The 60,948-nt window shown below is 38.3% G+C and overlaps 2 protein-coding genes across 4 annotated transcripts in view; one reads left to right on the top strand and one right to left on the bottom strand.

Annotated features, from left to right (window-relative positions):
• Nucleotides 1–377: 377 nt before the first annotated feature.
• LOC135471718 (biotin--protein ligase-like) lies at nucleotides 378–26,454 on the top strand. The gene is made up of 12 exons (XM_064751041.1): nucleotides 378–740; nucleotides 1,122–1,457; nucleotides 2,557–2,694; nucleotides 4,478–4,631; nucleotides 5,208–6,088; nucleotides 6,912–7,091; nucleotides 7,561–7,841; nucleotides 8,341–8,408; nucleotides 9,036–9,196; nucleotides 11,479–11,593; nucleotides 19,847–20,060; nucleotides 24,483–26,454. The coding sequence occupies exons 2-12, from the start codon at nucleotides 1,221–1,223 to the stop codon at nucleotides 24,652–24,654; spliced, it is 2,601 nt and encodes an 866-aa protein (XP_064607111.1). The 5' UTR covers nucleotides 378–740; nucleotides 1,122–1,220; the 3' UTR covers nucleotides 24,655–26,454.
• Nucleotides 26,455–42,387: 15,933 nt separating this feature from the next.
• LOC135481882 (single-minded homolog 2-like) overlaps nucleotides 42,388–60,948 on the bottom strand; it is a 115,510-nt gene continuing 96,949 nt past the window's right edge. For all 3 annotated transcript variants that reach the window (XM_064761641.1, XM_064761642.1, XM_064761643.1), the window contains exons 4-11: nucleotides 58,423–58,499; nucleotides 55,746–55,835; nucleotides 53,727–53,835; nucleotides 52,661–52,746; nucleotides 50,742–50,941; nucleotides 49,530–49,636; nucleotides 45,766–45,913; nucleotides 42,388–45,340 (exon numbers count right to left, since the gene is read on the bottom strand). In XM_064761641.1, coding sequence (XP_064617711.1) covers nucleotides 43,948–45,340; nucleotides 45,766–45,913; nucleotides 49,530–49,636; nucleotides 50,742–50,941; nucleotides 52,661–52,746; nucleotides 53,727–53,835; nucleotides 55,746–55,835; nucleotides 58,423–58,499 — 2,210 coding nt within the window. In that variant the 3' untranslated portion in view covers nucleotides 42,388–43,947. The remainder of the gene's footprint in view (nucleotides 45,341–45,765; nucleotides 45,914–49,529; nucleotides 49,637–50,741; nucleotides 50,942–52,660; nucleotides 52,747–53,726; nucleotides 53,836–55,745; nucleotides 55,836–58,422; nucleotides 58,500–60,948) is intronic.

The raw sequence follows: 60,948 nt of genomic DNA, 5'->3' as shown, positions 1-60,948 counted from the left end.
TTCATGGCACTAAATGAGGATGCACTTGGATTGATTAAATATAGCAACCTATGTGTGTCACGTGCCAAAAAGCTTAAGTGACATCACCGCTCCCTGTGTGGTCAGACAAGGCTACAATAAAAATCCAATAAAACATGTTTTAAATGTTCAAAAAATATTCTAAACCAATAAATCAAACTATTTTTTATGAATTAAATGTATTGCAAATAACTGGATGGCGAAGCGTACAAGTGTGGGTGTACCGCATTGAGAGACATACGGCTTTAAACAAGGGGAGGTAATTTCCTAGTTTTGGACGTCATGAAGAGGTACGGTTATGTCCCGTTTAATATTTCACGAATAAAAGGCACATGTTTTGGTAAGCGGAACAACAACAACAACTTGCCGGTCAGGAAAACAATGAAATACTTGTTTCAAATGACTGTGTGAAGGCTACACTGTGTAACTCTACTTACATTGTTAGCTTAGTGACATAACTCCATTGCACAATGGGCTTATCAACACGTTTGTCGCTTCCACTTCAATTTTCACTTTTAATGGGGTCACATTGCTACACGACAATGACATTGTAATAGTATGAATCGTGTTTTCGTTAAGTGGCGTAGCAGTGATGGTCAGTACATTTGTCTGCATTGCTGGTTGGCTTTGATAAACTTGAATTCTGTCACACCGAAGAGACAAGAAGCAAGACTGATTGACATTGGCAATGACAGAACAGTAGGCCTATAGGCAAATTAAAGGCATAAAAGACGAGTTAAATTTGAAAATTTTGGAAAAATCATGACACCATGTAAATATGTGCAGAATACGACTTCGGTTGTACATAATGGCATTCTACTTTATTAACTGATAGAAGGCATAAATTAAATAATTCAGCCAGGTAATGAAAATTAGCAGATTTTTTTTTCTTTTAGAATTAAATTTGGGTACCGATGCTGATCGAGTTAGTGATTTTATTATTTGCCGTAGAGCCTATATTAGGCCTATCGATACTTCTGTGCTCTGAAAGTAGGGCCTTAGTATTGTGCATTTTGTACTCATTGTACATATACATTTTAAATTTAATGTCATTATGTCATAGTATGTATGATTTACTGACCAGCTGTCTCCTCATTCTTCAGGCGTCAGAAGTAATACTACAATGACTCTCCACAAACTCTGATGTGCACATCTCTAATGTGAGAAGGACAGAATTCAACCCAGAATTGCAAGTTACAAACATGCTCTTCACTCTTGTCTATGCCTATCTGAGCTTTGTTCTGAAATGGAAGAACCGGAGGAGAAGAATGAAATTTTTCCGATTGATGCGAAGTTTGTGTCGACATTCGAGTATTAGTGCTATTCAAGGCTCGGCGTATGCTGACTCTGCCGGTGGGTCAGTGTTTCAGAGAGTGCCTAATAATGAGGCCTTGGAGCTGGTGACTGAGAGTGAAGGCAGAGTGGAGGTGGGACCAAAGGTATGGAACTGATGTTGCTGAATTATAATTCACATGCCAGCAATGACCAAGGTGCCACCCATCAATGCAGTTGTAGTGAGATCAAGTCCAGCTCAAGTGTGGCTGACTATGTGGGAAGGTCTGACAGTAACCTGAGGATGGTCGTGGGTTTCCTCCGGTCTCTGCCCGGTTTCCACCCACCATAATGCTGGCCGCCGTCGTATAAGTGAAATATTCTTGAGTACAGTGTAAAACACCAATCAAATAAATAAATAAATAAATCCAGCTAAAGTTGGCTTCTCTCTGGCCATACGTGGGGAGGTCTGCCAGCAATCTGCAGATGGTCGTAGGTTTCCCCTGGGCTCTTCCCCTCCCACCATAATGCTGGCTGCTGTCGTAAAAGGGAAATATTCTTCAGTATGACGTAAAACTCCATTCAAATGAATAAATAATAAAATATTATTCACATTAGGCCTTTGCCAAATTTTTGTCATATGAGCAGAATGAATCCCTTTTCACTATCAGAGGAGGGTAGAAAAATAAAAGCAAAACTGAAATTATACTATCATCTAATTTGTGGGACATGTGGGCTTTCCCAGCTATTGTTCCTGTTAAAAACTGATCTACATGATCAAAAAGCCTTTAAAAAAGAAAACAGAAAAAATCATTGAAAAAAAACCCATTGTACTTGGGCCAAAAAAGAGAAATGGATTTTCAATTTTATTTTTATTTTTTTTCTAGGATGTTTTTAATGTCAGCTTAGGCGTAAAAGACAAAATAAACTTGTCACCTTAAGGTGACATATGAAGAATTCTTATACAGATACCTGTACATGTGTGACATTTTACTCTGTGTGATTATTCTAAACTAATTTATTCTTCTTACATCTTAACTCTTAATTTGCCACATGAAACTGCATTCAGATAAACTTCAATATAAATTCTGTTAGTCATTTTCTTTTGCCTTCTAATGGTTAGTTAAATGAATATATGCTAGATCTGCAATCTGGTGTACGTGTACATATGATCTCACTTTTTGTACAGCCTTGCTCTGTGAGTAAACAACACACTGGAAACTGCTCTTGTATATCGATAGACCATACAAACTATTTTTCTTTCAGACTGTTCTTGACTTGAAAGGCTGGACATTATACATGGGGGTGTCTCCAGAGGAAGTAAAAGCAGATGGGAATCAATACATCTTGTTTGAGGCTGTTTCCAGACCTGATCCAACTCCACCTGGCTGTTCTTTAATGAAGGTATTATAAAAAAAACTGGTGATTCTGAATATAGACTTACAAACAAACAATGTTGAAAAAAATATTGAAAATTTGGGACATTTAGAATCCTTGATTACTCAGTTAATGGACTTTTATAAAGTCTAGATTCATGTCATGTGTGAGTATGTGATGAGAATTCTTGAATTCAGATGGAATAAACATTGATTGACTACATACTGTGTAACATTGAAAATTGAGGCTAACCTAGATATTGGTACTTTGTAATTAATCTGTGTGAAAACTGAGGCTAACCTAGATATTGGTACTTTGTAATTAATCTGTATGAAAATTGAGACTAACCTAGATATTGGTACTTTGTAATTAATCTGTATGAAAACTGAGGCTAACCTAGATATTGGTACTTTGTAATTAATCTGTATGAAAATTGAGGCTAACCTAGATATTGGTACTTTGTAATTAATCTGTATGAAAATTGAGGCTAACCTAGATATTGGTACTTTGTAATTAATCTGTATGAAAACTGAGGCTAACCTAGATATTGGTACTTTGTAATTAATCTGTATGAAAATTGAGACTAACCTAGATATTGGTACTTTGTAATTAATCTGTATGAAAACTGAGGCTAACCTAGATATTGGTACTTTGTAATTAATCTGTATGAAAATTGAGGCTAACCTAGATATTGGTACTTTATAATTAATCTGTACGAAAATTGAGGCTAACCTAGATATTGGTACTTTGTAATTAATCTGTATGAAAATTGAGGCTAACCTAGATATTGGTACTTTATAATTAATCTGTATGAAAATTGAGGCTAACCTAGATATTGGTACTTTGTAATTAATCTGTATGAAAACTGAGGCTAACCTAGATATTGGTACTTTGTAATTAATCTGTATGAAAATTGAGGCTAACCTAGATATTGGTACTTTGTAATTAATCTGTATGAAAATTGAGACTAACCTAGATATTGGTAGTTTGTAATTAATCTGTATGAAAACTGAGGCTAACCTAGATATTGGTACTTTGTAATTAATCTGTATGAAAATTGAGACTAACCTAGATATTGGTACTTTGTAATTAATCTGTATGAAAATTGAGACTAACCTAGATATTGGTACTTTGTAATTAATCTGTATGAAAACTGAGGCTAACCTAGATATTGGTACTTTGTAATTAATCTGTATGAAAATTGAGACTAACCTAGATATTGGTACTTTGTAATTAATCTGTATGAAAATTGAGACTAACCTAGATATTGGTACTTTGTAATTAATCTGTATGAAAATTGAGGCTAACCTAGATATTGGTACTTTGTAATTAATCTGTATGAAAATTGAGACTAACCTAGATATTGGTACTTTGTAATTAATCTGTATGAAAACTGAGGCTAACCTAGATATTGGTACTTTGTAATTAATCTGTATGAAAATTGAGACTAACCTAGATATTGGTACTTTATAATTAATGAAAAATACGCTTGACCCAGAATCTCCAACCCCATTGTCAGCCAGTCATTGTGCAGTTTTCTTCTGTGTTTTGTATTAAGTTGAGGAACAGTAGAAAGCCATTAATTAATCTGTATGACAGTTATGTCTGAGAATAGTTTTGCATTACGGTATGCCGTCATTGTTTAAGTGAAATATTTTTGAGTACCAGTATTGCGTAAGATACCAATGAAATAAACAAATAAATAAATACTTTATTGTAAAGGTTAAATTGCTATTACATTAATGATAACATGTTAGTATTTGAATTTGTATACTTTTTTTTATTATAATTAAAACATCTAATTCTGTAGGTAACTGATTATGGAACTCCACTAGCCTGGAAGTCCGGCCCACCCTTCAATTTTTTGATGCGCTGTAACCTAGACAACCTGGTCACCTTGGTGATGGGAATGATTGACAGGCGACTAACGGCTGAAGATAATCTAGACATTCAGTCTTTGACAAGTAAGAAATGGATTGAATGAATAATTCTAGGTCAAAATGCCAGTTGTTGGCAATACTTCAGCCAGTTAATACCTGAAATAGTATATGACGTCAGCTGCCAAAACCACTGTGACATTGTACAATAATAATTATAGAAATTTTCACTTAAAAGTATTAATTATTCAAAGAGTGATCATGGGGAAAAAACTCTGCTTTGCTGATCGAATACTGTTAATGTGTTGAATTATGTTATAGTTCATATACATGTACATGTGCGCTATTTCTTGAAATAGCGCACATGTATATGAAGCTGTATCATATGAAATTAGTGATACAGACATCGCCCATGCAAATGAAGGCAGTTAACCATCTGCTGAAGCAAGGTAATTAAGAATGTTTTCTTTACTCAGATATACATTTATTTGCTTACATTGTTAGAAGGTTTTCCTGGTATACTACTCTTGACTGCCAATCTGAACAAAAACCAAGATCACTTTGTCTTGTTCTTACATATGTTATTAACTGGTTTAATATGCAGATCCCAAAATTACTTTGGCACAATTTATTCTGGATTTTTTCCTTCTTTCCGCCAATCAGCTGTACAGGTGAAAGGTCATGCAGATAGATTAATCCAGACACATTCCCCAGCCTCTGTGTGGAAATCCAACGCCGGTGGGGAGATGCCGGAAGCCAATTCTGTGGGGAGCTCTAATGAGTCCCTTGCCTCAGTTGGGAGAGAGAGTCTTGATCTGCAGCAGTTATCTGCCCTTTCTGAGTCAGCAGATATAGATATGTGTGATGAGGAAATTCAGAATGTTCTTGATTCAGAGAGTGATGATGGGGATTATGCAGCTGGAGAAGCCATGGCAGAATTCTCAGAAGATGCCAACTTGGAGGTTGAAGGAGCAACTAGCAATGGCTTCCAGAGAAATGTTGACACAGACCATTCCAAGCCTCCAAATATCTTGATATACTGTGGCAAGAAAGACTCGTCTCGAAAGTTCGAAGGCGTTCGTCAGATTTTTGCCCAGTGCCTTCACCCAGAGCGTTATGTGATATATCACCTAAAACATGACCAGGTTCATACCACACCATGGAAAGAAAACTCTGCTCTTCTCATCCTCTCCTCGGAGAAACTGTATGATGGTGTGGATGAGGCAGTCTATAAGTACTTCAGAAATGGTGGAAAAGTGCTCAGTTTTTGCAGTTCTTTGGACAATTTCATCATCAAACGAGATCCCTACCAAGACTCGCCTATGAACGTACTGCTGTTGAATTGTGGGAAGAGAATTAACGTGACAGTGATTGGTGGTCGCTTTGCTTACGGACATATCAAAGATGGTTTGATGCGGCCCAATGACATCAGCAGCATAGATGTACTGGGGGTGGCGAGTGAGTTTGGGGATAAACCTGTAATTATTAAAGCCAAGGCAGAACAGAAAGATTCTGAGAAAAGTGGAGTTGCTATTTTGTCACAGGTATGTATGGATTTCCCCACCTAAAAATAAACATCACTTGCCACTTACAGAAGATAATTTTGTTGAAGCAATGATAATTATTTAATAATGGCAATTGCATTTCTGGATTTAGTTTTCAGAGTACACCTGTATGTACACTATATCTTCACCTTTTTCACATGTTTACATGGTGTTGTTGTAAGCGTATTTGAAAGGCATTCCTTTACGTAGACTGAAAAAATTGTATTTTCTGTTAAGCCCTTTTGTAGGGAAAGCCACCAAAATATAAATGGTCAAAATAAACAAAATATTAAGATGGTGAATTACAGTCAGAATTGCCCAATAGCATGAGAAAATTTGGAAGAAACAGGTATACAGCTTTTCTTTAAATGGAACCTGTGTTTTGATGTAATATTCATTATGTAAAGTAGTTAAAGCCAGATTTGGTGAGTAACCAGTTGTCCTGTGTAGATGTAGACATTTGGGCTGGGTTTCAGGGAACTGCCTAAGTTTAACAAATTGCTTAAATCAATATGTTTTTTTCTAAGACACAAGTCAAGCACTTCATAATGATAGTAGTAGTGTGTTTATGCAAAAGAACTAACAAAGTTTCAATACGACTGGACCAGAAAAAAACGATCTCCATTTAAACTGAGCAATGTCATTGGTCAATTTGTTGGGTGATATGGAGGTACATGTAATAGTGTAAGGTTGATGTAATTATTTGATTGACAGCTCAGCTTTATACCTATCATGAATATACAGTATGTGTGAAAATAGGATTGAGTTAACCTGCTATAAGCAACCTAACAATAGTGGGTGTTATTTGTCTGGTATTGTTCAGGTTTATCTGGACAAGGACCCGGGAGAGATGGGAATCAGTACAAAGATCTTTACTCTGCTGAAAGAGTCTAACCCAGCCAAATTTGAGATCATCTCTGATTTGCTAGAACAGCTGGGTATGGACTGTACTAGAGTGTCCCTGCCTCGGCTTACCCCAGGGATCCTCCTAGCTAAACAGAAGGTATGTCAAAAAATGTTGATTGATTTATTTATTTGGTTGGAGTTATACACTGTGCTCATGTTTCGACTGGAGTGGAAGCCAACATGAGCTGGACTTGAACTCACACACAGCGCATTGGTGAGAGGCTCCAGGGTTATTGTGCTGCACTGGGATGCTAACCACCTCGTATCAGGCATGGAGCCCCCCGCAGTTCATATAATTTAAATGAAGTGGTTAGTCACTTGACAAAGATAGCGGCAAGAATATCATAAGCTTTTAAATATCATAACTGACATCATTATTCATGGGGTGATGGCACAACTTCTTTGTTTATTATCAGTGAACCCATGCACAACTATGAATCTATTAAAAGCAGTATGTCAGTTTCCTGTTGTAGTGCACTGTCTGTCTATGACATCAAAACCACCCATGACTGTCAGTTCCATAAGATGATGTTAATAATGAAGTATGACTGGGTGTTTTGTTTTAGACGAGTATATCTCATGTGCTTGAGTCCCTGTCTGCCAGGATGAAGGATAGAATCATCAGAACTCCCAAGAAGACGTTACAGTTTGTGGAAGAGGGCGGTGAAGGCGGCCAATGGCCTGTGACAGAGGACACTTTACCTGTCTACTCCAGCCTCAGTAACTGTCCACACAAAGCCAAGTACTTCAATGCAGACAGATTCTTCACACACCTGAAGACAGAATCTCTGGGTCAGGTGATCCTCTACACTGATGTGGTCCCCACAACCATGACCCTTATAGATGGGTAGGTTAAGTTTGGGACCTATATCCATGGGTGTCATACAGAGGTAGGGTAAAATCATACACAGAAGGCTATTCGAAGACTAAGTATATAAAGTACGGAATTAATTTTGGTTATATAAAACCATTCACTTATTATGGTTTATCTGTGATCGCTGTGAGTTCTAGTCCAGTTCATGCTGGCTTCCTGTCCAACCGTACGTGGGAAGCTCTGCTAGCTACCCGTGGATGATCGTGGGTTTTCCCAGGCTCTGCCCGGTTTCCTCCCACCATAATCATGGTATAAGTAAAAATAATCTTGAGTATATATTCTTGAGTACGATGTACGAAACACCAATCAAAAAAATAAATAAATATAATACTTGGACTTTTTGTTGGGTTATTTGAAATGATAATTACTCTGTTAACAATGCCCTGGAGTCAGCAAACATGGCTAATACAACTTTGTCTATTGAGTCATTCTGTTTTGATTTTGTCTCACAATTGTGGTCATTTTTCTGCAGGATGATGTTTTCACTGCCGAGTGACGTGGGTTTGGTTGCTATAGCTGGGCGTCAGACAAGTGGGAGAGGTATAACAATGCTTCTTTATGTATACAACTGTGCACCAGAATACTCCAGTCCTTAAAGTTGTCGTAGTTGTAGATGTATGCAATTTTGATTATCAACACATTTGCCTCTGTCATCCCCAGATCGTAGAGGCAATGCCTGGATGAGTCCTGTAGGAAGTGATGTTCTAATTGTCAGTTATCTGTGCTATCCCCAGGACATGGTGGCAATGCCTGGATCAGCCTACAATTATGTACTGTTTTAATTGTCAGCTATCTCTGCTATCCCCAGGTCGTAGAGGCAGTGCCTGGATGAGTCCTGTAGGATATGCTGTTCTAATTGTCAGTTACATCTGTTATCCCCAGGTCGTGGAGGCAATGCCTGGATGAGTCCTGTAGGATGTGCTGTTCTAATTGTCAGTTACATCTGTTATCTCCAGGTCTTGGAGGCAATGCTTGGATGAGTTCTGTAGGATGTGCTTTCCTAATTGTCAGTTACATCTGTTATCCCCTTGTCTTAGAGGCAATGCCTGGATCAGCCCTGTAGGATGTGCTGTTCTAATTGTAAGTTATCCCAAGGATGGTGGCAATGCCTGGATCATCCTTGAAGGATGTGCTGTTCTAATTGTCAGTTACATCTGTTATCCCCAGGTCGTGGAGGCAATGCCTGGATCAGCCCGGTAGGATGTGCTATGTTTACAGCCCATGTTCGATTCACGGTGGAGTCCCTGTTAGGACAGAGGGCTGCCTATTTACAACACATCACAGCAGTGGCTGTTGTACACAGTATCAGACAACTTAAACCTTATCAGGTAAACCATATAATTTCTCAGGATTGGCGAGTGTTTTCTGGATTTAGTATTTAATTACAATTTGCTCTATGATATCCATTCTTTATTGTCAGTTCATGTAAATGTCATGACTGTAGATTTAATTTGTGGGAGATACATATAGGCTAACATGCAAAGACATTTTGCAAGTCTTGATTTGCAAATTTGCACTAGAAAGTTATCCAGTATCCACAGGTTATCACAGTTTATGTATAGGAATATTTCAGTATGCTTTATAATGAGGTATGAAATTGATGAAAGCACCAGTGACTGAAATGTGAGGCAAAGTGTACAGCAGTGCCAAGGGGAACAACTTGTATCACATCTCTGCATTTTGGTATTTTAGCGATGCATGAAAGAGTTATGTCCCCTTGGCCATTACGGCTCCACTTACATGTAATCCTTGCTGCATCTTTGGCTAGACTAAAATATTGGAAAAACTAAATACTTGATTTTCTACTGATGGCCTGTTTGCACCATTCCATATTTAAGCAGGTTTCAGTAGTATAACTTATGTGCCCTGATGAAATTGTTGACACATCATACACATAGAATTTTCCTACATTTCCTGTTTGCATGAGAGCTGGTGGAAAAAGGATGGTTGTTAGGGCCATTGTCACTGTACATTATATGCTGACAACGTTTACATCATAGCAAAATCCTACATACATGTAGATGATTACTGACCATAATATATGCCGCATCTGACCATCCTATATGCCTCATCTGACCCTTCTATATGCCTCATTTGACCATCCTATATGCCTCATCTGACCATCCTGTATGCCTCATCTGACCATCCTGTATGCCTCATCTGACCATCCAATATGCCTGATTTGACCATCCCATATGCCTCATCTGACCATCCTGTATGCCTCATCTGACCATCCTATATGCCTCATCTGACCATCCTATATGCCTCATCTGACCATCCAATATGCCTCATCTGACCATCCTATGTGCCTCATCTAACCATCTTATGTGACCATCTTATGTGCCTCATCTGACCACCCTATATGCCTCATCTGACCATCCTATATGCCTCATTTGACCATCCCATATGCCTCATCTGACCATCCTATGTGCCACGTCTGACCATCCTATATGCCTCATCTGACCATCCTATTTGTCTCATCTGACCATCCTATGTGCCTCATCTGACATCCTATTTGCCTCATCTGGCCATCCTATGTGCCTCATCTGACCATCCTATGTGCCTCATCTGACCATCCTATGTGCCTCATCTGACCATCCTGTATGCCTCATCTGACCATCCTGTATGCCTCATCTGACCATCCTATATGCCTCATCCGACCATGCTATGTGCCTCATCTGACCATCCTATGTGCCTCATCTGACCATCCAATATGCCTCATCTGACCATCCTGTATGCCTCATCTGACCATCCAATATGCCTCATCTGACCATCCTATATGCCTCATCTGACCATCCTATATGCCTCATCTGACCATCCTATATGCCTCATCTGACCATCGTATGTGCCTCATCTGACCATCCTATATGCCTCATCTGACCATCCTATATGCCTCATCTGACCATCCTATGTGCCTCATCTGACCATCCTATGTGCCTCATCTGACCATCCTATGTGCTTCATCCGACCATCCTATGTGCCTCATCCGACCATCCTATGTGCTTCATCTGACCATCCTATGTGCCTCATCTTACCATCAAATACAGATGGTGTTGTATTGTTACCATACATTGGTGCCATACACTCATGCCATAAACTGGAGATGTAAGACATATACTGTAAATATTCAACCTTTTCAATCACTAGAGTACTTTTTCATTGGAAGTTATGCATACAGTTATTATGAAAATGATACTAAAATGATTTGTTTGTGTCATTAAAGATGCAAACTCTGTAAAACTATGCAAATTGTTTCTCTTCACCACATAGTTCTCTCAGGATGTTTCAAAATATTGGCCGCCAAGACAGTTGAAAAGATTGAAAAATTAGGGTTGATACAAATAGGTGGAGATATGCTATGCCCTGTAAGCAGTGATCCTTTGTGAGAGAATATATAATAATATTAATTTCAAATCAAGATTTGATCCCGTATAACTGTACATTATCAAGTGGGCGTATTGAACCAGTTTTATGCGTCACTCTCCTTGTCAACCTAACTAGACTCCCATAGTCAGTAGCAAATTGCAGGGCTGTTATATATAATAACACAAATGATATTCATTTTTTGTTTTGATTATGGAATTGGCTAACGCAACCACTGCTTTTGTAGGATGTTGACCTTCGCGTGAAATGGCCTAATGACATTTACTTTGGGCAGAGCATGAAGCTGGGTGGAGTTATTGTTACCTCGTCCGTCACAAATGGGGTCATGCACGCCCTTGTGGGTAAGTCGATTGTAAAATCATAAATATATTTTCCGTTCCTTATCATCTTCATCAGATAGAGGGTAATTTGTCAAAACAACTGTAATGGCGTGTTTGAAGTAGTCATAACTACAAGCAACCATTACCAATGGTAAAGAATGTACCCTTAATGACCATGAATTTCACCCATGACTAACTTGCCCATTTTTCCTAATTCTTATAGTTCTGTTTGTAAGGGTGTTTTGAGGTTTGCTTGGAACATGGGACGATATTCTACTGGTAAATTCAGCACCAAAAATAATATTTTGTGATATTTATTTGCCTCTAAAAAGGCACTGTTGTGGTCGAAAATTTAGGTCATTTAAGGTACTTCAGTTATGTTGATGGTGTAGAAGTGTGTAAGTATTGAAATAGTCGTGTTCAAGGTTTTGCTTCCTTTTGGTATATCTGTTGTAGAAATGCATCATTTTCATATTAACACAAATCTGCCCTGAAAAATATTCCAGATTTTTTGTGTCCTAACCAGTTTTCATACTCCTGACCCCTTGTACAGGAAAGATAATATCGTAGAACCATAAATTAATTATTTTTTCCCCACGTAAGCACTTGAAGCAAAAACACAACAGACTGTGTTGACTTTTGCATCAGAAAATAAACCTAACTTAGTTTAGTTTATCAATAATTTATTAAGTGCTTGTAAGTCGAGATGTCTGTGTGCAGGCCAGGGTCAAGTGCACGAGAAGTCTTGTGAATGTGTGTAGCCAAGGTCACCTGGTGTAGTCAGAAAACAATGGTCTGGTTGTGGCGGCCATCACCGTGATACAGTTGTATTATGAATCAGGTTACAAAGCCTTTTCCAAGTCTATATTGATATTATTTTCCATGGAACCAGTAAGGATAGGTATTTACAACAGTATTCAGATGTCTGAAATAAATAGAATTATGCTTCTGAGGAAAAAGAGAAGAGTTGAATCCTGTTATGCTTCATTAAATTGTTTTCACAAAGCGGGTTACCTGTTTCAGTGTGATTTTGAAAAAAAATTTGAAAGTTCAAATTTACCACTCGATACAAGCAGTCTGCTTTTCTGAGGATAGAAATGTGACAAAAATTGCTTTGTATTTTGTTCGCAAACTTTTAACATTGTGGTCCAGTTACTAATATCATTTCAAACTGAAGGTCTGTATGTGTGTTGCCTTATCTTCTTTTTCTTCGTGTCTGTGTTTATAACAACAGTGTAAGGCTGGGAGATTGAAGGTGTTTCAATGATGTGAACATTTCATCGATAGTGTTATGCCGGGGTCTCTCATTGAGCTGCATCCTGCATGAAATAAGACCCCAACGATCAACCTGCACTTTGGGCTGGAACAAATGCCATTAGCCAAATTGGACTTACAGGGAAAGTGTTTACTTTGCCATTGATCAACATTGTACCAGTAGGGTAGATACCATTTATAGCCGTTAGCACACTTTACTGAGGAGTAATCGATTCTCAGTTGTCCATCTTACCCCACTCCGATTTCTCCAACAGTGAGCGGGCGCTACTCTTTGAACACAGCCCGCTTGTACACAGACGCTCTTTCTTGTTCATTCGCCTGGTAAGATGATACCATGAAACCTTACCCGCATGTTTGAAATTTTAATTTAACAAGATGTCATTTAGCAATTATGACAGAAATTGTTACTGTCTGGGCTGAGTATGGATTCTGGGAAAACCTTGATCACGGCAGTAATCAGGTTCACAAACAGTGATCGAGCCAGGCCACAGCTTCCTGTCCCGCTCTGCGCCCTTACCCCAGACCGAACAGGGCATCGGTCTAAGCTAGCCGTGGTAACGTCACCACCCAGCCACTATGTACAGATGACCGTATAACATTTGTACTTCATATTTGCTATGGAAATCAAAAGGAAATTATGCTATCAGATGACCTGCTCTCTAATTGTGCCTTTGTTTTCATGGCTTCATTTGCCGCTGATGTCGGTGGAAAATATGATCGGGGGTTTTGGGGGGGAGACCTTTGAGGGGCGGGTAGCTGTTTGAGTCTACCGTTCATAAATAGGGCAGACAATTCGGAGTGTTTAATTCTAGAGTTGCCCCGTTTTGTGCAAACACTGGTCGATTACACCGTGTACTGCTGTACCATAGCTCATGCTGACCTAGTTCACATGATAGCGTCGCGGCCAGCATCCTGTTGTAAACCATCTGTACGCTGTATTGTGTCAAGCTCAGCTATAGGTCCTCAGTCCAGGTACAGGCGTCTTAATTACATGTGCTTTGTCAAAAAGGAATATAATTTAGAAACAATTAAGGAAAGCTCACATAAAGCCTGTTGCTTTATTCCTATATAACACAACTTCAGACATGCATTTTCCAGATGATTTGCCATATACTTTTAGAAGCAAACACGGTGAACAGTTTTCTGGAAGTATCTACGTTTGCTGGAGCTTTTGACACATAGTCCCAATGTGGCCATCCCATGAGAAGAAGACTCCTCTAAGAGTTTTCATCTAGTGGAGTTCTCGTGTACATAGTGACTTGAAGTCATAATCCAGTATGGCTGTCCTCGGCCATCTTGGATTTCGTGATAGTCACACCTGACCTTGTCAGCAAGATTAGTTTTGGAACAATTTTCAAACAATTCACAAAACAACAGTTCACATTTTAATACACAGTGGCCTGAATTGAGCAAAGAGACAGTTGTGATTTATTTTGTCATTATATATAATCCACCATGAATGCTGTACGTCTGCCATGATCTTTGATTTCCTGACCATCGTACTTTTCTCTCTTCTTACTTTTCTTTGGCGGCCTCTGTGGTTGAGGGGGTTAGCACACCAGCGCAGTGCAATGACCCAGGAACCTCTCACCAATGCAGTCGCTGTGAGTTCAAGTTCAGTTCATGCTGGCTTCCTCTCCGGCCAAATGGGGAGAAGGTCTGTCAGCAACCTGAAAATGGTTGTGGGTTTCACCCAGGCTCTGCCTGGTTTCCTCCCACCATAAAGCTGGCCACTGTCTTATAAGTGAAATATTCTTGAATACAGCATAAAACACTATTCAAATAAATACATATATGCTTTTCTCTTACTTAGCAATGTGTCTAGTTGTGCCACAATTATGGGATACATGTAAGCTACTGAACTTGTCAACATGTTTTCTCATGTGGAACAAACCAAACTGATTTGACTGTATATATGCAGTTTTCATGGGATTTTCATTGAATACTTACATGTGCTTGTCACCTTCACAGCAGATTTGGCCTTGTTTTATATCATACCTACCACAACAATACAATTATTTCACTTGTATGAAGGTGATCTTGTTGAAACAGAATCTCAGTTAATGCAGGATCTCAGTTACTGTAGGATCTGAACTCAGTTAATGCAGGATCTCAGTTACTGTAGGATCTGAACTCAGTTAATGCAGGATCTCAGTTACTGTAGGACCTGAGCTCAGTTAATGCAGGATCTTAGTTTATGCATGATTGTCTGGATTCTATTTTGTTTAAATTTGGATGTAAAGTTTTTATTCCCTTCTTTTTCAGGAACAAGGCCTAAATTGACTGAACATTACTGTTCTGTTTTCAGGACTTGTCCTGAGCAACATAGTAGCTGACCCACTCTTTCTGTGTGTCAACATGTACACGCATCTGTCTTGTATGCCTTATGTAGCACATACATTCTGTGGCATACACACTTTGTGGTTCCCACTCTTTCTGTGTCAACATGTACATGTATCTCTACTGTATGCCTTATGTAGCACATACATTCTGTGACATACACACTTTGTGGTGCCCACTCTTTCTGTGTCAACATGTACATGTATCTGTTCTGTATGCCTTGTGTAGCACATACATTCTGTGGCATACACACTTTGTTGTGCCCACTCTTTCTGTGTCAACATGTATCTGTTCTGTATGCCTTATGTAGCACATACATTCTGTGGCATACACACTTTGTGGTTCCCACTCTTTCTGTGTCAACATGTACATGTATCTCTACTGTATGCCTTATGTAGCACATACATTCTGTGACATACACACTTTGTGGTGCCCACTCTTTCTGTGTCAACATGTACATGTATCTGTTCTGTATGCCTTGTGTAGCACATACATTCTGTGGCATACACACTTTGTGGTTCCCACTCTTTCTGTGTCAACATGTACATGTATCTCTACTGTATGCCTTGTGTAGCACATACATTCTGTGACATACACACTTTGTGGTGCCCACTCTTTCTGTGTCACCATGTACATGTATATGTTCTGTATGCCTTATGTAGCACATATATTCTGTGGCATACACACTTTGTGGTGCCCACTCTTTCTGTGTCAACATGTACATGTATCTGTTCTGTATGCCTTGTGCAGCACATACATTCTGTGACATACACACTTTGTGGTGCCCACTCTTTCTGTGTCAACATGTACATGTATCTGTTCTGTATGCCTTGTGTAGCACATACATTCTGTGACATACACACTTTGTGGTGCCCACTCTTTCTGTGTCAACATGTACATGTATCTGTTCTGTATGCCTTGTGTAGCACATACATTCTTTGACATACACACTTTGTTGTGCCCACTCTTTCTGTGTCAACATGTGTCTGTTCAGTATGCCTTGTGTAGCACATACATTCTGTGGCATACACACTTTGTTGTGCCCACTCTTTCTGTGTCAACATGTATCTGTTCTGTATGCCTTGTGTAGCACATACATTCTGTGGCATACACACTTTGTTGTGCCCACTCTTTCTGTGTCACCATGTACATGTATATGTTCTGTATGCCTTATGTAGCACATACATTCTGTGGCATACACACTTTGTTGTGCCCACTCTTTCTGTGTCAACATGTATCTGTTCTGTATGCCTTGTGTAGCACATACATTCTGTGGCATACACACTTTGTTGTTCCCACTCTTTCTGTGTCAACATGTGTCTGTTCAGTATGCCTTGTGTAGCACATACATTCTGTGGCATACACACTTTGTGGTGCCCACTCTTTCTGTGTCAACATGTACATGTATCTCTACTGTATGCCTTATGTAGCACATACATTCTGTGGCATACACACTTTGTGGTGCCCACTCTTTCTGTTTCAACATGTACATGTATCTGTTCTGTATGCCTTATGTATCACATACATTCTGTGGCATGCACACTTTGTTGTGCCCACTCTTTCTGTGTCAACATGTATCTGTTCTGTATGCCTTGTGTAGCACATACATTCTGTGGCATACACACTTTGTTGTGCCCACTCTTTCTGTGTCACCATGTACATGTATATGTTCTGTATGCCTTATGTAGCACATACATTCTGTGGCATGCACACTTTGTTGTGCCCACTCTTTCTGTGTCACCATGTACACGTATCTGTACTGTATGCCTTATGTAGCACATACATTCTGTGGCATACACACTTTGTTGTGCCCACTCTTTCTGTGTCAACATGTACATGTATCTCTACTGTATGCCTTATGTAGCACATACATTCTGTGGCATACACACTTTGTTGTGCCCACTCTTTCTATGTCACCATGTACATGTATATGTTCTGTATGCCTTATGTAACACATACATTCTGTGGCATGCACCTTCTGGGGCGTCACCTATCTATCCCATATGCCTTCTGTGACATATTCACTCTAACATATACTCTGTGGCTTTAATGTTTTATTGTACGTATTCTTTTTATCTCGAATGATATGCAAAAGTATTTGATTAACTGCTGGAAATTTGGGGAATGGTGTGAATGAAGAATTATTTGTCATAAATCATTTTAATATTATCCTCGCAAAATGCTGTTAAAATTTCACATAGGCTCATTTCAGATTTGTTTTCATTTTTATATTATTGTTTCTGTCATCATATGTTAAAACCTTGGTTAAAAAAGTTTACCCAAGAATTGTTTTTTTTACATCTAATATTGAGAATAGAATAAACTTTTGCCAGGAATAATATCTTTGCGTGAACACTGAATAAGTCAGGTAATTTACCTGGTTGCAGTGGTTTGTACTGCATGAGCAGTATTCTGGTTTTGTACAACCACTAATTGAACAGTTCAAGTTTACACTAAGCTAAAGAATTCTGGCCATTAGACACGCATGACTGAGTGTTGGAACTGGATACCTGTTTTGAGACATAATTTATTTGTTTTTGGTGATGGATTGGAAAATAACTTTCATTGATGAGTTTTATTGGGCTGAATCATTGGTAGTTTGCCATCATTGGACATCTTTGTTCCAAACATCTGGTGCCCCCTTAGAGTATAGGGTCAGGCTGCAGACCTCATTTTGCATATTCTGTTGAACCTTGGTCGTGATTTCCCCACAATAACTGACAAACAGATTGTCAGGGGGCTGAGAAGGGTCAGTTACTGACCAGGCCTAACAATGGGACCATCTAGCTAGGGGTCTGGGCTAGGGTAGGGGTGCTGGAGCCTTAGGGGTAGGGGTACACTCCCAAGGCAGCTGCTTATCCCATCCAAACAAGGAGAGGTAAAAAAAGGAGAAGTTTGCAGTGGAATTTACTCACAGACCTGTACTAATCCTAGCATTGTGTGAGTGGCTGGGATGTGTGACAGGCACACAGTCTTGGGCATCACACCCAGTTTGCCCAGTGGGGGATGACTTAGGACTGTAGGGTAAAGATCCCCTGGGTTTGTTTGTTTGAGTATCCTTCACCAACAAGTGCTGCTGTGGACTGATCCTCAGACTTAATTATTCCTGTGAGGAGAGATTTGTATAGAGACTGGTGGTCAGATTGTACGATGACCATTGTCTGTCCACTGTTATAACACTGACCCTTCTCTCTCTTGACTCTTCCCCACACCTCAAGAGGCCTATCCCTGAGAAAAATGTTACTGTCTTGAGAATGAATGCCCCCTCTTCACCCAGGGGCAGTGAACTGCTTGCCTGGAACAACCTTGTCATCCTGGAGTCATTAATCTTCCAGAAATTCTGGGCTCAAACATATAAAATAAGAAAATTGAACTTCCTGCAGTTTTATGGCTTTCAAGCTGTTTTCATACCCTGGCGGTCCTCACCTATGAGCGTAGGTAAATTCATGCACTGTTACACTTTATAATTTAGTGCTTATAGAAAGCCTTGATACCTGTAGTGTGGGTAATGATTCGTCAAAACGAAAACAAATACAACATTTGCAGTATCAGGTTGCAGCCACAGTTGACCAAGAGAGACCATGCTTTATACAACTTTAATTAACAACTTTCTTAGCCATAATATTATTTATATGTTCTTATATAATACCGCTAGCCATTAGGCCTGGCGTATTATGTTATAGCGATTTTGTCCGTCTGTGTTCGGGCTATAACTCCAATAGTTTTCCACATAGAGTTTTAATTTTTGGTTGATACAAAATGTATGTGTAAATGTATGTCATGGTAACCAGATAGCCATTTTCCTTTTATATACTAAATAGATAGATTTGGTATCATGTTCTTGATACACAGATGACATTGTGTCATGATTCACATTTGTCCATTTTCGCAGTTGTTATGGTAACCAAATAGCCATTTTCCTTATATATACTATATAAATAGGAATGATTTTGTCTCCGGGCTACAGCTCCAACTATTTTCCACTTGTGCATTTGTCATGGTAACACATATCGATCTTCAACACCCATGAAGAATTCCCTCAGGGGTTATACTCACCCCAATGCTGCTGATATTCTATTATACATTTCAAACAAGTGTACTTGTTTGAGTGTTAGTGTATGTTGTGTTCACTGTTCACCTGAACTCTATTTTTTTTTTAGGGCGGGGGGGGGGGGGGGGGGGTAGAAGCCTTACTACATGTATCTTAGGTCAATCGATTTGCCAAAAGTGGGGCATTTAAAGGGCCGCAATGTTTCAGTGTCTAATAATTTTAAAAGTTTTCTGGTGCAAGGGCCCGCAGGTCGTGGTCAAGTGGTCAAGTTGCTTGTCTTCTAATTGGCATTATAGAACATAGGAGGTGTTGATTGGTTCAGTCTTAGTCATTAACATTGGTGTCTTGAAATTTTCCCACAAACTTGTTTGGGCATTGACAACAATGGGTTGATAGTACATGTACTTGTACTGTTGCTTGGGTGATCTTACATGGCGTTGGGAGGAGACCACTGTCTTGTTTTCCCTGGCATACACATTAGCCTTTCCATACAGGTTAAAATCTGCATGTGTGCAGGAATTGAAGTGTTCAAAAGAAACTTTGACTGTATTATACTATTTTGTGTTTCAGTTGAACATTCACTAAATGCCTCTTTTACATATTTACAGGTTGTGGTTTCAATGTTTCTAATAGTAACCCAACGATTTGCATCAGTGACATCATTCAACAGCATAACCAGGAGAATGGGACAAATTTACAGCCCTTAAGCACGGAAGAGCTATTAGGAAGGGTGATAACTACGATGGAAACTTTGATAAATGAATTTCAGAAGAATGGCTGTGAGCCATTCTGTGATCTCTACTACAAATACTGGCTTCACAGGTGAGGTGAAACGCGTTTTCATAGTTTTGATTTTGCCGTAACTTCCGTGGAGTTTATGCCATAACTTTCGCTCACACTGTGCAATCTTTATTTCTTTAACCTGTGTGATTTCTGTAGTTGGGCCTAGGGCCTCCAGGTGCTAGGGCCTCCATTGTCAAGGTGGTTAGCAGGCCAGTGTGGCGCAATGACCCAGGAGCCTTTCACCAGTGCAGTCGCTGTGAGTTGAAGTCCAGCTCTTGCTAGCTTCCTCTCCAGCTATACGGGGAAGGTGTGCAGCAACCTATGGATGGTTGTGGGTTTCCCCTGGGCTCTGTCTGGTTTCCTCACACCATAATGCTGGCCATTGTTGTATAAGTGAAATATTCTTGAGTACAGCATAAAACACCAATCAAATAAATAAATAAATAAATAAAAAGTGCTACTTGTCAATATGACATTTGGCTGGTATGCCAAGTGATTTACAACTGACACCAGCCATATTTGTGTAGGATTTTACATAAATCCAAAAAGAGAATTTATTGTTGCTTAGAGTATCTTATTTTATAAAACTTTATCTATTAATAGAAACTAACTAATCTTGTGTGAAATTGTTGCAGACTATTAAACTTGTCATGTTGTACATTGCATTTTTACAGTCACTTTAGATATATGTTTGTTTTCACTGGCTGGAGGTTTGGGCAAGGTGTTGATCATGTGACAAATAAGCTGACAATTGATTGGACTGATAAGCACCATTCATCATAATATGTTAGGCACTGGAACATTGATTGACATTTACTGACCCAAGGTGAAGATTCCTTATTTTGAAACTTAACGCTCTTTGATACGTACATTTACATGTACATGTAACCGATATCCTGGGACAGACTTTGCCTGTAACAAACATTTAGTTTTACTCTGTTGGAGGAGAATATGACACAGTAGCTGACCCTGATAACCAAATGTATGGTGTGTAACACAGCCAAGCACATATCTGTCATGTAACAACTCTGGATGAGATTATAGTGAGGGTCTGGCACCTCCCATCACACATGATTGGCACCTTGTTGATTCAGTGGTAACTGACAGCTATGTACATATATGATATGTGTATTAAGGTTAAACATGGGAAGAGAACTGTAGGATTAATAGAGTACTGCATGTGTTTAATATATTGCTACAAAGGAAAATTCTTTGAGATGTAAAAATTTTTTTTCTTCTAATCCATCTGTATTCACATAGGTCTGGAACTAGCCTGATGTATTTTTCAACAAGCTTTTGTGTCTGAGGCATTTAAAACTCCTGTATGTATAGAATCATATTTAATACAATCTCAAAGCATGAATACAAGTTTTAATTACAGTTTAAAAAAGCCAAGCCTAAAAGTTCTTTTGCTTTTGAAACTGAAATATATTCACTACACATTGTATCAGTAATGCATAACTATGGTAGCGTTGCAAAATTGATCTTTGAGCTTGTCCGTCTGTTTGACATAAATCCTTTCCCATGATGAAAGTTTTGTGTATGTACTCAAAGTGTCTTGGAATGCCACTGGAAAAATGTACACACGGATATTCTTTTCTTACACACCATTTTGGCTCCTGATGGAAACTCCCCAGGGGTGTTACAGGTCAGTGTGAACGCTGATGTAATACGGTAATAGTATTGTCACATTCCAATCTGGGAGGAAATTATAACCCTAGAAAGCAGAGATTTTGTAGACGCCCTTATGGTCACAACTTTGTATGAAGGAAAAATTATGTAATTATTCAAAATAATTCAAGCTACAAATAAAAGAGTGTATAGTTTTATACTCAATTTGAAACTCGCAAAATATTAAATGTGCAATTGTGGGGGGTAGAAGTTCTGTAGAAGTTTTCTTACACCCTATAACATAGCCACATGTGGAAATGAGGAAGCCTGAGATGAAGGTCTGGATAGAGCTACGTGTAGACTAGGGTAGGGAGGGTTAGGGATCGAGAAGCGCTGAAAGGAAGGATTAACACTGGCTTAGATGGGCCTCCTTCTGTCTCCCCTCAGTGTTTGTTTGGGGTGGGCTCAAATTAGGCCATCCTTGTTAAAGTCAACATTTGCACACATTAAAGTGAAATGTATATACACCTAGTTATGGCTGAGTGCCCCTGTTTGACTGTGGTGTAGGGGGCTGATGACTTATCAAATGCTCTCACTCCCTGCTTTGGTAATTAAACCTCTTGTCTACACAGTGGCTGTAACATGTGTGGCTCCATCAACAAATACATCTCAGAGTATTTACAGTACTTTGTTTCACTTGCTTCACTGTTACTAAACATTTCACCATCTGTTACTTATCACACTGCTACTTATTTCTTGTACAGTCCTAAAAATGTTGACAGTTTGATTAAAATGAACCATTTCCTCGTGAAAGATACTGTTAGGATATGTAATGAGGATATGATAAAAATAATGGTGGTATTTGTAGATTATTTGAATAAAAGTCACAAAGTGGTAGAAAAGATACTGTTGAAAAAACACTAGTAATTGTATCCATAGAATGTTGGAACTCTATGAATAAGTCATCGTTTCTGTATTTATGGCTCCTTTGGTAGTGAAGACATGATCAAATCAATAATTGTAACCGTGTATTGTCTGAGTACACCATTTTTTCTTGAAGATCACAATTGGTAGTGAAGATGCAGTGGAAAGATTATATATTTCTGTAGAATCTTTCGATAAAAGAATCACTATTTCTTCATAAAAAATGTAATTACTCAGCTTTGTTCAGTGCTTCATTTGGTGATCTTTGTACATTGCTGCAAAATTTCAGTGACAGTTCATAAACTTTGATTAGTTCCGATCTTTATACACAGTATGTACAAACATGTACGAATTCAGTGCTTTGTTGTGTAGTTGTCTGTTAACCTTGATGCATATTCACTGTACACACATATTCATAATCTGACCTCAAGGTTGCTGCATGTATGGCTCAATAAAATATTCTTTGACACTAAATAGTGGAATCATTCTTAACGGTGAAAAGAAAACATTAGGATACTCAATATTTATAAATCATGTCCCCCCCCCCCCCCCCACCCCACCCCATCTGTAGACATGATTTTGTCCATGCATCTCCTTCCAAACTACTGTGCCGATTTTGATGAAACTGGCCATACATCTGGCCTATCATCTGAACTTGTGTATGCTTGAGGTAATGGCAATCGGGTAATTATTTTCATAATTAACCTCATTTATGGAAAAGATGGCGGATGGAAGGGGCGTATTTCAGACATCCAAATTCTGGTTGCCAATGTAAAATTTTTACTATAAACTTGTAAAAAATGTGGTTACTTTGGAAATGCTAGTTCAGCTCAGCATATATTCATTGGTACACTGAATTAACATAGATGTGCTGTACCATCAGACTGGTACTGATATGATTGAGCATTTCACCATTGTTTTTGTTTCTCAGAGTATTTATTGATCTATGTGTGAACTGTGTCAGAAATGGTATTGATCAGTTAGGACGTTGTGATTGAAAAATAACATCAAAGATTAGGTGCATTAGGGCAGAATTTCATCATACCATGTCCCTGTATAAAATGTCTATACCCAATAAAGCTGGATTTCGTTTTGCATCAGCCTTGGTTCAGGAATATGCATAGATTACTACTTTTGATGATGGAAACTTCGAGTAGCATACTTCTCAAACAGGTACTGTATAAATGGGATGTTGGAAAACTGTTGTGATCATTTACCAGTTGACCCTCTTTGAGATCAAATTTCTGTTTTAATTATCTTTTCAGTTTGGGCCTTTCATATCATTGTTGAAAGTGGCATATAAATGAACTTGAAGTAGGCTAAATTACCAGCATGCAAGCAGGATCTGACCAAAAAAAAAGTCATCTCTGAAGTCTCCACAAACTTCTGTTGTATTGTACTCATTCCTCTCTATTCATTCCGTCTCTTTGGACTTATTTTTTTTTTTTTTTTTTTTTTTTGTAAATATGTAGTTTTTGTATGGAATGGAATTTGACCAGCATTTTTGCAGTCCCTGGTCTCATGTTTGCTTTTAACATTTACTTTTTTTCCCGCCCTGGGTACCGGTATTTCATTTCCTGAACTATTTCGACTGTGAAGCTTCAAACTATTGCCTTTGACAAGGGTTGAGATGTGAAATTAGAGGTTGGTAATAAAGCAGATGTATTGGTAAAGTCTCCGATCCTGTGGACAAGTGACAGGCTTCTGAGGGTGTAAGGCTAGGCCGAATTATGAGCACAATATACACATTGATCGGGGTGAGCAAATAAAGATGACCTAAGCTGGGCTGTGTGCGCGGGACAGGCTGTATAGACGGCGCCACGCTGTCTGCCAGCCATTATCCCGCTGTATGACTGGGGTCGCCTACCATTCTTGTAGCTAAATGTTTCCTTTAATTGAGTGTGTTTCTCATATAAATTCTTACAGCGGTAGCCGAGTGAGGGTGGAGGCTGAAGACGAGCAGGAGGTGACCATCCAGGGATTGGACGAACACGGCTACCTAAAGGTTATGACCTCCAGTGGAGAGCCACTCAGCCTGCAGCCCGATGGAAACACCTTTGACATGCTACGAAATCTCATCAGCATTAAAGCCAGATAGAAGTAATATCACACCTGTATGTAACTGTAAAGGTTTGATTTAAACAGCTCAGATTCCATTGTGAGGTCACATCAACCTTGTCACCTTGACTATACAGGTTAGTACATCCTTGGCTGTCATAGTCACTGTATATGTCTGTCTGCTGTTGTTTTGTTTAACTTTTATAAAAAAAAGTAGTGCTTTAAAATGTCATACTGTAAAGCTGTGTAAATAAATACAGGAGAGTGCTTATTTCCACAAAAAGTTTAAAATCTTCTGACCATTTCTCACCAGTCGTACTTTGCCCACATGTATATATTCAATTTAGTACTTTCATGATGCCATCGTTTGCTTTTTTTTTCAATGACAAACACTTTTTAATACTTATACACCCTCGTGTGTAGATGTGATTTCAAATCAGCTTTCCAAGGGGTGCATATTAAGGACTGGTTATCTCCCTTGGTTTGAGATCTTCTGTTCTACAGACTGAACAAGACAGTCTTCCTTTTTTTTTTTTTCACCAGCTTATATTTTCGTACGCATTTGAATGCCACAAACATTAGTAGCATTTTATTCTTGGCACAGAAAAAATATAAATGACACAGTATAGCGAGTCATATTGCAATGACAGTATTGTGATGGCTTCTTTTCATTCCTATCCACTGTAAAGATGCAACCTGCTCATTGTCGTGGGTTTCCCCCGGGCTCTGCGCGGTTTCCACCCACCGTAATGCTGGCCGCCGTCGTGTAAGTGAAATATTCCTGAGTACGGTGTAAAATATCAGTCAGTTAGTCATTCTAAAGATGTTTCATTTTCAAAAAGGGTTAAGAATAGGTCAGAAAGATTTAAGTCTACACAGATACAGATTTGTGCTAGGTTTGTACAAAAATGTTTTTTCTTTTCTTTAGATCTTTTGGGTAGAACAATAGAAATGAGGATAATCTTGAGGTCAGTTAATTGTTCTATATATTTTTTAGGTTCACCCAACATCGATACATCACTGTATCTGTAAATTATTATGGTGATAATAAATCTGTTTGACGGATTTATTATTTTCATTTTTGACCAGAAATAATATTGAACATTATATATGTTATATAATATATGTTATATATATATGTTATATTATATGAATATTTGTTTATTAGATTGTTGTCTTGCTGTGAATTTGATAACTATAACCAAAATAAGAATATTATTTGTATACATATGAAACAATTATGTAATTGTCATACAGTGTATGACAACACAAAGGAATTATTGGTTTGATGGTTAGTTTGTTAAAAGACTGTTCTTTTGTTGTTTGTGATGCCGTAGTTTTGTTACGAGTTCCTTCGTGTGAGTAAACAAATTGCTTGTGGATACAGTCTTTCTGGATGTACAGAAACCATACAGATCTGTAAAACAGTCCTGTTCATATTTTTAAAATGTTGGTGAAATTTGACAGTGGATTTTAAGTAGCAAATAATTTATCAGTGTTTAATTTGGGCCAACATTATATTCGATGAAAGAATGCATTGTGTGGAACAAATAACTGTAAAATTTGATGAAGCTCATTCCATTTTGACTGAAACAGAGTAGAATCTTTTTGTATACACAGTTGTTTGTAACATAGTGGTTGTTACTGTTTCTACAGAAAGCATCATGAGCTTCATTAAAAGGATTATTAACTGATATAAGGTACTCCTTGCACTCAGTGTTTTGTTTTGTAACATCTAAAGGAATTGTTGTTCACACTGGTTTTCATTCAGTCATTCTCTTTCTAGGTGGAAAAAGTTGAATGTATGTACTGAGAGAAAAATTTTGACTTATTCAATAAAGACGCTTTTTGAAGAATTACTGTCCCTAGTTGTCCTAAATATGGTTTCTTTGGTTATACCATCTTTCTGCAGTATGGAATGTTCAGGTATTGCACATACTGTAGCTGTCATCCTTTTACTTGAAGATAATCATTTTTAGTATAGATGCATCCTTCAGTGTTTTGTAAAGCTGAGGGGTAACCCACAAATGCAGCTTGAGAATTCCATTTTGTCCACAGATTTGGAGAGTATTGTGCTGTCAATGTTAATACGTCATCAGGTAACTTAAAAGTCATGAAAATATGATTTACAATCTTTGGTGAATGTGCACCCTGTTTATTTGTGGAAAAGATTGAAGTATTAGTATGAATGGCATCACCAGGCATTTCCGAGGGTCTGAACATCTTAGATGTTGTGCCAGGTATTGTCAAGATGAGGGGCCTTCGCCGTGTGCTAATGTCCCTGGCCCCAGGATCAGGAAGCAATCTTAGATTTAAGTCAAAATTTGATATCACTTTAAAATTGTTATGTAACACAGTCATAATATTGGTTGACCCCGTATATTCTGGGTAAGTTACTGTAGAACAAATGTCAGCTAAAATGACGGATAGGAACATACCAAGTTTAATGATTGGAATTTTGACTTAAGTCTAAGATCGCTTCGTGATCCCGGGGCCTTTAGTCTCTCACCTGTGCGGTCGTTGCGAGTTTCATTCTATGGAAGGGGATATCCGCCAAAACCGTATGCGTGTAACTTTGAACGTTGCAAGTTCTACCTACACCGTTATGTAAGCCTGCAGCTTCTGCTATGTGTCTACTGACACCTACCAAAATGTGGGTAAGGTATGTAATCTGAACATTATAAATTGTGATGAAGCTGTTTCCGTCTTTCGATGGCGTGCATTTGTTTCCACCATTGCAGTTCAGGCTATGGATGAGACGCATGTGCCAGTAACGCTTTTACACACATACACGTCTTACAACACTGCTTTCATCTGTGGCGATGCGACATTATGACAACAGGGGGCGTTGTAATCAACTAGACGAAAAAATAATAATTGCTCCCAATCCTGGAAGTACTGTCCACCTTACGGCAAACTGTTCAGTTGTCGTTGTTGTCGTTAAGATAATAAGACTTCAGTCATGGATGAGTTATGCTAATTACACAAAAAGTTACCAGGTGCAATCAGAAGTTGCCCAGCACCCCCATGGGTTCAGGGGACACCTAAATTTACACTGACTTTCAAAATGTAATATTGTTGTTTTTTGTTGTTGTTGTTGTTTTGCTTTTAAATTTTTTTTTGTTTTTTTTTTTCATGTGTGGCAGGCGACATGATAATATTATGCTTAGACATGTTAGAGTAAAGACGTACAGCCCTGGTGCTAAGGCAATTAACCCGATATACACAGAAACATTTGAAATAGGCCCCCTTATGACATTGAAACATTAGTATTTTGTACGCTAGTGGATACTAAGTATGCCGTATGGGGGACTCACTTGAAATGTTACAAACAATACGTGTATCTGGTGGTATTCTTCACATTTCACAGGCACAGATAGCACAGTTGGTAGAGCGTCCGCTTCGGGGGGCGGTAGATCCGGGGTCAATCCTGGGTCGAGTCACACCTAAGACTTTGAATGTGGAAATTGTAACTTCCTCGCTTAGGGGATAGTGCAACGACTGGTTGACCCATATCAGTATAATGGCTTGGGTGGAGCGCCTTACTTGCCTTTGGTAAGGCGTCTCAGTGAAGCAGCTCCAGATAAAAAAAGAACGGTGGAAATCCATCCTGCAACAAGGAGGCACATTACATGCACTCTAAGGATTCTTTCGTCGTCATATGGCTGAAAAATTGGTAAGTGCAACGTTAAACCCCAAGCACTTACTCACTCACTCTTCACATTTGCTCACTGAGGTATTACTTTCGCTTTCAAGGACAACAACTGTGCACTGATATATATATACATTAAACCCAGCGTCAGACAGAAATGAAAACAAGTTCAATGATTATACCTTATACCTGATTGAAAATCTAATCAGAAAAACAACGGTGTGTTTGGAGCAGTTTGCTTGTAGACTTCATTTGACTTTTATTGGAACTTCATGCGCGCCCCTATCATTAATACCAGTTAAGTTTTACGGATTGTTTATGTACCAAGAGCCATGAGAGTACTAGCCAACACAAGAATACATACCAAATAAAATTTTGAAAACATAGTCTAATAAATTTACCTTTCAACAAAAGAAAATATTTCTTATGAAGTAAGAAACAAAAGCGCACACAACTACGTCCGAACTACTGACTCGGGAGCAGTTGTTATTTCAATTTACCATTGACAGAAGCGCCCCCAGTTGTCGTAACGGTCATCACCACAGATGAGAGCAGCTCGAGCGCTCATCTGTGGTGACGCGCCGTTATGACACCAGGGGTCGCTACTTCCTCCCTTGAAGTTTCATCGCGCTCACAAGCTTTCTCATTGGAAAGACAGAACCTGCGGCATCACAATTTGCAATGTTCAGATTACGTACCATATCCATATTTCGGTAGCTACGTAGCCGAATATCGGTAGATACATAGCAGAAGCTGCAGACTTACACAGCAGTGTAGAACTTGCAACGTTCAAAGTTACATGCATACGGTTTTGGCGGATATTCCCTTCCATGCCATCCAAGCCCATGCTGGTTTCATGTCCGGCCTCACGTCAGGAGGTCTGCATGCGCAGTCATCATCTGTGACTGCTTCAGCTGGCATTGTAGTTAAGCAACGTCGACAGAATAAGGGTCAAATGTTGAAAGTGGCGTTTAGCCCAAGCAAACAAACCTAGCAATCTATTGCTTAACATCGATCTGTCAGGTACTTAACTCCACGCACCCAACGAGCTCAGCACCGTCACGAGTGAAATCTTCAGAATTATTTGGAATATTTGGCGTTGCCGTCAATGTAAAAGAAATTGCCTTACCGCAAATGAACTGAATCACTGAGGAAGAAACAATGCTAAGGGACGAGGGTTTAAGGTCCTACCTGAAAGTGAACTGCCCTAACGAACAAGCAAAGAGTCTCACATTTCCGACCCGTGGAAATTTTAGTTTAACTAAATGAAAAAAAAGAAAAAATGGCCTCTATTAGGTGTGTTGCATGCATTGCATTTTTCTGCTTAAGTTGAGTATTCAGCAAGTTTCTTCACAACATGAACAATTATAGGCCTACACCTTGTATTCGCTTAAGAATCGCTTTCGCTGAAGACAAATATTATGGTTTTAACATTCAAATAGCCTATACGACGTTTACCAAATCAGTGAGAAATGTCTTTGCTTTTGTGCAGTTCAGAAACGTCTAGACTAAAACATAATTCCTTGACTAAACGCCGAAAGCAGCTAAGGGTGTGAAACGGGTGACAGAATTTGACGGAAATGGCGTTAACCTTATTCACACAGGGACTTCGATTTTAACGGTTACGTAGATACCATTCAAGAAATCTACATATATATACCAACCACACCAGAGCAGTGCATTACTTTACTCTGCCAGACAAACACAAGTTTACAAGATTGTCTCGAGTGGTACCTATAAATGTTATTCCTTGCCCCATCGGCTCTTACTCCGTCATCTCTTCATAGGCGATGGTAATTTTAGAGGGGTTTTTCTAACGCCGTTGTGTATTCGTGTGTTTAGTTTTCACTCAGCACAGACCTGATCGAAACACTTCATTGAAAGGCTACGAGTCGAACCTGAAACTTTATCCACGAAGAACAACACTGCGTATTCCACCTGGTCCCGGGTATGCAAATAACGGGCATATTGTTTTTCCGGGTTTCCATGACGACGGGGAAATTTGAGTTTGGCTCGTCTGAAAGAGTTGGGGCAAAAACATTATTTACCTCTTTTGAGCAGGAAACGAAACTATTCGCCGTGTAGAAAACATGGTCTCGAGTTTTCGACCTCTATAGAGAACAATGTGCACTTTTCTCGAAACCGTTGTAGGCCTATTTTGTCAAAGGCGGTCTCGAGTGACTCGGAATCTTGGATATTACACGCTTCAAAAAAAGCTTGTTTCAAAGGTTTTTTGTGGTTGGTATGGTTCTTCAAAGAACCCTTTTATGGAAATAACACGGTTGGTCAATGTAATGGTTCTTCGTCGTATCTAAAGGTCCTTCGTCGTAGGTAAAGGTTCTTCAGAATGAATGAAAACGAGTCTCATTTGGTCATGTGATTGTGCATGATCGCCTGCAACGTAATCTACTATTTCTGATGAGGACAGCCATTATCGAACCAAATTCTTGAAACGCCACGCAGCTTTTGCCTACGTCATCTTTATTAGAAGACATCGATGGCGACTGATTACTTTCTGGTCGATAAGTGTAATACAATTGTGTTACGTCACACAATTCATATCATCATGAATTGTGTGACGTAACACAATTGTTTTAATTGCTTCAGTAACTTTGAAAAAATAACTTTATTGCTCAATATTCATGTACAGACAACTCCGGTTGTCTGTAGTGTATTGCAATGGTTTGTGAATCAAATACCATGTGATTCTGCTTAAATTTGATGCGACTACATCCTGGTTCGTAGAAAGAGATATATTTTGTATTGATTGCGTGAAAATAATTCTATGCTTAGACGTCACAATGTGGACGTGCCATTGTAAATTTATGCTTTTTTTAAGTTACTTCCCCTGAGCTATTATCTCCCTTTATGCCTTATGACACGAAACACTTTTCACGCATTTGCAGACCTTCATGTATTTCTTTAGGTCGTTTCCTCTGGCTGAAAGATAATGTTTTCCTGTAACTTTGCCCTGAGTGGATCATCCCACCGCGTTGGCTATTGTTATGGCATTCTAATTTTTGTCCTGAGTCGATGACGCGATTTTCTGACTTTAAAAATGAAATGGGATTCTCGGTCATAAATGCCCCGTGTGGAGGGAGTCTATCTCATATGGCATCTTTACTGTCTTTGTTGTGTGGAAATTTCTCACACAGTTAAGAGCCAGCCATTGCACAAAATGAACAGTAACATAACAAATGCGATTTGATTTGTTGAGGGAACCAAGTCACCAAGTGGCCAGTTTTCGTTTTTGAGCAGTTGCGTTGGCATTGAATTAAAATGCCTTTTGCTGAGAACTGTAATTTTAAGAATATGTATTTCAACATTAATTCCTTAATCTATTTTTCAGGTACCCTGCAGAACAGACAGGATGGGGCCTCACTGATATAATATATGTGGACAATTTCAGGAATTCCATATTATAAACCAAATCGGAAAAAGGTAAACATTTCAGGAAAATTTCTTGTATGCGCGTTAAACACATGACCCAAGAATAAAATTGCTTCTGTGTTACTTTTTTTAATACTAATCACTGGCACACAAATTTGAAAACTGCATTTGAAAGAAATACATTATTCTGGCAATGCTTGTGCATTTTTCTTTATTTCTGTACTCTTGTTTGTCCTCTTTTTCAGTTTGTCAAATAGATGTAATTCAATATTAATTTCTGAATCTGTGTTTTCAGGTACCTGACAGCGCAAGGCCTGGTATAATTTGTAACTACTGTAAAAGTTATAAAGCCTGAAATGGAAACAGGTAAAACATTTGAGAGCTAATTTTCTCAATCTTCCATAAGTTACGAATAAAACTGCATACCTTGATGCATGTTCATGTCAAGCCTCGCTGTATTTGTGTCTTCGGATCACAACTCAAATGCGGCTTCTTAAAATAAGTACATTACCTAAATCAAAAACTGAATCCTACATGAAGCCGTTGCATTCTTAGTTATTGTCTAAACGAGATTCTTTATTTATGCATGCCCTCTTTAAACATAACCATTTACTACCTGTAATTTGCCAACAAATCAGAATAAGAAGTTTTCAATACTAAGAATCGTTACAGTGATTTAAGCATAGTATGAAAATAAATTTTAGTGGAGTCACTCAAGCTTGGGCATATTTTTAATTCAGTATTGTTCTCAGTCTTATTTTGTGGTACGAATCCAAATTGTCCTTGGAATGCTATTAACCCAGTGTATTGTGTTGATATACTTACATGTACGCTGTGTATTTTTGCCAAAGGACAAAATGCTGTTACTGGCACCTGGTCTGGTGTCTCGCTTTAATGGCCAACCTCCATTTTGTTTTTCAAGATCATGTCCGAATTAATCACAGTGATATTAATATATTAAAGAATAAACTCTAATTGGCCATTTCATTTATTCTGCTCAAGCTTAATCGTTATGTAAAGCCTGTGAGGGACGTTTATAAGCAATCCTTTGTGGGGCTCACCTTACAAGAGACTTGATGCGACGAACTGTTCGATGATTGGCTAAACTGATTTGGTTACAATAACGTATACATGGGTGCGTGTGCATGTACTGCTTTCAGTGTTTTCTGCATGTAGTTAAGTACATAATGAAAAACAAAATTCCGCAAGAAAAATTGGTCTATAGTACTATTTCATGTATAATGTTGGTTTAAACTTTTAAATAGTTTTAGAGCTTTAAATAATATTAGAACAGTTTGTCTTCCTAAAATATTGTGACTGCTTCATCTCGCTGAACCGATTAAAATCATATGTCACATGGGGAATGTTTCAGATGGAAAATCCATTGTTTATGCGGAACCTCCGGTTTCCTCTGCGCCCAAAAATGACTGCAACAGATAACTGCAGTGATTTAAACAGCTTTTGATTTCCGTGAAAGGAACATATCTTTTTTTATATTAATAATAGCCAAGAGATAGAGGCGTACATTTCAGCATTAAACATTAAAAACGTGTAAGACAGTTAAGTTTAATTAAATGTTTTTTTTATACTTAAAAGTGATCATTTAAAGTGCTACAAATAATGGTACATTAAACGAAAGATGGTTCCTTGAAGAACCATTTCCAATCTGTGTAAGGAAGAACTATTAAAGGATCTTTGAAGAACCAGTCGTATACGGTTCTTTCATCAAAGAACCTTAATTGGTTTCTTGATGAACCATACGTTGAGGGTTCTTCAAGGAACATTTTAGAAAGGGTTCTTCAAAGAACCAAAAAGGTTCCGTATATGATCCACTCTGAAGAACCTTTATAGGTGCTGAAGAGGACCACTTTTTTCTCAGTGTAGATGACATTAATAAATGAGTTTTTCTGCCATGTAACTTGGTAATCTAATTTTAAATATAACGGATAAGAACTGAACAGATGCATGTATTACGCTGGTTGTTTTCAAACTGGAAATCGGTGAAATAAGATCGTTCGTATTAACATGAATGAAAAGGTTTTCTGTGCAGTTACGTTTTGATCAAAAGGTTTTAAAGTGTATAGTTTCACATAACCTCATTTTACATGTGTATATGATATAACAGTAAGAGTTTTTCTAATTACATTCGTTCATGTATGCTGTATGTGGTAAAAGTAGCTTTATAATGCACTGGGAATACTTGTAATGAATAGTTGTATATACTATTTTGTCGTCATTTCAAGCGGCGCATGCATGCGTGCAGACCTATTGGTGTTTAAATATAAATAAATTGTTATATAAATATATACAGGTATGTAAATAAATGTCTCATTAGTCAAAACAAGTTATATAGTATAAAGAAGTATCTGTGTGCTGAGAAAAATAATCTAGATACTTCAGTAATCGAACACCACGAGCCCCATAGTATTGTCGTCATGGTTGCTTGGGAGCGGCTTGTTTTATGAAGGTGGGTTAAGTTTCATGACTCCGTGAAGAATCGTGAAATTTGTATCGGTGTCCATTCAGGAAGATGCAACCGTGTGTTGTGTACAGTTAGGCACGGGTGTGTAACTCCAGTCCGTGACCACTGTCTTCTTACAGGGATTTCGGTGGAATTATCGCGAGATCGTGTGGATCATGTCCTGATGGCACGAGGTGAAATTATCGGCAATAGATCCAATCACACACGAATGTGAATGGAGAGATTTAGAGATACGAAGTTAAAAGAAGCAAGAAATAGGTTATCCTGATGTGTTCACTGTAGATTTAATTCGTCAGCCGATATATACAATCATGTTCAGCCGTATATATCTAGATCTGATATTGTAGTTGAGGTATAACAGGTTTAACTATGTATATTTAGAACATATAATATTTAGAATTTTTAAAATAATTTTAATATTTACCACAGGTTGATTTTAGGTAGAATGCCATTGATGAATTTTACATGTTGACGGCAACAGGGTATAAGCGTGAAGCGAAGTGCATTAACTGAACTGAAAGAACAGAATTGATTTTCCTTTATAAACATCTCAAACAAAACTGTTCTCAAGTCAATGAGGGTAGGCATACCAAGCGCCTGTTAAACCATACTACCCGTGCACGCTATAATGTGTGCGGGACTGTATTGTCAGTCTTCTTTGATAAAAATTAGACAAAAATAAAACATCGGTTACCCATAAGCAAAATTGGTAAAATTAGGTTCCTAGAAATCATATATCACATGAACAGATCATTGATCACAGTAAACGAGTGTTAAAGGAAGGTGAAACCATGTTCCAGATGACGTAGTTATGTATACCCATGTCTAGCTTCATTATGCAAAATTTCATTCACGTGTTGATTGTTATAGTCAGTATATATGAAAATACATCCTAATGACACATTTAAACTGATATTGCACGTTTGTGTATACTGTATAGTTTCATATATTCGTATATACGTTAACATCCATAATTTATTCACGTATGATCAAGTTTCAGCTCAAGTTTTTACTAGCTTGTACCACGTGATTCTTGTATCTAAGTACGCATTTACATTTGGGTATTATTTATGCAGGTTAACCTTTGAACGTGAGTATTATTGTAAAACATTCAAGGAAAAAATTAAAAAAGAAATGAATGAATACTTTTTGTTATTATGTATCATTTTTGGAGATATTTGGCCCCTTTTGTATGCACGTGTAACGTTGTCTTCTTAGTGTTGTGTACACTTTTATGCGTGTAAGACATTCGTGCATGGAAACTCAGATATAAATTTTATGCATGGCTTTAGGTCTCTCTGTAATTCATTACTTGCTAATTGTTCTGGCTAAACATCCTCTTTGTGTTAGGTTTGAGGAAGGGATTAAAAAACAAGCGGTCACTTCATCAGAGAGAGTGTTATTTTCTATCTGAACACAGAGGGGGTTAAATGGGCTGTTAGGAACATAGCTGCCTGTGGTTAAGGGATCTATTGTTAGTGACGCAGATTGATGGGCTTTTTAAACTAATTTCCCTGCCCTAAATAGAAAAGAATCTCTCAGGCACATCATACGCCCAATACAATGACAATAGAAATGCATACATTATGGCCAACAGGTCATTTTTCTTAAGACTTTTTCTCTTGCATGTATTTTACCTTAAGTCTTTCGGTGCAATTCCCCGTCGCCATCGGAAGCAGGAAACTGCTCTTCCGGGTTCCTGGGAACACGGCAAGACTCTGAGGCGAGTGGTCATTCCTAGAAGTTCTGTGATTGATGGAGAAGGACATTCTAAACCTGTCAAGGTTTACATTTACACATTACAGGCTATATGCATGTTTATTAAACCTTATTTATAACAATCGTAACGGTTTTTCTGCCAAGACTTAACTTCATGATTTAGCTAGTTTATTTACATAATGAATGGTACTTGTAAAATCAGTTGTAAAATATGCATGGAAACTGTAGAAACTGATATGGACTGCAAACAATGTCATGATAATAACACTGATCTTTTTTTCTAGATTTCACCACATTGTATCATGCAGTGGTGTCAGATACGTTGCTAGACAAGGGTTTTACATGTAGCCATATATATAGGCCAACGGGGGTCACAGGTTCGACGCCTGGAATGGTGGCGATATTTTTTGTTCATCACACGCAGTCATCGATTGGCCATAAGGCGAAATTGTGGAATGTTGTGATACACCATGATCATAAAACTATCAGTTAAACAGCTTCTGGGTTTATTATCATTTAGAAGCATGGTTCATGTAATTGTTTTTCACACACTGAGTTTCTGGTATTGTTGTTTTCATACAGATGTCATGTATATATGTTCACAATACATACACGATCGCCCATGTTCCCATCTTCTATCTGTGCTCTTGCTTCCAGACTGCGCCTTTCCGCAGCAGTCACCAGACAGGGGTTTTATCTTTGGTTCAAGCTGTCGGTAGCACTTGACCAGCTCCTGCTAAGTGGTCTGGTAACTGACGTTTGGACACTGGCCACTTGATGGTGAGCAATGGTTTGGTAATAGTCTGGGCGCACTTTCCCTTCGGACTTCGCTCGGTGAAATAGAAAAGACTAGAGAGCTACGATAAAGGTCCGATCCTGACCACTTGACACTAGTACTTGAGAGATGTGGTGGTGACAACGCGGGCCTGGGCCATTTATCCTACGGTGTACCATTTACACACAGATCCAAGCTTTTTCTGTCAAGCCTCGAAGAATGCCATTTCCTTTTGCGATTCTGGCCTGGCCGGAAGTGCACGTGTGGGTGAGAGCTAGCGTCGGCGTAAATTGCTCCAGCAAATGATGGATGCTGCGTTTATCGAGAAATGATCGGCTAAAATGGGCTTTCCCGTGGAAATTATGAAGATTATAGTAAACAGTCTTAACTTGGGGTCATGATTTAATCGGACATAATGACAGTTAGTTCTCAAATTAACTACAATTTATACTTGTTTAGTTTTATAAATTGACGATTCCATGTATCACGCGCGGGCGTCCAGGTTTGTGATCTTCAAATCGATACTAGCTCCAGGATAATATTAAGGATGCTGTTTGGCACATAACGAAATCTGTTCAACTTTTGACGTCTGAAAAACTTTTGTGAACGCGCTTTGGTAGCAGGCGTTTTCAAGTTGTGAGAATAAATGGCTCAAAAGTTAGCACTTATAGTATGAACCAGTTGGGACAAAAACAACAATTAACAATGCTATGAAATTATGCATAAAAACTATATATAGTGCCTACGTTGTTTTATGTATGTTTCCTTGTTTTGATTTTTTTTTAATTCGTTTACACTGGAATAAAAATTGAATGAACAATATTTCATCTGATTTGACTAAAATCGAATGGCAGTTTAAACGTTTCCAGATTGATAGGCTTTACAATAAATTGCACTGTGACATGTGAAAAGGGTTCGTTTAGCGACCGGCAGTTCTATGATAGTGTTTTCTAGGCATGGTTAAGTATTCAAGTTCCCGGGAGCCATACTCGGGATAAACATATATATGTTACCACTCAGAAACATGCCTAATAATGCATTCCTTTCATCACAGTGATGCATGGTGCCTGATTTTTTCACAGAAACAAAGTTTTACTTACATTTCATGCATCGTTCTTGCGCATTAATTGAAAATATAAAATCTAAGGAATAAACAGCTTCTGGGTTTATTATAACCCGATGCTATGTGTATCCAAAAGAAACACGTATAGCCTTGTTCCTACACGGGAACGTCTTGCTAATAAACCAAGAAGTGGTTTGTCCGTTAAAACATCTTGTCTGCTGTATACTGCCTCTCCAAAGATGATCTGTCAGCTGATTAATAAGGATTCCTCAGCTTTCTTTTACACAAAAAAGCTTCACATCAACTACGTAGAAGAACATTCATTGAGATGATATATCCAAAAGGCATGGTGCATCAATTATCATGGCATGTTGTCTCCAGATCGATGCTTGTTACTGTTGAATTTATTGCCCCTATATCCTTTTTTTCACTTGAACCTGTGCTGAACTCCGCGATGGACCTTTCTGAGAAGAAAAGCGTTACCCTTTTTTGAAGAACTTGTCGACTGGAGAGAGACACCCTCTTTTATCTTTTCAAGTGAGCCGCCCGCTCGCAAAACTCATTTCACCGACATTGAATGATCACTGCTACGCTGCACAATGGTCAAACATCCGAGGGAAATTTCGCCTATAGTAGAGCAAAGTCAAGCCTTGTGAATAAATAGTTTTGGAAAGGATACACTTTGTATTGTTCTTTTCAAAGACTGGACGCCTCGGCCAAGTAAGGCTTTCAGACGAGGGGGATACAGTGGAGCTCTCTTGACATTAAGGCGACAAAGATGAGCTAGGAGGGAAGCTCATGAATATGGGTGATTGGTGTATCACATCCTCTCGTCGGCGCGCGATTGACAGCCGAAAAGGCCATGGAGATCGACAACGACAGGGTTAATTTCTCAGCAATTTACTGTGAATCGAGGAAAAGGCCGTTTTCTGTGTAGCTGCTCACAAAATTACACAAATACTTTGGAAGGGCTGTTTGAATTTCAGATTTACCATTTTCTACGCCACCAAGTACCGGAAGCTGGCTCGCATCTGACTGGCTCTAACAAGTAAAAGCTTCTCGGCCGTCGCTTCGCTAATGGCGCGCGCTGCAATTAGCGCCAACAAACGACTCACCGCCTTGGATTTTCTCCTTAAACGATATTTGTTCCCCGGAATGAAAGTTAAAGAAATACGTCAGGCGTCCAAGATGTGATATTCAGTGGCTAATAGGTTGTTCTTCGACCCAAGTGTCTTGTCATTGTGTTACCAAGGCACTAGAAGAAAGCTCTATAGACACGGGTATGTTTAATCCACTGGAGGGCCTGCGGATCTTTTCTTACCGGAAGTTAGATGGCCTATTTTCTCAGTTAACTAGATATTGGTTGATTTCATCAAGAACAGTTCATTTGTAACCCAACTGTTTATTTAATGTACATCTTTGTGAACATCTTAAGTCTATTTCTTTTCCCCTTAGGAATGACCTCGATCTAGCCTTAACCAGCTTCAATGAAATCTGACTACATAGGTATATCTGGCAGGTTTAACCACAAAATCATCATGTATAAGTAAGTTATGTATGTCGCTTGTGCTTCAGTTCAGGCCACTGAACCATAATAAAGGCAGTCATTATTATATTGTTTCACAGTGTTTGGCTGAACAAATTTTTGGTATGGGTTCAACATGGCGATTGAGAACTGGATCTAGTTTATACAAGAAAATGTTTCCATACGTGTGCAGTAACAGTTATTCTTTGCCTTTACCCCCAAAAATTTGAAAATGACCAATAAAATTTCCCTTGCTTCTATTGTTCTCATGGCCTTGATGGCAATAAGGCCATAATAATACATGATGAGACCACTTGTCTTTCCCGATATGAAATAATGGCAGGCATAGAAAAGCTTGCCAGCATAACCTGTCAGGGGACGATGGTTTACTCCAGCCACTCTGGTTTCGTTTCTCCACCGGTAATATACAGGCCGCCATTGTATAAGTCAAAAATTCTCTTCTCAATAAAGATATACCGGTACTTCGCTTTATCCAGCATTATCATCCGTTCTCCACGTCTGGATATGATGCATGTTGAATGCCTTTATCACGTCGCCATATGGTATAAAGTCAATACAGCGCTGGACACTCCGGCTTTCTTACCTGACAACACACCTAAAGGCGGAGAATGGCGGAGAAGTACGAGGGCACTTCTAACTTGATGGTTGGAGAAGAGCTCTTGAGTCAAACACCCCAGCTTATTCAAGTGGCCAGCGATTCTTTTGAAGATTAAGTCAACGTCAAGACATTACAAACAGGTGGCTTTTGTCAGCTGATGTCTATTTCAAGTTAGTGTCCATGTTGGTTCCAAATGACACTGCCTGACTGCGCGATGTAATGTGAAAGCTATAGACATCGTGGCAAGAGTTAATGATTTCTCTTTCAGTTTACCGTTTATGCTGTGATCAATTCTGGGGGAAAGTCCACAAAAGCAGATTTGATTTCAGTAAAATTTGGAACATTATTTAAAAGGTTATTTTGGTCCCTCATGGGGGTAAAAGATAATAGCATCTTATGAAAAACATTTGTCCCACATTTTAAGCCCTAGGGGTCATAAACTGTGCACTTATTTGAAGTTTTAATTCTTTTAGTTACGTGTATGTCACCAATCCTTTTAATCCCTAACATTTTACATCATCACGTTTATGCAAAATTTGTGAAGCAGAATTCTGAAATTTTCATTGGAGGTCTCGTAAAATAACTTGACATTCATAAGGATATACTTCCCACAGGACCTCAATACTGACAACATCAAAATATAAATAAACACATGGTTTTATTTAAAAACAATTCAGTTTAATATAATTAAAAACGCCATCTGTGAGAGAGCTATAGATTCGTGACGATGGTCAGGAAACCTACCATGAAAGTAGCTATGTGTCATTGAAATGAGATGTCAAAATACATTTGCTTTGTTTCATTCCTGGCCAATAAGAAAAAAGGGCAGGTGTTCAGTGATCACATGTTCTTTGTCTATTTCTTCGTCACTGTCCACTAACATCTATGATTATTGAAGGTGTCCTAGAAATGTGTTTTTCCAGTATGGATCTGGCTACATCCTACCTATAGTGCTTTCTTGTATTAACTATATCTCAGCTATTATTTTATCTTTTTTTCACATATACAATGACAGTCAGCTTAAACCATTCACTATTTATTTGTCACCACAGAAACGCTTGGTTTTTATTTCGTAATATGAACTTTAGCATGTGGCCCTGCATATTAAAGTACTAAAAATCTTCGCCACTTTCTTCCTGGGACGTCAAATAGCTTTAAACTACAATTTTCCTGGTCCGTCCGGGAATTAAACGGCGCGTTGTGTTGACGTCAACAGTCATAGCTACCAATAGGGGGCTGTCAATACGGGGCGCTAAACTGTTCCCGCGATAAAAACTATTCATCGATGATGTCATTATTCTGTATATATCCAATCCAATGGGAAAATGCGTAAAAAAGTGGAGTGATAAAGAATTATAAACATCTGCTTTGAAAATGAAAAAGAACAAAAATCATATTCATCGTTTTATGTACCTTTTCATGTATCCTTTAAGTCATGTTTGACAGTATGTTGCATTAATCGTTTTCAAATAATCAAATAAACAATTTATTTTACGTGCACGCTATCTGTATATTTTACTTATTTTCAGTTTATTATTCCTGCAAGGGTGATTTTATCTGTCATTATGGTCATCCTTTCCAGGCTGCACCTGCTACACTTACCATGCATGGTATAGTACAGCACCAGGTGCGCGGTCCAGGGACAACTTTTTACATAACTTTATTTCTAGTAACATTTTCGTAAATGATGTATCTAGAGATTATAGCACCAAATGGCAATATAGTTTAAGAGGAAAACTAACGTTAAAATGACTTACGCAGTGTGTAAATGTGGACTCTAGCTTGAATTTTTCGCATCATCCAATAACTCGCCTTTCTCCTGCTAACTAACAGACATAGTCATTCAATTTTTAAGGCTCTTGAAATTTTAACCAGCATTTTTCAATCGCTATTAAATTTACAAATCTCAACCTTTTTTCAGTTTCACGCCTCCTTCATTCTGAAGGTGATAGCCCATTCAAAATCTCCCGCACCAAAAAATTAAGCTCATGTTAAATGTTAAAGAAGTAGAAGAGTGCAACCATTCTTCATTCTTAATACTGTCAACGTTTACTTTCATAATTATTCCATTCCAGATCAAAGCGTGTTTATACATAAATTAGACTCTGATTTCAAGGAATTTTGATTTTGATTGATTAGTGTTTAACCCAGTGCATAAAAAATTTTCACTTACATCATTGCGGTCAGGTTTATGGGTAGAGGAAACCGGATTGTCTGGAGGAAATCACAAACCTTCACTGAAAGTGAGCAACCTAACAATCCTCGGCATATAGAGCAAGGGCTAGATTAGAACACTTGACATCATTAGTCAAAGGCTTGATAGTAGCAGCACGCCAGCGATTTTCTTTGAACGAGGATTAAATGGATCAAAAACACTCATTCAAAAGATGACCATTCTTCGCCAGAACTGGTTTATGGATGCGTAAAATAAACGCAAATAAAATACCAAATTCCTATTGTAAAGTTCGCATTACGTATATACTATACTTGACTTATTCAGCCTAGATTACCAGAATGACAACAACCAGATTTCATTTGCATCGCACTGTATTGCAGAAAATCGATAAACATAGACGATGCCACTGTTATGAACCAGGACACCATTTATATATGAATTGTATTCAATATAGGACAAATAAATATTATCCCAACAGAAATTGCGTAAAATGACACGTGACCAAGATAATATGTGACATTTACATTACTGATTCTAAATTCGTGAGAAAGGCATATTTCAAAAGCCTTTCGTCTCGTTTTAACATAAATGAGTAGAACACCTCTACACAGAATGGGGGGTCAATACTGACTTCAAACGTAGAATATGTATGGGACAACAACGTCAGATCAGTTAGTATTCTCGTGGAACAGGAATCTTTTCTTTGATATACAATCTTGTATAATGTCAGCTAATCCGTACTATATTGCAGCAATTTTATTTCATTTAATATTGAGATATAATAATATTTGAGAATCATTCAGATTAAATTAAAATGATAAATAAATATACGTTTTTATATACTAAGTATTTATCCTTTTTTAAAAATTCGATCTGCGGCTACCTAGATTAAAAACAGGACAGTGACCTATATTGGAAAGACAAAAGCGTAATGCTAACATGTTCAACAGATAAAATAAAATTTTGTTCAGTCTCGTGTCTACATTTTCATCTATTGTTGATATTATTTAAAGCTTCTGTGCTGATTTATTCAGTGTTTCAGTTTACTCCAGAGTGCCAGAGTAGACTTATATTCCTTCCCTCCCATTTTCATCCCTATCTACACTCAAAGAACTATTTGTTCGTTGAAGATCGTCAGCCACGGAAGAAGACGAAAATTTACAACAAACCCCCCACCATGTAACAGATATACATTATGCTTGATAATTTACCCGGTTGCCAAAACTGGTGACAGGGGTTTCATTTGGTGCATTTCTCCGTCAAAATCTACCCATTTCATTAAGGCACAATATAGATCATTCAGTTATAAAATATTACAATATTTGATCTAAATTAAGTCAGACTACATTACGACCAATCCCAGCATTCGAAAACTTTGAAAACCAAAATTGGTAGCACCAGAAGGTCTCTATACTGATAAGGACAAGATCTATATATTATATGATTTGAGTACAAAGCGAACTTGTGTGATCAATTAGACATGAAATACTCAAGCAGACAGTTAAAATCAGTATTTTGGGACAAATACTACAAATTATCTATACGCACATTCTACTCATTGAGGTATCTAAGACAAGTTGCCGCACAAAGTTTTTGTGGAAAATGACACCAACGTAAATGAGTTATGTTTCGTAGGAGAAACCGAGCAAAACAGTCATTTTATCATGACTAGTATATTTTTATGCTAACTTAATAGTCCATTTTAACTTTGTTCGTTAGCTCCCAGACGACAAGGGGCCATATATACGATTGATTGTCACCAGTTAAAAGTACCATCATAGCTACACACGACATCTCTATCTTGAACCATCAAACTCCACGCAGACCTTTACATTATATATTATATTGTGTTGCCAGACCGAAAGACAGTTTGGCACACTTATAAACCACATACTTCACAGAGTATTTATTAATTTTTCGGTATAAAATAAGTTAGTGTACGAATCCGTTGGCCATATGGTACTGTTGGGCGTCTACAATGACGCTGGTATAGCCAGCCTGGGGCATCACTGGGTAGTGTCGCTGGTTTGGTAGTGCAGCTGTCTGGTAAGGATTTGGTTGACCATACGCGTCATAAGCTTTCACACAGTTTGTATACGCGTCCTGAGCAGCACTGTAAGTTTTTTCTTGCAGCGCGCGCATATCCAAAAGTTTCTGTGTTGCACTAGCAATGGCAGTGGCGCCCGTCACCAGCGAGCTATTGTGATTGGTATCCGAAGCCGCTGCCGTGCTTTTGCTGAGTTCAGGATGAAGAGAGGCGCTCTGGGATTTGAGATAACTAGAGCCGTGATAGTCCGCCGTGTTGTTGTTGGTTCGGCTGTCGGTGGTGGCGTTTTGTGGGTACTGCACAGATTGGCGCCTCATGATGACCGATTGTTGCGCGGTGGACGAGTCTCGGGTCTGAGATGATGTCAGACCCGATCCTCCCTCCGTCACTGCTGTAGCACTGTCTTGAGATGGTTTGTACGTTTCATCTTTCACCAGTTGTTGCGTGGCATCAATCAAAGATTCAAATTTTGCACCACCTTGTCGGTCCCCAGCACGACTGGGGGGATTTGCCCCAGAATGACGCTTGTCGTACTCCTCGTTCACAACATCCACTTCAGAAGCTGAAGATTCGGAGCGGTTGCTGTAAGGAGCCGCGTAGTTATGAGATGAGGAATTATATGAGGGGTCTCGACTACTGCTTCTCGAGCACTGCCCTGAAGTCCTGTAGTCAAACTGTTGTTGTTGTTGTCCCTGTCCCCCTGTCGGGGTACGAGAACTCTCCGATGGTCGGGTGTAACCCTCCCTGCTGGCACTGGAGTCCGAATGAGTGAGTCGCGAAGCATCGGAGGGTGCTGCCGTGCCGGTTGTGCTTTGAGAGCTGATGAATCCGGGGAAATTCGCAGGATCTCTGGCTGGGTAATATCGTTCCTCATAGCCCCTGTACGTGGGACGCTCGTCCATGAGTCTTTGGTGAGCTTGGTAAGGATACACACAAGCCGCGGAGTCTCTGTACATTGTCATGCTCGGATGAGTGGCGTACGGAGAGGAATAGAAAGCTGCGCTGTAACGGTCCATCCCTTCGTGGGAATGTTGGTACATCATGTTCTGGTACCCTGACATGGTCGGTACTGTCACTTCCGGCACCAGATCCGTGTATTCCTGGGTGGGATATTCCGGGGTGGGTTCCGGAACGCTGGGGTAAGGCGAACGACGGGACTTACTCCTGCTGGAACGAACCTTGGTCGGCCTTGACCTTTCCTGCAAGCTGGAGTAAGGTGATGCGTCTTTTGACATCGTCTGCTCCAGCTGAATTTGTAAATCTTTGGCTTGAACATCACTGAAAAAAGAATGTAGACGCCAACTTGTCACTGAGGCAATAACGACAATCATACAAACTTTACATGACAAAAACCAACGTTTTATTAACGGCTGATACAAGTGTGGACAACTAACCTCTGGCATAATCAAGACAATAAACGATAATTCTATTACCACATTCGGACAGTAAGTCCTGTCTCTACTTGTTCTGAAACAAGTTTGTTTAATGTATGGCCAAGATACCGATGTGCGGATTCAGCTTTGCCAGTCTGTCTCATACTAGGCATAACATCTCGAGTTGTGTTGAACTCTTCTTATCTAGGCTGTACGCTATATATTTTTCACCAATAAAATTTCGTCAGTGTTGTGTAAGGGATACAGGTGTTTAAAATGCAGTCAAATGGAAGTAGAGATAGGAATGGAACTGAAGTTCATTTAGCATACCTGAGTACATAGTTGACACTGACGATACAGTGAGGACGCGAAGAGCGACTGTTGTGGACAATGGTGGCGTAACTCTGCATCCATACCCAGCCGCCATCTTTGGACAGGAATCGGTAATATTTGCTCGTCACTTGCCCTTTCAATAACACTGAAACATAGCAAAAGCACAATTCTGAATAACGACACAAAACCAGACGATGCCTAATACTGACTTCTTGGTGCGGCGAAAGCAAACACAATTTGGCGACTACACAGAAGAACACCAACGAATGATGCTCGGATATTGTGTGATAGCGTATCTGCTATTTGACCGATGGAAATCCTGATAAGACGAACCCACGAGACTTTTTATATGGACGGAAAGCCCAGGGTCTCTCTGGTACTATGCTTCATAATGGTGTCTAATCCTGCATAACCCCTGGCTAGGTGCTGTATGTTCATCGGGTTGAACTATATCGCCACGTTGGATATATGACCAGTTGCAGTCAAAGTGCTACTCAGATACATGTTTTGTTGATAAACAACTTATAAACCAGCGTTGTAGGCCTAATTCATTCGCTTCGAACATTCCTTGAGCCTTTCTTTCTTGACTGCTTCTCGTTGAACGAATTCGTCCAAATTTTATACTTTATATACTTTCTTAGTTTTTTTTTGGTGATTTGAGTTGAAAGCTGTTTTCGAAACAAACGGCTGGTATTCAAATGTATGTTCTGACGCCTACATTCCCTTAACATCGTTGGCCGCCAGCTGTACTTCGAACAGTAATTCATACATAAGGAAAGCTTCCACTTCCATAAATGCAAAACCATTTCAAATACAATTCTTCAAGGTAGTGCCGAAATGACTACATAGAATCGTTTCCTCTTTGTTTATGAAAAGATCATAATGCTTGTAATGTCCCTTGCTTTGGTCGTGATGAACATTTCTTGAAGTACTTATTATGGGTTTAAAGGAAAGAACAAAATAGAGTGGAGCGATTATCTGATCAGCCATTCAATTATTATGTCTTCTGTAAATGGTTGTATCTCCATAAGGGAGATACAAAGAGCACATAATTGAGTGATCAGCGCTTGCATATCCAGTTACGAGATCTGCGAGTTAGCAGCTAGAGATCATAATGGGTGGGTCACAAAACAAACATCTAGCGACTATGTTGTCCGGCCCCGAGGTAGCGACGTCCACAGCTGTGAGGATAGGGGAGCGCCAAAACATCTGTCACTTCGCACAAAGACAAACAATGGACGTTAGCTGTTGAAAAAGACATCGAACATATTTACTTCCATGCCAATTATTGTTTGCTAGTTTTCGTGCGGCCGCGTGATATTTCATAAATTACCGAAACATTTTTCCTCCAGATGACTGCAATACGTCCGCGTAAGAGTTCAATTTTTAAAGGTCGGCCTAAGATTGCAATTCGAGGGGTCAACTCTGGCCTTTATAAGGCAAAGAAAGGCCAAGATTATTGGTAAAAATTATATCGAATCACACTTTATTACGTTTTCGACCATTAAGTCGGTATTATAGAACACTTCACTTTATTATTATTTATTTGATTATTGTTTCATGCTGTACTCAAGAATATTTCGCTTATACGACGATGAAACCGGACAGGCCAGAGAAGAAACCCACTTTGCTTTATTAAGCCAGATGGAAACTCTGAAAGTTGCTACAAGATCATGGGTGTGTTAACATATATTGACGTGAAGAAACCTGTTGCATTTTCATTTCGAAAAAACGACTTCTCATCAGACTTAGGCGGGTCCCGCCATGCAGCATAACGAAACCAGTCTTGGTCAAAACGAAAGGGCCGAACGAAGAACGAATTCGAAACTTACTACTTAAACCGATATTATTCAATTCTTTCATAACATTAAATTTTAAAAAGAAACTTGTATTCTGAGGAAAATGACTTAACATTATAAGACTACAACTAACATTAGACCTGGCACATGTGTATCACTGCGTGTCTGATTTTATACATTAACAGTAAACAAACTCAATTTTTATATATTCGAGTATCAAGTGAGGGACATGTAACTGTTTAATGCATTCCAAACCGAAAAGATAATATGATGTCTTCAAAACAATAGGTTAATTACTCTTGAGCGCGCATTATTTATCATATCATCAATGAGAGCATAAAGAGTAAATACTACCCCAGGTGCGAATTTAGTGTTCTTTATCTTTCCTGATACTCATACATGGCAGCTTTATTCCCACTGAGGTATACGCAGACGCGTTAAAACGCCATCTTGGAACGTGACTCTATCGATGTTCATGTCACCCTGGGCACAGGGTCAACTCAAAATTCAGGCTGGGTCAGAGGATCGGAAAATCGGGATCAGCGAGACGTGCCGTCAACCCTCCATAGACAATAAAACCGGCTACAGGCTAATGTTTACATTTAATACAGAACAACGCGGTAAGAGGGTGTTTGGTATGTAGATACTCCACTTTTTAACAAGATGATGCCAGTAAAACATCATTAAATGTTATACTCTTGACAAATACAATCTACATACAGACGGATAGTTTCTTTTATCCATTTTTTAATGGAATTTGTTCTTTACATGAGCAAGGCTTAGGTCTACAATTTATTTCCCCTTCTGGCGACAATACCTTATTTCACCCTTATTGAGAAAAAAAAGAAAACAAAAACACAGACAGAACGGCAAAATATTATTTTCAAAATAATAATAATTTGTGGTTAGCTTAAGCTATTGTTGGCAGTTTGCTATATTTGAAAATTGAGTTTTCTCACATGGTTTGAAACATAAATGTATTCCATGAGAAACGATCAACAAATGCAGATTTTCCACATTTATTATATATGAGAAATCGCGATCATCTCTACATACGATATGGACTGCGAGTGAGAAAACCTTAAAATCTCAGTCGTGTATGGCTCTAGCCCCAATCGTTACTGATATCTGTATATTTATGTTTCGTGAGCTGAGCAGCTGGGGACATCGAGACGGTTTGTAATACGATATCACGTGTATTCACAATCATACATTTTTATCTTTATTCACAACTACAAGACGTAGTATCAAATATACAGCCAGCCAGTATTTGTCTGTACTCTGAGTGCATTCATGTTTCACTATACTACACGATAGCCTTGATTCTAAGCAACAATAAACAATTTTAAACAATATATAAGCTCTGTAACGTTTAATTCAAACATATCAATATATGATATCAATATTCCGTCAAAAATAACAAAAGCATCAGCAACGCAATCTAAACATTACTAGGACCGCTGTGGCCGAGTTGCTATAGAATACTATTTCAGGACAATTACCCAAAGAGCCTCTCTCAATGCGGCCACCGTCGTACAGGTGAAATATTCTTGAGTACGGCGTAAAACATCGATCAAATAAAGAAATAAATAAAAAGTAATATTTTAATTCCTACACTGAAAGTGGATGTACTGACTGGATGACAATGAATGACAATGGCGTACGGTAAGATTATACAAGACGACAATATGTCTGGAGTATAAACAGGCTTCGTATTTCTCTCCAGAGTAGATTGTGTCTGTCTTAATGATGTCATGAGGTCATGTTTCAACACGGTTTGTCAGGTGTCAGTGGAAACAAATGAAAAGACTATAACAGAATGGATTAATTTGGTTTAAATGATCAATAGTTGAGTTATAACTCTAACCTACCATAATGCTGACCGCTGGCGTCTTATGCGAAATATTCTGGAGTTCAGCGTAAAACACAAATCAACTAAATAAATAAATGATCTATACTTACATGTATGATGAGAATATCTCATATGCATAATATCACAGGCATGTATATAATGGTATAATGTTTTCTCGATCAGATCCTGAGGTTCGTATCCGGTCAGCTGGGCAACTCTGTAAGAAACAGGGGACAAATAATCACATTTTACGTAACACGGCTTCAACAGAAGCTTTATTTTCAGTGTATGTTATTCAATATAACAGAACAATCACGAACTAAAATCATCACTATAATTATCATCATCATAAAATATAGCTAAGGGTTATTTTCAACTGAAGTTTTACAGTTTCATACAGGAAGAGTTTTAGAACAACCATAAACCTCATATTAATTAACTGCGTACATCTAAACAGCCAATTAAAACGCGTTTTTTCCACAGACGTTAAAAAAACCTCCGTATATTATCGAACAACTCATTGGTGTACGACATATAACAATGTCTCCACAAGCAATTTTAAAACTGGCCTGACAATTTATACGAGCAGATTTTAAACTTCTCTTTAAACATATATGGCGTTTGTTATATACATATAAGCCAAGCTTATGTGATATGAGCCAAGCGAGTGTAAATTTCACAGCTACCAACTATCATCGTTTTTATATCGGAGACGACTAGTTAAAACGTTATGGTTTTGAGCAGAGGCACATAAAAGGTTTGACAAGATCTTGTGTGCCCTTTTCAACTCAAACAAGCGTTCCACAATAATTAGGTTCGTCAAATATTTTTTCCATAAGTATTGCAATCTGCTTATTTTTCATCCTTGCTCTCCGAATTATCCTTTCCTTTCATGTTGCTCCGTCCGTAGAAACAATTCAGACGAAGCTCCACGCACAAAGCATTATTTGCCAATCAAAAGGAGCGACAGTTTTATGATTAACAGAGAAAAACTTTGATTGGCTTATCACATAGAGGCCCACGTGCGGTGACGCGTGCCTTAAAAACGCGTGTTTAATGTTGCCTTCGGTAGAGATAGCATTGGAAGGCTAATTGACCGGGAGTTCGAGCTCATTACAAATGAGCATTCACGAGGGCCTGATAGATGTTTCAAAGCCAGAATCTTTGAATCCAATTGGTTTTCTCAAAGAATTTTGAAGTGTGATTTACAAGGAAACCAAATATTGCGATGTCGAAGATTGAAATATAAAAAGACGTTAAACCACCTGTTGACAATAAAGACTGCGAAATGACATTCTAGAAAGAAACAATAATACACTTACTTGGCGTCCAAAAAGATAAGCTTGAGATCGAGGCTTGCTCTGAACATAAACATATTGTTGTTCATTTTAATTTCGGTGATGGCGCTGGGTGGGAGAGAGTGTCCCACGGCCACTAGGCCAACATTTTGGTAACAGCCATCGTAAGGCGCAATGTCCATCGTGTATTGTTTTATCTTCAAATAGCCGCTACAGTGAATAACCTGAAACACAGTGTGAAAACTTATGCATAAACAGACTGAAATATCAGGGACCTTTTAGGTATATTACATGTAAAAAAAATTGTGTTGATGTAAAAGATATTGTATTATTATACACGTTAAACATGTGCTTATATTTTAACGTTGTGACGATAAACGATTTTATTTTCTCGCAAGTTCTCGCTTCGGCACCATGCAACAATAGAACTCGTCCACATCAGCTTGAATTCATTCAATAACCTATAAACATAGGCCTACATGTACCACTATTGTATACATATCCGTGAACATTTATTAGAATTTGTTAATTATGACTGAGAGTCTTTCACGCCTTAAACGCCATGTTAATCGGTAATATTTCAGGCATGTCGTGATAATTTTAACTTCAGCAAGATGAAATAATAACCAATTTCAAAAAAAAATCTTTTCTTCAAATGGGAAATCGGACAGTCGGGTAAACATTATTTGTGTTGGTTATTTAATGAAACGGAATGAAAACCCGATTTAACCATATCGTTTTGTCACGAATGGTCTCTGGTCTTGTCCAAATGAACTGATCGATACCATACTTTTCCTGATTTCATATTCTTCCCGGCTAATTCATTCATACTGAGGAGACCTTGGTCGACCCCGAGGCGTTCGGGCGCATAAGATTCACGGATTACCGCGATGTTCTGACGGGGTATTTCACAGACGGTCTGGAAGCATAACTAGACTATAGCGCGATAGAATTCACGGCCACATCAGTCTATACACGTTACACGCAAGGCCAACATTGCAAAAACTAAATAACAGTAATAGTAGCTAAAACACAATATCAGAAAACCTTATCGAGATTTTACACAAATCTGACGGCTTGAGACTTTATCTTTACCAATGAAAATCGAAAAAGATAAAGTGGATTCGCTTGCATACAACTGAACATATAGAATAAGTGAGGCGATTAAAAACCTCAACTGGTGTTAAGTGAGGATGTTTTGAGTGTGTCATGAGAATGGCATATTGTGTGATGTGTACGCCGTAATCCACGGATGAAGCCCAGACTCACGTTGAACTATTCCGGGAACGTTCCGTCGTGCTTCATAGCATTATTACAACACAACTCTACGATGTATATAAAATGCGCGGAATTCCAGGACTGGTTATAAAGAATATTATTCCCAGATACAGATCAATTGTCAGAAGCTTTCTATTCTATAATAATTATAATACTTCAACCTTCGAATTTCCCTTTTTCAGATAGTAAATATGTTGAGCGAGAATTCATGAACAAAAATTATATGAAAGACCTTTTTTGAACATTTTATGATCTATATTTACAAATTCAATTTAGCACAAACGTAAAAAATAATTTCAAGAAAATGCGGCTTATCTGGGTAGTGAAGTCAAAGATGCAGGAAAATAATTCTTGATAAAACATATACGTGTTTTTTGTACTTTTTAGCTGCCGTACTGAGCATATAACTTCTACGATAAAACTTAAACAGATCATGTTTTTACATGGAAAAGTGAAGTATGACAGTATTTTATATCCACAAAGAAAAATCAGGCAAAAAGTTTTCGCTGGCTCCACATTATAATTATAAATATTTCATTTAGTTCTTGAAATTTGTTATTAAGATGAAAAATATTTCCCTGGAGATGTTCAAAACTCATTGTAGTAAAAATCACTGTCGTCATCTTTATTTGTTTTAAAAACAAAGCAACTGTTGAATAACTTACCTTGTATCCGCCATTAGTTAATCCTGCGTTTCGTTTTGCTAAGACACACTTCATCCGTAAGAAAAATGTTCTTTCTATTTCGATATCTGTAAATAAATAAAAAAATAAAGCTTTTCATAAAACTGCTCAATCAGCATTTCTCCAAGAAAAACACGGTATGAAGACAAAAATTCAATGCATACACAGTATGTTGTATAACTTTGAAAAATTTTACATTTTTGTTTTGCATGAAATACAATATGAAGATTTATAGTGGGGAAGAGCTGGGAAACAAGAACACAAATACCATATAAATACACAGTTCACACAGCTTCTTGTTCGATCTGGGACAAATAACCAAATGCCGCAAAGTATCGTCCGTGGTGACATTATAATATGGTTTTCTTTTCTCCCGGATTATCCTCTCAATAAATCTATTATTAGAGTGGACATTTCTTGATCCATATTAGAAGACAAATACATTGAGTCTTTTAAAGTGTTTTTCCATAATGAGAAATAAGGCGATGTGAAAAAAATGTCTACTGAATAAATAATTGACTATGGCTTAACGCCACATCGGCAAACTTACAGCCATATCGTGGCAATAAAAATGTTTACTGAAAAGATCTGTTACAATACTCCTTGCATTATGGATGATTACGTGGTTTGGCTCAAAGTTTAATTAAATCTATGAAACGAGGTGAAGCATAAACTTCCTACCAAACAGAATAGCATGCTTTTAATTTGAATAAAATGTATAAGACTCGTGATCTTGCTGTTTACACACTGATTTATTTACACAAACTTATTTTGTGTTAACAGAAGAATGAACAGTTGCATGTTTACAGTGAGAAAAAAGTAAACGTTCTTAAATATTATCTTCAAAATTTATATTAAAATTCAGAAATGAACTTGTTCCCTGAGTTGTAAATTACTTGTATCAGTTACAGTATTTTTCAAAATTCCTATGTACAGAACAATAATGCCAATAATCAAATTTTTCATACTATTTCAAACTATAACAGCACAACACATAAATGGAGCTTGTTTACTGAACAATTTGTGTTACAAGGTAAAGAGAGGGTACCTTGTAATATATGAGTGTGGTAGGGATGATGGACGGTGAGAAGAGCGGTCATTTCATCATGGTCCGCAGGGTGGATGTATTCATATATGCTATTGCCAGTTAATTCCACCTGAAAGGCAAGAAGAGGCGCGTGCAAGTTCATACAAACCACTCACATTTTACAAGACATAAAAAGTTCTGGTTAGAAGGGTAAATATCGTTAAATTTGAAAGCAGAACTGAAAACAACGACCTAAATAAAAGTTCGCCAAAAGCAAACACATTTCTATATAGAACATTTATTTGCAAGTTAATTCACTGTTGTATAAATCATCCGTATTTTGGAAGTATTCACTTTTTAAACTATCTTCAGGGAGTTCGGAAAATCAAATTCTTGATTGAATGACTTTTTAACGGAACCGTGATGCCCTACGTTCACCGAGAGAGGGTGGAAAAGAGCATCCGCTTGGATGAAGTTCGTGAAAAGCCTTAAACAAAGTTACTAAACCCACGGACAATGTACAAATGTCGCAAGACCATTTTAAAGCATCACAACTCAAAATCTCGAACGAAAACCTTTTATTTTGGAATGCATTATACTTTATTGGAGTCACAGAAAGCAAAGGAATACGTGATATGTCGTAAGAACCCACTACTACCAAAGTGCATTTTATACGAATGCATCAATTCTAGGAAAGTAAAGTTTTACAGCCAGTGACGGAACGATTATTGAAAAAAAAGATATTCCGTTTCCAAACTTCTTTGATACTCGCAGGTTTTTTGGATTTTCAAAGGGTCAGTTTTATTTGACCAGACGATAGCCATTACATAAAGCTTAACCGAGCATTGGCAGGACGACGTCCAGACCAAAGCATCGAAAATAAACCCTTTGTGTGCCGAGATATGAACGAATCAGAGCAACATTTATGGCAAAGAGTCCACCAAATCCGTACATTACAAAGTTGTGATTTCTAAGAATGGGACATAATGCCAATGACTGTGTTAGTAGTCCGTCAGCTTACTGGCCGGGTATCTGGGAGAAGACCCCCACGTCCGCACAGCCTCCCCTCCATTAACCTAAGTAAGGGCCCAACAGCCTTCCCGGACCATGCCAGCAGGAACGCTCTGTTTTCACAACCCTTTATGGTATCATGTAAAATCAGGCAAATTCTGTTAAATCAACCAAAATCTCTTCAGATGGCTTTTGAAGATTGCGGAAAAAAGTTTTACATTGAAAAGATCATGAACTGCGATCACATAAGAGTTTTTGATCCGAAAGCTTCCAGTTTACTGGCTTTAGGGGATTCAACAACGGCGTCTGTGCGGTTGTCAAGGAGACGACACGCCACTTTGGAGTGATAATACAAGGAAAGATTGGTCATGGGTTTCAAAAGATAGTAACGCAGGCCAGGGTTGGTTTGGCGACAGTCAGTATCGAGCAGAGAGAAGAGTAGCAAACACGGGATCAAAGGCGCTCACAGGCCGCTTGTATCTGCGAACATGTCCCCAGGCGCGCGCCGTAACAACCAACAATTTATACCGGCAAAGATCCCACTACAGGTGCATAACATCCAAGCGGATCGAACTCCAGAACAAACGTTCGTTATAGATTTGCCAGCGAGAATAACTGGTCGACACTGGACATATGCCATGCGTGTATTTGAAAACATATATTGGCTTGTACTCCCTTACAATTAGTCAAAGCAACGCTCTGCTGCTATAGAAACAAAACTGAAAGGTGCATACTTGGATTAACTGAGTAAAAAAAAGCACCGTTTGAAATTAAACTTACTAAATGTAATCATTAATACTTTATTTCTGCCTGATATGAAGTCAAGAGATTTGACATGTCGAACACCAATGTAAATAAATGTTGATGAACAACACAAATTACCGTCTACCAAGAGTTGGCTATACCATGTGACACTAATCTAAAATCATATTAAATCTGCAATTTATTCCCAAAATTTACATGCATATACCTCCTTTTACAACATAAGCAATTGTTGGACACAGAAAATAGTTTCTTGTATACACCTACCTGAGATAAACCCAAATGGACAGAAGCCGTCTCAGAAATGTACATAATTTTTCCGTCGGGGGCCACAACAAATATAAAGCCATCCAAAGTCTGTAAAGGAATATAACGCCCATTTATACAGCTGCCACTGTGACACAGTGCATTAATACAAGTGGAACTGCATTTACCATTCGACACAACTGGCATGGACATGTAGGTCTGCTATCCATTATACATTAGCATCACCATCCACTCATATGCAACTGACAATGTGAAATATGATTCAGTAATACAATTGGCAATGCCATATATCTTCCATTAATACGACTAGCTTTTGCACTTACACTTCCATATACACGGCATTCAGTGTATGATGCAGCCATGAGGCTCATCCCAAGCCGTCGCATGTTTTGAACCAATAGTACAATCACATACATTTTAACATAACAAGATATATGGATAACAACTTCTGTTTATTGGACGCTTCCATATAACTCGTTATGTTATCCAACTCAACTTTTAAATGCCTCTCAAGATGAGATACATTTTAATCTTTTGGCGAGGCTGAATTTCCGAATTGTTTAACAGAAAAGTTTTGCTTTGCATTTAGAAACAAAAACAAGATTTTTTGTCCAAAACTTTTTACATTGTAGAAAATTAATGGACATTATGTCAGGTTAATTTCGATAGCACATTGGTATTACACCATGTATATAAATTTCACTTGATCTTTGTCTAAAATTGAATCGTTAGATATGTAAAAAATTTTCCGAGTATCATTATTCATGGAATAAACAGTATTATTATACTTCATATATGTTGCGTTATCAACTTGTATAAAGGCAAGCGGAAGTGACAAAGTTTCCGCCTTTTACAATTTAAATTTTGACTGTAACATGATCTGCACTGAGAGAGCAGTTTGGTAGTTGTCTTATTCAAACTAGAATTAAGCACATCGGCTGGAGATCAGTATTTGCTATCAGGGCATTCCCGGAGCTCGTAAAACCCTGAAACTCTTGTATTTTGGGAAGAAAGTCTCATGAATAGAACATTTTAGAGATTTCGGTAAATCACGAACCTAAAAGAGGAAAGTGTATTCCTCAGCACGAGCCACGGCGGGCGATACCAAGAATGAGACAGAAAAGGGGGGAACGGTTAGAAAAAAGACATTTGTTGGAGGCCCATAAAACAATGTACAAGACTGAATACTGAAGATGTGTTTTAGACAATTCATCATGTAAATGATACTGAGTGTTTTTCCAAGACAGACAGTATGCCTTCATTTGAAATGGATAGGACAAACCATTTTATTAGGTAGACAAATTTACTACAGAGTACGGCATAAAAAATACGCAGTGCTTTACACCTGCAAATTGTTAAAGTCAGAATTATTTAAGCCTCTCCTCGGATTTTAATACCACGCAAGCTATTACATTCACACGATGATATTCGTCCCAAAAAAATTTAATTAAAATTCAACGATTAACGACTAGGCTGCATATATTTTAAAAATAAACATTTCTACAGGATTTTACACCATATATGAACACTGCAGAATAAGATGCACATTTTTCCGAAAAAGATTGTGTCCAACAATTAATTAAAACGGAATTTCTTTATGCAATTCCAAGAAAAGAGATGTTTTACACCTGATTTTTTCAAGCCGAGGCAAAATCGATGTGTTCTATTGAGAATCAAAGTAAGAACAGATCCTGTTTTAATCTCTTCCCCGAATTTGTTCTTTTTTAACCTTCTTGCATCTCTGATCTCGGTTTAACGCAAATATACGGATCGCACTGGGAATTTGACCAGCATTGATACCACTGCTATATTCATAGCGGCTGACCACAGCCAAATGACAGCTTTGGGAAAATCCAGCTTTATTTCTGAACCAATCATTTAATCCAAGTGACTGTATTTTTCAAATTATCGTTGCAGGGGGCGACCTATGTGATGTGGCGAAGGGCCGATGAAAAAAGAGCATCGGGGTAGAAATTGTCGTTTGTGAGCGTGCATATCGTCGGGAGATTTCCTGCCGTATTTAGCAAGAGTATAATGAATCAAACCACACAAGTTACTGTTGTCTCTGCTGTGTTTAGAAACCAGATACCAAACCACTAGTCATCGTAATACGATTTTGAAAAATGATTGGAAGTATTCAATTACCTAGTAAAGCTTTCGCCAGTGACTGAGGTCTGACCTCTTTGACACCCCTAAGGGCACACAATGCACCAATAACAACACCGGTAAATAATCCGAACTCAGAGTATCTGACAACCATGATGGCCATTTAGCCATGTGCAGTTAGTGATTCATGGTTTGGGGCCCCAAATGGTCGGTGAACTTCACTCGTAAATATGGTACACCACCAGGTCTGATTCAACAAAGCCAATTTTGGCACATATAGATTTTTATAATTTATGTCCCAACAAGTTTTTTTTTATGCTGTGTCTCGTCAAGTGTCCAAAAAATTACATTAAAAGCAAATTTCAAAACCGACTTTAGGGAATCCACCCACAAGGTTTTATCTATGAGGGGTCCAGACTCCTAAAAGGGGGAAAATGCTCAATCAAATACTTTGTCGGTAGATTTTATCGACATTTATGCGAACCAGAAAACGGCAAGTTTTCAGCTAAAAAAATAGGTACAATGTACTTTACTCATTGGTACCATACGTAGTAAAATGTATACGACATACCTGAAGTAAATGAGATCCCAACTCCTTTTCAAGTGCAGTTTTTGGGGGTGTTCTGTGACCCCAAGCATCACCCAGCCCTGTGATAAAAAAAGAAACACAAAAATTGTTATGACATTTAGGTTTACACACGGCAATATGCAAATACAAGTCACTATCCAAATACCAATGAACGTCTTGAAATCGTATCTTGTAGGGAAACAAACTATCCCAGTTAGTGGCAGTAAAACGAAAAACAACTCTCGTATCAACACTTATTATAGCCTGAAGAATGTCAGTAAGACTGAGAACACCATTCCATAATTGCTATGTTACTCTTACCATACTGTTTTATGAGCACAACTACACAGAATTTGTGACTTTGCACAGGAAAAACGACGGTTCTTTACGAAACAGACAGAAAATATGCCATCCACAATCTGTTTAAAATTGCTCGTTCATAGCGTTTCTTAGAAATGCTCCTATATTCTTTATACATGATGCAAAATAATTTCGCATATTTTATAGAAGCCAAATGAACAATTTTTATTCATTTCTCTGAATGTGCTTGTACAGGTATGTGCATGTGTCTGTATGCGCCATCTGGCGACGGAAAAATCCTCCAATCGGTCACAGGCTGATGGTTGATTGCTGTACTATAAGTCGGTAGTGTCTCCTAGGCTAAAAGTGTGGATAAAATATGAATCGTAGCTTTAGTGATCGCAGGAGACATGCACATCTCAAATAGCTGGTTGTGCATGCGACTTAACAACTAACTTCGTTACGGGTTCAGACGCCTGATCGTTTCGGGCTAGTATTTTCAATCAAATGATACGAGGAAAATCTGACCAATTATTCCAGATCCTTGTAACCACTTGCCATCTCAGATCAGGATAATGTATTCCGAATTAAACTTCAAAAGTTCTGATATAATAAACTTAAAAGGAAGCAAACATAGCCTGCCGTTAAGGCGAGATAGAGATTAGTATTATCAACAAATAATTATGAAAGCTCATGCACGGGTTATTATTGTTTTCGAGACTATGTTTCAATTAACTTCTAGGCACGACACTTCACTGTATTTCAACATGCGCGATCTGTAGGATGTGCGTGCACCCGAAAAACAAGTTTGTTTGATAACATCAGCAAAATTTTTATATTTTAAGAACAGCACTGTTTAGTGGCTTTGGCTGGTTTTGTGAACATCTCGACGACAAGACTACCATTGGTCCTTCTTGCGGAGTATGGTGCGTCATTGAGAGATTTTATCATATTCAGGTAAAAAGATCAAATATAAACAGAATTATTATAAGCGTGACCTTTAGGAAACTCACTTACTATTATCATATCTCTTTCCATGCCATTATCTTCTCTCCCTCGAAGACACAATTTAAAAAATCAAAGTTCTGATTGTTAATGGCTTTTCCACGTCTCTTTTTTACATAGCAGAACACATTAATAGGCATGTTCGTACTTGAAGATATCTCTGCACGGTTTCCTCCCACCATAATGCTGACATACAAGTGAAATATTCTTGAGTACAGAGTAAAACCCCATCAATAAATACACCTGAAGATATCAGTGCTATCGTAGGTTCAACATAAAACATCTTGACTATGTATTCATTTTTTCCCCAAAAATACACATTAATGATTTATTCAATTTTTTATGTTTTACGATATACTCAAAAATGATGGTGATTAGTTTTATGGGTAGAGGAACCTTCCAAGTACATATGAGGTTATGGAAACAAATCCGCATTAAATTATCTGCGTGCGCCAGTCAGTAAAGATGGACTACTTGGTCGTTTGGTAAGCTGAGTGAGCTCATAAATATTTAAACCCTGTTGATATAAGATCTGTCCGGTAAACGCAACACCTAAACTAACCACGCAGAATGGGCGTGGAGTTGACGCTGTTGCATGAACAGATCGGTCCCTTTGAAATCGCCTTGGGTGTCTTCGACTCCGGCAACCACTGACCAATTCTCAGATCAGATTTCAAGAAAGCAATTGTTTATGCACCCAAATCTATTCTTATGTTCGCTTGAGGAACAACGTCCGAGCGTGGTCATATCGTAATGAATCCATGTTCACCGGTCATTGGCGGGCTTGTTGTCGTCCTAAAGCATTGACCACCGTGGGACAGACGGCTTGTCCGGCGTGAAGTGAATGTTTGGTTTGTAATTCAACACCAATACCAGAAAGCCAAGAACCGAGAGGTATAATCAACCATTGTGCTACTACAGACCCACGAAAAGGTGACCCCAATATGTTCCGGTCTGAGCTAACAGATTTGCCCCATGCTCGTGGAAAGACCTTCAGATTTTAAACACTCGTGGTACGCACCTGGTTAGTCATCAACGAGTAAAAATTTTAACACCACAGTGGGAGCAGTGATTTAAATCGTAATTTTCAAATACAGCTTTTATTAACAAATACGATATATGTAGTTCAAACGAAATCCATTACATACATCATCAAGTGATTTCTTATAGGAAAGATATGCCTTCAAAATCTAATTGAACGAGACCTAGGAATTCCCCGAAATT

The sequence above is a fragment of the Liolophura sinensis genome, chromosome 1 (assembly GCF_032854445.1).
Source record: "Liolophura sinensis isolate JHLJ2023 chromosome 1, CUHK_Ljap_v2, whole genome shotgun sequence".
Lineage (NCBI taxonomy): Eukaryota > Metazoa > Mollusca > Polyplacophora > Chitonida > Chitonidae > Liolophura > Liolophura sinensis.
This window is presented reverse-complemented; position numbering and strand designations above follow the sequence as displayed.

Excerpts from the sequence above, each read along its gene's own strand:
- LOC135471718 (XM_064751041.1), top strand. The coding sequence starts at position 1,221 with ATGCTCTTCACTCTTGTCTATGCCTATCTGAGCTTTGTTCTGAAATGG. Across the intron at positions 6,089-6,911 it reads GAGTTGCTATTTTGTCACAG|GTTTATCTGGACAAGGACCC; the intron begins GTATGTATGGAT and ends GGTATTGTTCAG. Across the intron at positions 7,842-8,340 it reads ACCATGACCCTTATAGATGG|GATGATGTTTTCACTGCCGA; the intron begins GTAGGTTAAGTT and ends ATTTTTCTGCAG.